The 72,089-nt window shown below is 47.3% G+C and overlaps 1 protein-coding gene across 1 annotated transcript; it reads right to left on the bottom strand.

Moving 5' to 3' along the window:
* Positions 1–31,038: 31,038 nt before the first annotated feature.
* On the bottom strand, positions 31,039–51,483 carry LOC125536964 (probable (S)-ureidoglycine aminohydrolase). The gene is made up of 12 exons (XM_048700257.1): positions 51,167–51,483; positions 47,316–47,403; positions 47,157–47,233; positions 46,684–46,723; positions 46,473–46,539; positions 45,533–45,618; positions 38,612–38,693; positions 38,239–38,295; positions 37,769–37,807; positions 37,493–37,563; positions 31,506–31,559; positions 31,039–31,423 (listed from the first exon to the last, which is right to left on the bottom strand). Exons 1-12 carry the CDS (start codon positions 51,339–51,341, stop codon positions 31,351–31,353), a joined length of 909 nt encoding a protein of 302 aa, XP_048556214.1. The 5' UTR covers positions 51,342–51,483; the 3' UTR covers positions 31,039–31,350.
* Between the last annotated feature and the right edge of the window lie 20,606 nt (positions 51,484–72,089).

The following is a 72,089-nucleotide window of genomic DNA, read 5'->3' as shown; positions in this document are numbered from 1 at the left end:
GACAGAATTGAGCATAGTTATGAGAATATCTAGGTATGATCATATATAGGCATCACGTCCAAGACAAGTAGACCGACTCGTGCCTGCATCTACTACTATTACTCCCCACATCGACCGCTATCCAGCATGCATCTAGAGTATTAAGTTCAAGAGAACAGAGTAACGCTTTAAGCAAGATGACATGATGTAGAGGGATAAACTCATGCAATATGATATAAACCCCATCTTGTTATCCTCGATGGCAACAATACAATATGTGCCTTGCGGCCCCTACTATCACTGGGAAAGGACACCGCAAGATTGAACCCAAAGCTAAGCACTTCTCCCATTGCAAGAAAGATCAATCTAGTAGGCCAAACCAAACTGATAATTCGAAGAGACTTGCAAAAATAACCAATCATACATAAAAGAATTCAGAGAAGATTCAAATATTGTTCATAGATAAACTTGATCATAAACCCACAATTCATCGATCTCAACAAACACACCGCAAAAGAAGATTACATCGAATAGATCTCCACAAGAGAGGGGGAGAACTTTGTATTGAGATCCAAAAAGAGAGAAGAAGCCATCTAGCTAATAACTATGGACCCGTAGGTCTGAAGTAAACTACTCACACTTCATCGGAGAGGCTGTGGTGTTGATGTAGAAGCCCTCCGTGATCGATACCACCACCGGCGGAGCTCCGGAAAAGGCCCCAAGATGGGATCTCATGGATACAGTAAGTTACGGCGGTGAAATTAGGGTTTTGGCTCCGTATCTGGTAGTTTTGGGGTACGTAGGTTCATATAGGAGGAAGGAGTACGTCGGTGGAGCAATGTGGGACCCACGAGGGTGGAGGGCGTGCTTGGGGGGGTAGGCGCGCCCCCTACCTCGTGCCTTCCTGGCTGATTGCTTGACGTAGGGTCCAAGTCCTCTGGATCATGTTCGTTCCAAAAATCATGTTCCCGAAGGTTTCATTCCGCTTGGACTCCGTTTGAAATTCTTTTTCTGCGAAATCCTAAAATAGGCAAAAAAACAACAATTCTAGGCTGGGCCTCCGGTTAATAGGTTAGTCTCAAAAATAATATAAAAGTGTATAATAAAGCCCAATAATGTCCAAAACAGGATATAATATAGCATGGAACAATTAATAATTATAGATACATTGGAGACGTATCAAGCATCCCCAAGCTTAATTCCTGCTCGTCCTCGAGTAGGTAAATGATAAAAATAGAATTTTTGATGTGGAATGCTACTTGGCATAATTTCAATGTAATTCTCTTAATTGTGGTATGAATATTCAGATCCGAAAGATTCAAGACAAAAGTTTAATATTGACATAGAAATAATAATACTTCAAGCATACTAACTAAGCAATTATGTCTCTTCAAAATAACTTGGCCAAATAAAGTTATCCCTACAAAATCATATAGTCTGGCTATGCTCCATCTTCACCACACAAAGTATTCAAATTATGCACAACCCAATGACAAGCCAAGCAATTGTTTCATACTTTTGGTGTTCTCAAACTTTTTCAATCTTCACGCAATACATGAGCGTGAGCCATGGACATAGCACTATAGGTGGAATAGAATGGTGGTTGTGGAGAAGACAAAAAGGGAGAAGATAGTCTCACGTCAACTAGGCGTATCAAAGGGCTATGGAGATGCCCATCAATAGATATCAATGTGAGTGAGTAGGGATTGCCATGCAACGGATGCACTAGAGCTATAAGTATATGAAAGCTCAACAAAAAGAAACTAAGTGGGTGTGCATCCAACTTGCTTGCTCACGAAGACCTAGGGCATTTGAGGAAGCCCATCATTGGAATATACAAGCCAAGTTCTATAATGAAAAAGTCTCACTAGTATATGAAAGTGATAGCATAAGAGACTCTCTATCATGAAGATCATGGTGCTATTTTGAACCACAAGTGTGGAAAAAAGGATAGTAGTATTGCCCCTTTTTATTTATTCTTTTTTTGGGCCTTCTTTTTTGGCCTTTCTCTTTTTTTATTGGGACAATACTCTATGAATGGTGATCATCACACTTCTATTTGTTTACAACTCAACGATTACATCTCCATACTAGAACAAAGTATGACTCTATATGAATGCCTCCGGCGATGTACCGGGATAGCAATAATGCATGAGTGACTTATATGAAAGAATTATGAACGGTGGCTTTACCACAACTAAAATGTCAACTACATGATCATGCGAAGCAATATGACAATGATGGAGCGTGTCATAGTAAACGGAACGATGGAAAGTTGCATGCCAATATATCTCGGAATGGCTATGGAAATGCCATGATAGGTAGGTATGGTGACTGTTTTGAGGAAGGTATATGGTGGGTGTATGATACCGGTGAAAGGTGCGCGATATTAGAGAGTCTAGCAATGGTGGAAGGGTGAGAGTGCGTATAATCCATGGACTCAACATTAGTCATAAAGAACTCACATACTTATTGCAAAAATCTATTAGTTATCGAACCAAAGTACTACGCGCATGCTCCTAGGGGGATAGATTGGTAGGAAAAGACCATCGCTCGTCCTCGACCACCACTCATAAGGAGGACAATGAATAAATACATCATGCTCCGACTTCTTAACATAACGGTTCACCATACGTGCATGCTACGGGAATCACAAACTTTAACACAAGCATTTCTAAAATTCACAACTACTCAACTAGCACGACTCTAATATCACCATCTCCATATGTAACATCCCAAATTTTCAATTTGGAATGTTATACATTAGATCATAATTGCATATCATAATTTATTTGCTTTGGTTTTGATCCTAGAAATTCTACGCAACTCAAGGACCCACGGAGAGAGTTGGGGATTTCGTTATTTTCATATTTGAGTTTTCTCAAATTTTGAGAATAGGATCATTTGATTTTAATTATTTTATCATCAATTATTCCTATTACAAAAATATGAGAGAGGGAATAAAATGACTTTCCCAAAATAAAGAAATATTGAGGATTTAATAATAAAATCAAATAAGATTTTATTTCGGAGTTTTTCGATATTTTATTTGAATTTAGGAAAAATGTGCGTTTTTCAAAATTGCATTTAGGCCCCAAATAAATGTTCACCTTGTGCGGCTTCATTTTAGAAGCCGGGGAAAATTTATTTCGGGATTTTTAGAGTCCGTTTAGTATTTCTTTTATTTGTTTTTCTGCGCGGAATTATTTAAAAAACGCGAACCGACTTCGGGCCGTACCCGAGCGGAACTCCGCACGGGGGCAGCCTTTAAATAGCGCCGCCCCAGCCCATCAGCGCTGCCGCCAACCCACCCGCGCCTGAAACCCTAACCCTAGCCGCGCGCCGCCGCCGCCCCGCGCCGCCGCCCACCGCCGCCCGCGCCGCCGCCGCCGCCGGAGCCCCGCCGCCGCCGTCGGAGCCTCGCCGGAGTTGCCGGGTAGTTTTTTTTAGACGCCGGTTTTTTCCCGAAAAACCGTTCGGTTTTTCCGACGGTTTTCTTCGTTTTTTTTTAGTTTTGGTTTTTTAATAGATCGGTTTTTCTGATTTATTTAATTAGCGAGCGTTCGTTCGTTCGTTCTAGCGAACGTTCGTCGTTTTTCTTTTTTCGGATTAAATCCGCAATTTTTCTGATCGCGATTCTTGATCCGATTTTCGTTTTAGTATAACTTTTCGCTCGTTTACCGGAATCAGGCGATTCAAGCGCCTGGAGTTTCGTCTCGAAACCCTCTATCCGTTTAACCAACTTAAACAAGTTTTTGCCACTATAAAAATTGCCCTAGATCCAGAATAGTAAACAAAGCCTGTTTCTTTTGCCGTTTGACTTTCGTTGCTTCGTTTGATTTGATTCTTTTTGCCAACCGGAGTTCTTAAGTTGAACCTTCTGGTTAGATCACTTATTTGAGTTTTACCGGTGCATTAGTTGAGTACTTATTGTATGCTTGTTTGTTTGTCTGCGGTAGAATACCCGGAGTGCGCCGCCTGTTACTTCGAATCTCTAGGTTTCGCGGATCATCAACAAGGCAAGTAACACTTTGATCATGCTTTCCTACTACCCAGTTTTAATGCATTAGATCAATCCTCAAACATTGCATGATCAGGATCTAATTAAATTGTGGGATGGGAAGTAGTTGAGGTAGTACCTATTACCTGTTGTATTATCAAACCTTTGGGAGTTACTCTACGTTTTCCTATTATGCCATGCTATGCTAGTAGACGTGGATTGGGTGAGTGATATCCATGAAAGATGTGAGTTTTTTAATTAATGGTTTATCTAAGGTGGCAACTTAAATACACATCTGGGTGGATTGAGGTACTTGGGTATTCCAAGATTGCCTGTTTTTCTTTATGGACCGCCACCCAGGCCCAAAGGGATCATGAGATTTTTCATACTAGAAACTTCCGTGTGCAGCCACAAGCTATTATGGGCTCTAGCATAGTTGATTAAGTCATGCGAACTCTTACAGGGTGGACTAGTAGATGTAGGGGAAAGTAGGTGTAACGGTCCATCCATCGTAAGGTGCTAGCGCTTCTGAAAGACTATGTCTCGGTCATCCGTTTCTCAAACACCGTGTAGTGCGAGAAACCAAACGGAGGCGATCGAGTCTTGTGGGGAAAAGTGCGCAAACCTCTACAGAGTGTATAAACTAATCATGGTTAGCCGTGTCCCCGGTTATGGACGTTTTGAGCATCTAGTACTTGGATTATCATGTGAATCTCAACATGTTACTCTAAAATTTAATTTTGATGGGTTTTGTTTAATGATGATGCTTAATTGGGATTGAGAATGCTGTCAACCATTCTCAATGTTTAACAACTACCATGATAGTTAAATAAAATTTATTCCTTTGTAGTAGGGAAAAATTGGCTTTACGCAAAACTGTAACCATAGAGCTTTCCACCAGCCATATGTGCATATAGTATAGCTATTTCATTCCATTACTCTCTATGTGTTACTTTGCCAGCATATTCCATGTGCTGACCCGTTTCGGGCTGCAACGTTAATGTTGCAGACTTTTCAGACGACGTAAGGAGTTTTAGGTCGTGGTTCTATACTCAGTGATGCCGTTGGAGTTGATGGACTCACTTATCTTCCAAGCCTTCCGCTATTATCGTTATTAGATGGCCTTAAGCCATATTTATTGTAATAAGTTCTCTATTGAGACACTTGATGTAATAAGTGTGTGATTGCTACTCTGCTATAAATCCTTCAAGTACTGTGTGGTGTCAGCATTACTGATCCAGGGATGACACCTGAGCACAGAGATCAGACTGTTTGCGGTCTGGTCGCTACACCATATCTCAAAACAATTATCAAGTTTCAAACTTCTCATAGTATTCAACACACTCATAAGAAAATTTTATTATTAATCTTGAATGTCTAACATAATTAAAGAAAATTACCATGTTGTTTTGTAGGACTCTCAAAATAATCTAAGTGAAGCATGAGAGAACAATGGTTTCTATAAAAAAAATCCACCAACGTGCTCTAAAGGATATAAGTGAAGCACTAGAGCAAAAACTATATAACTCAAAAGATATAAGTGAAGCACATAGAGTATTCTAACAATTTCCGAATCATGAGTGTCTCTCTCAAAAAGGTGTGTGCAGCAATGATGATTGTGAAAAACTAACAAATAAAGACTCAAATAATACAAGACGCTCCAAGCAAAACACATATCATGTGGTAAATAAAAATATAGCTCCAAGTAAAGTTACCGATAGAAGTAGACGAAAGAGGGGATGCCTTCCGGGGCATCCCCAAGCTTTGGCTTTTAGGTGTCCTTATATTATCTTGGGGGTGCCATGGGCATCCCCAAGCTCAGGCTCTTGCCACTCCTTGTTCCATAATCCATCAAATCTTTACCCAAAACTTGAAAACTTCACAACACAAAACTTAAAGTAGAAACTCTCGTGAGCTCTGTTAGCGAAAGAAAACAAAACACCACTTCAAGGTACTGTAATGAACTCATTCTTTATTTATATTGGTGTTAAACCTACTCTTCTCTATGGTTTATAAACTATTTTACTAGCCATAGTTCATCAAAATAAGCAAACAACACACAAAAAACAGAACCTGTCTAAAACAGAACAGTCTGTAGTAATCTATAGCTAACGCAAGATCTGGAACCCCAAAAATTCGAAAATAAATTGCTGGACGTGAGGAATTTATCTATTAACTAAATAGCACTTTCCAAATAAAAATGGCAGCAGTTCTCGTGAGGGCTAAAGTTTCTATTTTTTATAGCAAGATTAAAAAGACTTTCCCCAAGTCTTCCCAACGGTTCTACTTGGCACAAACACTAATTAAACACAAAAAACACAACCAAAATAGAGGCTAGATAAATTATTTATTACTAAAAAGGAGCAAAAAGCAAGGAATAAAAATAAAATTGGGTTGCCTACCAACAAGCGCTATCGTTTAACACCCCTAGCTAGGCATAAAAGTGAAGATAGATCTAGGTATCTTTATTTGGTAATTCTTTAATGAGACATCTATCATCTTTAGGAGTTTCTTTCCTTTTATCAATAATCAAACTTCTAGGCACAGAATCTAAAAAATCATTAGTAGCAAATGGTTCCTTAATGTTAGTAAAAATATTAGGATGAATACTTATAGATTTGAGATCCACAGTTTCTTTGCTAGAGGATTCACCCTTATTTTTAGGAACATACATAAGCTTGGCAATTTTAGTTGGAGGACTTGGGGAATTCTTTACGGACGAAAAAGCGGTTCCCAAGTTGGTAATGATTGCCTCAAGTTTATCGAGTCTAGTGGAATCATGATTTATTCTTTCATTAACTATGTGTTCCTTCTCCTTAATATTTTTCAAAGTGACTCCTACTTTAGATCCATATTGAGTAATTTGGTTGTGGATCTTTTTATCAAAATTTTCAATTAACTCTATGGTAGCAACGTTATTTTCAATAATTTCAAGTTTTTGCATTACATGCTCCAAAGTTAACATAGTTCCATTAACCAAAAGAGGGGATGAGCCAAATAAATCTATCATAGCATTATAGGAATCAAAAGTGTGGCTACCCAAGAAGTTCCCTCTGGTAATGGTATCAAGGACATATCTGTGCTAAGGAATAGCACCTACATAAAAATTGTGAAGAAGAATAGAAGTAGATTGCTTCCTGGTAGATCTATTTTGAGCATTGCAAATTCTATACCAAGTTTCTTTTAGGTTTTCTCCTTCCCTTTTCTTAAAATTAAGAACTTCATTTTTGGGAGACAACGGAGAAGATAGGGGACTAGCCATAACGACAAGCAAGGAATCTGACACACAAGCAAACAAGAAACGGGCAAAAAGAGGCGAATAGAGAAAGAGAGGGAAGATGGAGAGAGAGAGGACGAATAAAATGGCAAGGGTGAAGTGGGGGAGAGGAAAATGAGAGGCAAATGGCAAATAATGTAATGCGGGAGATAAGGGTTTGTGATGGGTACTTGCTATGTTGACTTTTGTGTAGACTCCCCGGCAACGGCGCCAGAAATCCTTCTTGCTACCTCTTGAGCATTGCGTTGGTTTTCCCTTGAAGAGGAAAGGGTGATGTAGTAGAGCAGCGTAAGTATTTCCCTCCGTTTTTGAGAACCAATGTATCAATCCAGTAGGAGGCCACGCACGAGTCCCTCGCACCTACACAAACAAATAAACTCCTCGCAACCAACGCGATAAAGGGTTTGTCAATCCCTTCACAGTCACCTACGAGAGTGAGATCTGATAGATATGATAAGATATTTTTTTGTATTTTATGATAAAGAGAAATAAATATGCAAGTAAAATAAATGGCAAAGGAAATAACTAAGTATTGGAAGATTAGTATGATGGAAAATAGACCCGGGGGCATAGGTTTCACTAGAGGCTTCTCTCGAGAGCATAAGTATTACGATGGGTGAACAAATTACTGTTGAGCAATCGACAGAATTGAGCATAGTTATGAGAATATCTAGGTATGATCATGTATATAGGCATCACATACAAGACAAGTAGACCGACTCATGCCTGCATCTACTACTATTACTCCACACATCGACCACTATCCAGCATGCATCTAGAGTATTAAGTTCAAGAGAACAGAGTAACGCTTTAAGCAAGATGACATGATGTAGATGGATAAACTCATGCAATATGATATAAACCCCATCTTATTATCCTCGATGGCAACAATACAATACGTGCCTTGCTGCCCCTACTGTCATTGGGAAAGGACACCGCAAGATTGAACCCAAAGCTAAGCACTTCTCCCATTGCAAGAAAGATCAATCTAGTAGGCCAAACCAAACTGATAATTTGAAGAGACTTGTAAAGATAACCAATCATACATAAAACAATTTAGAGAAGATTCAAATATTGTTCATAGATAAAGTTGATCACAAACCCACAATTCATCGGCCTCAACAAACACACCGCAAAAGAAGATTACATCGAATAGATCTCCACAAGAGAGGGGGAGAACTTTGTATTGAGATCCAAAAAGAGAGAAGAAGCCATCTAGCTAATAACTACGGACCCGTAGGTCTGAAGTAAACTACTCACACTTCATCGGAGAGGCTATGGTGTTGATGTAGAAGCCCTCTGTGATCGATACCCCCTCCGGCGGAGCTCCAGAAAAGTCCCCAAGATGGGATCTCGTGGATACAGAAAGTTACGGCGGTGGAATGAGGGTTTTGGCTCCGTATCTGGTAGTTTGGGGGTATGTAGGTATATATAGGAGGAAGGAGTACGTCGGTGGAGCAACATGGGCCCCACGAGGGTGGAGGGCGTGCTTGGGGGGGTAGGCGCGTCCCCTACCTCGTGCCTTCCTGGTTGATTGCTTGACGTAGGGTCCATGTCCTCTGGATCATGTTCGTTCCAAAAATCACGTTCCCGAAGGTTTCATTCCGTTTGGACTCCGTTTGATATTCTTTTTCTGCGAAACCCAAAAATAGGCAAAAAAATAGCAATTTAGGGTTGAGCCTCCGGTTAATAGGTTAGTCCCAAAAATAATATAAAAGTGTATAATAAAGCCCAATAATGTCCAAAACAGGATATAATATAGCATGGAACAATCAAAAATTATAGATACGTTGGAGACGTATCATAGACACGGAGATTTTTGGCGTGGTTCCGATAGGTGGTGCTATCGTACATCCATGTTGATGGAGACTTCAACCCATGAAGTTTAACGGTTGCGCGAGTCCACGGAGGGCTCCACCCACGAAGGGTCCACGAAGAAGCAACCTTGTCTATCCCACCATGCTCATCGCCCATGAAGGACTTGTCTCACTTGGGTAGATATTCACGAAGTAGGCGATCTCCTTGCCCTTACAAACTCCTTGGTTCAACTCCACAATCTAGTCGGAGGCTCCCAAGTAACACCTAACTAATCTAGGAGACACAACTCTCCAAAAGGTAATAGATGGTGTGTTGATGATGAAATCCTTGATCTTGTGCTTCAAATGATAGTCTCCCCAACACTCAACTCTCCCTCTCACAGATTTGGATTTGGTGGAAAGATGATTTGAGTGGAAAGCAACTTGGGGAAGGCTAGAGATCAGGATTCTTATGATTGGAATGGAATATCTTGGTCTCAACACATGAGTAGGTGGTTCTCTCTCAGAAAATGTATGCTGGAAGTGTAGGCACGTTCTGATGGCACTCCCCAAAAATGAAGAGTGGGTGGAGGGGTATTTATAGCCTCCAGACAAAATCTAACTGTTACACACAATTTACCAAACTCGGTGAGACCGAATCATGAAACTTGGTCGGACCGATTTAGTTCAAAATGTGAATGTTAGGATTTTCGGTGGGACCGACATGTCAACATGGTGGAATCGATTTCATTAGGGTTAGGGCATAACGTAATCTCAGTGAGGCCGATAACATAAACTTGGTAGGACCAATTTTTGTAATAGGAAAATAGAGAGCTGGTCAGGCAAACTCGGTGGTACCAAATCGCTTGTTTCGGTGAGGTCGAAACGTTACGAATGGGAAATAGAGAGTTTGCATTGCAAACTCGGTGGGACTTATCGCTAATTTCGGTGACACCGAAATGCTGAGAAAGGGAAACAGAGAGTTTGCAATCCCATCTCGGTGAGACTAAGATCCCTATCGGTGAGACCGATCTGATTAGGGTTTCTAGCAGTGGCTATGTCAAATGAACTCGGTGGCGTTGGATAGATCAAATCGGTGGGGCTGAGTTTGACTTTTGGTTTGGGACATATGTGGAAATTAGAAAGTGGTTGAGGGCTTTTGGAGCATATCACTAAGCATTTTGAGCAAGCAAGCCATTAAGCAACACCTCATCCCCTTTTAATAGTATTGCCTTTTCCTATGGACTCAATGTGATCTTGGATCACTAAAATGAAAAAGGTAGTGTCACAGCCCTAGAATTCGCTTGCCATTAGTTGCCTTAAAGCATCCATGCATCATGTTTATTTTTCAATTAAAGTTGAAATGGGGATTGTTGAAACCCTAGCATCAAAAGAATTCAACTAGGTTCAATAAAAAAAATTCAATGAACCCAAATGCCCTGCAGAAAAGTTGGTGTATTAGGACCTGGAACGGCGGCTATCGATGCCCATTTTGCAACCACAAGCTTCATGACACGTATCTAAGTGTTCTGGCGCATGCAAGAGGACGGGCCATTGGCTCCTTCAAGCAGAAGTATTCTCGCAGGGTGGCACACGGCGCGTATGCCGAGTACCTGGAGAAGATTCAGAATCGTGCCGGCATGTGAGATGAGATGTGGGATGGATCGAACTATGTACGCTTGAGTATGCTTAATGACAGTTGAACTATGCTTATTTACGTGTACGCTTATTATCTATGTCTGAGTATGTTTAATATATGTTTAGTTATGTCTAAACGTGGGATATGGATGCAACCAGTTCGGTTGATGGAATCTACCTCCGTCTTGGTTTATTGGTCCCCTTTGTAATTTGTGTTAAATTTTGACCAAAGGTTTAACTGACAAAATATTAGTGCAGGTCGGCAAAAATTATATCGTTGGATGGGTATTTGAGCATAGTGTTCAATGATATAATTTTTGGTGACATGCATAAACATTTCTTAGTTAAATATTTGGTCAAAATTTGGTAAAAATTACAAAGGTGGACCAATAAACCAGGACGGAGGTAGTACGTCAATCACACACGGTTCCCAAAATTGGAACCGTGTGCAATGACTTTCATTTTGCCTGTTGTGTCAATCATACACGGTTCGCTCTAGCAAACCATCGCCTCCAAAATTCTTTGTGGGACAAAAAACCCTCACCACCCAATTCAAAAAAACCCTCACCATCCCCACGTCACTAAAACCCTCACCCTGCCCGCCACCCCCTCCCCCCCCCATTCACACCTGCACAAGCTCCTCTGCGTCTATGCAATGGCACCGCCTATCGCGGCGGTAAACACTTAGCTCGACGCCTGCCACCGCCGCCAGGCTGCCGGCAAAGCCCACCGCATTTCTCCACTTCCGCTTGCTGCTGCCTATCGCCGTCGACTTTCTCGACGCTGCTCGCGGTCGACCCAGCTCCGCTCGGTTGGGGAATCTACCGTACTAAGGGTTCTTTCTCATGGATGACAAGGTAACTAATTTAATGAGATATTATCTCATCTCTTATCCCAGTTCATCTCCTTCCTTTAATCACCCGGCAGAAATCGCCGTGAATTCATTTTTATTCGAGTTGTTTTGAGGGTTTTCTTTCATTCATAGAATGTACAGTGCGCTGACACATCAGGACTTTGCGACCTCCGCCAGAGATTCCATCTCACCGTACCAGATAACTTGAGGACACGTGCAGTATGTTCAATCTCACCCTAAATTGGTTGGCATGGCCTACTTTCCTGAACATATTATAAATATTGCTTTGGATAAAAGGTGCCACATGTACCATATACGTCAAAGGGGATTTTCCCCAGTTCTTTCTATATTGGGCAAATTAATGATGTATTGTTCTTTCGATTACTCTCATATTTCCATGACATCATGTTTAGCCTATCTGTTTAATTATAGATTTTTGTCCTTCGATTTCAACTAATGTACAGTTCTTTCAATTTGTGCCCATATTTGCATGTTACCATATTTTCTTTAACAATCCTACCATTTTCTGCAGCGCATCCCTTGCTATGCAACAGATTATGTAGTGCACAATCTTTCCCTTTACATAGATCAAGACTGCACAGATGTCATACTGCACACAAACCATGGATTTACAATCGTTGCTACTGTAAGACTTGATGAACGTGGTGACTCCTATTTTGGCACTAGCTTTTGGAAAGAAATTTCTAAGTTTTATGTATTGAAAGCTGGCACTAAAACTGCACTGCACATAAAAGGGCCTGGTCATGAGATATATGCTAACTTCCCCGACAAAATCATCCGTCCAGACTTTGTTCGAAGTAAGTTTTCTTTTCAACTATCTGCAAGTTGACTTTCCCAGCAATGTCAAATGAATTGTGTAGTATTTAAGAAACCAACTGTTATTCCCTTTTCTTACTATATTCCTACCTAATAACTTCTAGTTACCAATGCACTTTTCTATTGCCCTGTATTAACTAAATATTCCCCCTACTCCCATTTCTATCAGAAAGTGCCACTGACAATGAGACTCCGGAGGTGGAGAACGGGGCTGCCAACAAGCGGAGGCGGGGCGAGCTAGAACCGCAAGCGACTCCAGCAGGCCTAGACTTCATCAGCAGCCTCCCTGATGATATGTTGACAGTCAACATCTCCCTCCTCCCAATCAAATATGGGGCACTGACCGTCCTTTCCCGGCGGTGGCGCCCCCTATGGAAGTCTAGCCCTCTCGACCTCATCGACACCCACGAGCTCTGCCATGGCTATCGCAAAAGCTTGGATGCATTCTCCAAGATCCTCGGCAGTCACCTTGGCCAAACCAGAGGCCTTAGAATGGGCAAGTTCCATTCCAACAGCAAGGACTGAGCCAAGCTTGACAACTAGTTCTAATCCCCCGCCCTAGATCAGCTCGAGGGGCTCACTTTTGATGATGGGCATATGCGGTCGCTGCCAATGTCCGCACTCTGCCTCGCGCCCACGCTGTGTGTTGCCAAGTTCAGAAACTGCCATCCCCCCTTAATGACCCTCCCGCTCTTATTCTACCACGATTGAAGCACCTCGAGCTCGACACCGTCTGCCTCTCAAACGGTGACATGGAGCGCCTGCTCCAAGGCTATACTACACTCGAGTACCTTCGTCTTCAAGCGATCAATGGGTTGAGTACCTTCCACATCACCTCCATGACTCTCCGGACTATTTATGTGTGTTGCTGGTGCGGCGGGAAGACATCACAAGATGTGTACCACGGTATGGTCATTGAGGACACACCTGCACTTGAGAGATTACTTGTAGTTGATCAAGAAGGACCAACAAGAATCAATGTCATTTCTGCGCCGAAATTGACAGTGGTGGGCTACTCGTCTGACAAATACTCCGAACTTGTTGTTGGCTCCACACCCGTTCAGGTACAATAGCCGCCTTCTACCTCTCCTTCTACAAATTAACATTATTTCTAATTTTGAAGATGTTTGTTTTTCTGTCATTCAGAAAATGATTCCGACAAGCTTGACTCCAAAACTGCGCACAGTGAAGGTCTTGGCACTAGAAACTATCAGCCCCAACTTGGAGCAAGTTGTCAGTTCCTGAGATGCTTTCCATGCCTGTAGAAGCTATATATCGAGGTGATGTTCCTTTCCTACTAAATGTTAACCATAAGGGAGTTCAATTTGTGACACCTTTTTCCAAGTTAACAATGACAATGTACTATGATTTCTAAAGGATTCTTTTGGAGGATTTCAGTACATACACCCCCCCATATGGTTACAATCAATAAGCATTTCTCCGTTGGATTCATCTGTAGTAGTTTTCTTAGGGAAATTTTCATCCACTCCAACCTCTTGTGAAGAAGGCTACATTTTTCTAGAATATAATCAAATGCCCATGTTAATCATGTCAGATCAAAGATGGCATGTTAGTGCATTTTACAAATCCTGCAAACCAAATAGGCATGTAGTAATGTTCAAAACTGCATGTAGGCACTAACACATTTTCTTCTTTTGCAGATAAGATTAGGCCCAGTGGTGGATAATGTGATACAGTATAACAATCACATCGAATGCCTAGATCTGCATCTCTCAGAAATTACTTTGAACTCCTACCGAGGGACCTTACCGGAGATTATATTCGCCAGGTTCTTTGTTCTGAGAGCAAGGGTGTTGAAGGAAATGAGGTTTGCCCTACATTTATTTTGCAAAAATGAATGGTTTATTGATCAGTGTCGGCGCCTGCGACAGAATGGAATAGGCTCCAAAAATGTTGAATTTCATTTTAGAACTTTAGATGACAGAGTAATCAGAAGTCATCGTGTCAACCCCATACATGACTTCTCAGTGGCTGACCCCTTTGCAAAAATTGTGAGGTTTCGAAATCAGACTTAGAAGTGGTAATATTAGTTTGAACCTCTCTGATATCCATGTTCAGCGGATCAGCGCGAGCATTTGTAGCTGATGAGCTGAATTTCATTTCTAATATCAGTTTGAACCTTGTAATCTTCGAATTTGAGCCATATAACTCTGGAATGTGAACCTTGTAATATTTTGAGCTTTTGTGGTACAATCGTTGAAATGGCATCGTATGAGACTCATATATTAGTAGCACTATTTTGACCTTAATATGCAATGGTCTTAGATTTTATTAACCATTCTTGAATTTGTTTACCTTGTCGATCTCACAACACACGATATGTATAGCTAACTGGACTGCGATCTTCAACATTATTGCACATAGTTGGTTTCTTCCACCGTGTGCCCTGTAGAGTGCAGAATTAATTATCGCACTCAAGTGTCCATCATCACCCTTTTGTGTTACTTTGACCTTATCACCCACATGTAAACTTATGACCGAAGTCATTCCACACACTTCGTTTTTACAAAGCATTTTGCCAATAAACGCCCACGATTTGTCCCTCTTCTAGCCGTCGCATGGCCAAACTAGCCGGGCGGGAACCTTGCACAGTAAACTACACAGTAGCACGGGAACAGGCTCATCGACGATACATTTGGCGCCTCTTCGAGCCAACGCGTGCGGTGCGGTGTTGTCAAGCGTGCACTGGAATCCTCCGCTATGAACGCCATGACAAGACGTGACGATTACAGGCTGGTCGGCCCCCATTTATTACAGCGGCCAACCTTTCGATCGCGCCCCACCATTGCAAGAAGCACACCTACCACAAGAAATTCTTAGAAGGTATCATGTGCGGCTCCAATGGTGCTCCCAGCGACTGCCGACGACGAGCAGCAGTTCACCATGCGTGCATGGACAACCACAGAAGGTTCATGGACCTCTCGGTGGTGTACACCAATGACCGGTCTGGGTGGAGCACTCCATCCACATCATGGAGCTGTTGCTTTCCGAGGAGAAGTACAAGGTGGCCGGGTTCGACCTCGAGTACACCCGCGCTCGTGTCGGGTCTTGAACCAAGGTCGCCGTCACCCAGATGTGCGTGCGCCACCACGTCCTCGTCTACCACTATTGCCTGGCCACAAGGCCTTGCGAGGCGTTTCGCTAGGTTTGTCAACGGCCCTCACTACATGTTCTCTACGGTGGACATCACCAACGATGTAAAGGCGCTCGAGAATTTGGCCATCTCTAGCCAGAATCTTGTCGACATCCAGGGCCAATACAAGATCTGGGCAGCAAGGAGCATGAGAAGGACTCACTGGTTCACCTCGTCGAGCCCATCATCGACCCCTACTACAGAGACATGAAGGATTCGTGCAACAAGGACAAGCGTGCCTGGCACTCGGCCTGGATGGAGAAACTCGACAAAGCTCATGTCATGTACGCGGCCAAGGATGCGTACACGAGCTAGGACATGTACAGGCGGATCATTGACATGAGGAAGTGCCTCCTTCCCCAAAACGGCCAGGGATCCAGCCGGAAGCAGAGCAATGGCAAGCGTCGTCGCAACAATAAGTAGATGATTAGATCCTCGTTTCTCCTACTTTAGTATGCATGTAATTGCTTACTTTGGTGTGTGAAAATGTTATGTGTGTAGTCACTTGTGTAATTGTATGCTTAATTTGGTTATGCAATGTTGTCTTTTTAAGTATATATGTTGATGCTCTGTAGACAGAGCGTAGGTGTTGTGCGGACAAAAAAATCACATCGCACACGGACTAAACAATGGAATCCATCGGTGATGTTTTCATCAATCACTCACAAATATATACCAGCAATCGTTTGCTCACAACACACACGGCTTATTAGCAGTAATCGTCTGTTTTTTATCTGTCTTCGCGCACATTTTTGATTACAGACCTGTTTGCCGCGTATCACACACATCTTGTTAAGTTGAACCGTTTCTGTTCTCATGTCTCAACGCAAACAGTTCATCCGAGTGAACCGCATGCCGTATATCGCACACACCTTTGACATGGCTGACCGTTTCTTTTGTGTTGCCTAATCACAAACAGTTCATCCGAGTGAACCCTATGCTGTATATCGCACACACCTTCATCTGGCTGCCTGTCGTGGATTTGTCACGGCAGATGTCCTTGTGAAAGGACTTACTCATGGAGCCATCGCAACGGGTTAGCTTAAAGGGGTTAAACTTGACAAGGGGACACGGGGAGTTTATACTAGTTTGGCCCCTTCGATGAAGGTAAAAGCCTACGTCTAGTTGTGATTGGTATTGCTAGGGTTTCGATGACCAGGGAACGAATCCGCTTTGACTGGCCCTCGAGTTGTTGTTTTTTCCTCCTCAAACCGTGGTCGGGTCATCCCTTTATATACACAGGTTGACGCCCGCCGGTTTACAGAGTCCCGAGGCCGGATCATAGAGGTGTCCGGCTTGGTCTCTATTCCTCTAACTTACAATACAAGTTTACATGATAAAGTCGGTTCACATCTACAGGCTTTAATCCGTCTTTGGGCCTTGGGCCTTCTTAAAGCGCCAGGATCTTCTCATCTTCATGGGCTTCAATCTTCATGGAGCTAATCAGGCCATGCCAAGCCGGTTTACCTCCAGTAACTATATCCCCAACATTAGGCCCCAGATTGATTTGAACCTGTTCATGTCAATCTCCAATACTTAGACAAATTCTTGCTCTGGCACCTTTGTATAAATCTGGTAAATCGCTGTAACGTCATCCTTTAAATCCACAGCCAATCGTTATGATGTCATCTACCCGTTGAAGCCGAAGATGCTCTTCATTAATGAATGTTTCAACCCTCGAGGCGTCATCCTTATTAACTATCCATTTCCAGCTCCTCGATTTACGCACATGTCACTTATCGGCTCACCTTATAAATAAGACCACGGGCCCTTCTCTTTATCCCCTTCGTCTCCGCTTCCCTCTTCTTCCTCCTTGCGACCTCTCTGTCCCTGAGCGCCGCCGCCGCTACCGAGCTTCGCCACCGTTCCTCCGCCGGCCGCTGCATCAACCTGGTTGTACCAGAAGACTGCGGTGCTCCTTTGTTGCTTCATCCTCTGTGAGTCTTTCCCTTTCCCCCTTTGTAGATCTGTTGAAGGCTCATTCGTTCTTCGCAGTTTATCAAAGTTCATCGGGGCTCCAGTATGGCTCTGTTCCTCCTCATCTATGGATTTAAAAACTTCACGCTTGATATATTACGCGTAAATAGCTTACTTTCTGCTACCAGAACAAACCTTTTGTACGCAAAAACCGATCTCAATCATTACAAACTGCTATGGGTCCAACCCTTGTTAGGTCAAAATATTTTTTCTTTCCTGTCTTCAGTAGATCCAAAATTTCCATGCCCTCTTGCGGAATCTGTTTCTCCTTACTTAGTCATTTTACCTTGGGTCTGTATCCTCTTTACCATGTAGGCGGTTTACCCTTGTAAAAACAATCTATCTCATACCATTAGTCCCCTGGTAAACCGGCAAACCCCCTTTACATTCATTGTAACAGTCCGGTTTAACAACGCATGTATACCCATGATATGACCTTGTCATTCATTATTGTATCAGTCTCCGGTTTACGCAACTTCACATATCTGTATATCTTTATTCCATTGCATCTTGCGTACCACCATGAATGATTTGTAAACCGGCATTTCTTTTTCAACTTTTCGTTTCACAATGGCCAAACAGTTTTACGCTTGCAACTGGGCTCCTTCCCGGGTCATCGAAGAACAGTTGAACGGAATGGTCAAAATCGGCACCTTGCCCAAGAAAACTGAAATTCGATGGCGAGTTCCAGGAACAGAGAATCCTCCTACCCCAGGGCTGGGTGAGGTAGTGGTCTTTGTCGACCACATAGGCTGTGGTTTCAAACCGCCCAGGTCGAAGTTTTTTCGAGATGTGCTTGCCAGTTTCCAACTCCATCCTCAAGATATCGGACCCAACTCAGTGTCCAATCTATGCAACTTCCAAGTCTTCTGTGAAGTGTACTTACAAGAAGAACCAACTGCTGAGCTGTTCCGGGACTTTTTTCATCTGAAGCGGCGTATAGAATTTGTAAACGGTCCCAACACTGAACTTGGTGGTGTCTCTGTTCAAAAGCGGAAAGAAGTTGAATTCCCTCATGCCAAACTGCACAGTCACCCTAAGGAATGGAACCAGACTTGGTTCTACTGCATAGATACCTCTCCTGAAGATGAGAACCCTCTTCCAGGCTATCGTGATCACCGGCTTTCCAACACTCATCCATTGCCGCAACGTTTAAGTTCTGCGGAATGGGCCAAATATGCCCCTCAACTCGCCAAGCTCCGGGCCTTTACGGCCAACGGTTTATCAGACGTTGATTTTGTGCGTTGCTAGATATCTTGGAGCATCTTGCCACTAAGCTGTCGCCCCGGTTTAATGTGTGAGTACACCGGTGAATTAGAAGACCCCCAACGCCACATCAACATTCAGTTAACCGATGAACAGGTCACTGAAGGTGTTAAGAAAATTTTGAATGAATCAGAATCAGTCTGTCGCCAAACCGGCTTGAACCCCTTCTACACTCAAAATAAACCGCCTGCTGTAAGCACTATGCTTCCTTTTTATCTTTGATATCTTTAAATTGTTCAACTTGTAAACTTTCTTCTGTTTGTGTATAAACAGGGTGATGATCCCTTCTGGAAGCGGAAATCCGCAGATAAAGCAGCAAAGCCATCCCGTCCCAAAACCAAAGCCGTCAAGCGAACCTCAAAGCGGAAAATAGCCGAACGTATCAACATGGAACTTGATGAAGATGCAGAGGAACCGGAAGTTGAGGTAGAACTTGACTCCCTTGGCTCCCTTTTCATGCATCTCATTAACAATGATCTTTATCAGGAGGACGTAGAAGGCAGCCAGGTTGATGATGTAGAGGTAATTACCCTTTCCTCCGGTTCAGACTCTATGCCAACACAAAAAACCCGTCAAGCGGTCCAGAAAGTAAGCTTTTCTCATCCTCTTGCTTACTTGGATCCAACATTTATTTTGAAGACGCAGCAGCATGAAGCTCGCCGGACAACCCGGCACAGCGGCCAACAGGTCACTTCGGCCGGTTTACCTGATACCCCGGTTCAGAAGCGCTGATCTGAGGTCTCCCCCACTTCTGACAATTCTTATCCCAAGGAAGGTTATTTCAGACAACCTCTTAACTCGTTCGATTCAAATTATCAGGTGACACGTCCCTCATCCTCTGGCGAGTCAACAGCAACCCAACTCCCTCCTCTCAAAACTGTAGCTGGGTAAGTACTCAAACCCTTTCTTCGAATGTTTTACATATTCTGAGTAATATGCTAAATTTTCACCTCTTTTATTTTTGTTTGCAGAGCCAAAGCCAGACCTAGCAAAAAAGCTCGGGTGAACAATCCGTCTGAAAACCAGGTGGTTCTTGAACAGGAGCAAACAGATGAACCGGACCAAACTCGTGAACCAGAGGATCCCCATCCTGACGCTACCTTTGATGAGCCACCCCCTCAAGACCGGAATATCAATGAACAAACTGAAGCTGATACTGCTATTCCTGATACTGAACCGGCAGCTCCAATCCAGGCTAGTCCGATGAGAGTTACTAGCACTCCACCATCACCCACAAAACTACTGGAGGCCCAGGAGATGACGTTATCATTACTGGCATGGGCCACAACTCTCCTGGCCATCCTGTAATCTTGGCCAAACATAGCGCCAAAGAAGAGCGTGCTGCCATGGAGAAGGGTAAATGGAGCACTGATTTGTCAAGTTATGCTCATCTCAGCGCTGAAGATCTCCATTCCGGTTTTTTAAACCGTCTGCACTCAAACCGAGATTATGAGGCCGGTTTGGTGAACTTGATTAAGGAACGCTATGAGGTATTTTCATCTCCCTTTATTTCTTGATTCCAAAGTTGAAACACTAGCCCAAGTAGCCCCCAAGGGCCGGTTTAGCTTTGCGAGGTAATCCGGGACTTTGTAATACTTTAATCATCTCCTGCTGACCCTCAATATGTCAGGTCCTTAGTGAAAACAAAACCGATGCTTTACCAATGTAGTTATGTAGCTTTCATCAGTGTAGCCCCCAAAGGCTAGTTTAGCTTTGTGAGGTAATCCGGGTCTTGAATCCATGCTTCAGTTTTGAACAGATGTACATTAGCCCCCAAGTGTCAAGGATAATGCTTGCATTGTTCTTGAGACTTAGAAAAGATGTATTGATAATAGAGCAAATAGGCATTAGCCCCCAAGTACGAAGTGCATAACTTGTTATACGCTTAGTACTTAGAAAATACATATCCTGTTGTTGACATATCTTCGATGTTACAGGCCGAGCTAAACAATAGAGATGCCCGAACTGCTGACTTGCAAGAGAACGTGAAGTCCCAACAAGCAGAGGCTGTGAAAGACAAGGAGGAGCTGACCAATGCCCTGACAACTATGGAAAAGCTAAAGGAGACTTTTAACAAGGAGTGTGCTGACTGGGAAACCGAAAAGACCGGTTTAACCAAAAGAGCTGAGGATGTCGAAGCAGCCCTGAAGCCAGTTGTAGATGAACTAACTGGTTTGAAGCGGCAAATCAACGCCATGACGTCCGCTGTATTTGGTAAGTATCTCCTTATGCTGTTTGTCCAATTCATGAGATCTTATTGTTTACCAGTTTAGCTAATATTAAACCATGACAGGCACTCGCATTACTCATCTGGCACTGATATGCGGATGAAGCTTAAAGCGGCTTACACCTTAATAGAACAGCTTTACTCTGGATCCTAGCGTGCTATATGCACTGCAGCCTACAGTAAACCGGCACCAACACTGATAAAAGAAACCCTTGAGAAGCTGGCCATGCTACCAGCCCAGATTATTGAACTGAAGAAGGCAGCCGCAAGAGCAGGAGCGCTGACCGCACTAATCCGGGCCAAAGCATGGATTCCGGATCTTGAAGCGGATGACATCATTAAAGGATATCCAGGTGTGAAGGAGGACGGTTCAAGCTTCAACAATGATGATCTCCGAAGGCTGACAAAGGAGATGCGGCCAATAGCCAGCAAACTGGCAGAAGACACAGACTTATCTCATTTCCAGCCAGCTAACGACACTGAAGGGAAAAGACAGCCTGCCGAAATCCATGAAGTCGAAGAACTTGTGCCTCCAATCCGTAAGCATACTTACGCTTCTGACATTAACCCATCCAGCCTTGTCCATGAAGAAGCCGTGTTTCAAGCTTTAACCAGAATCGATTGGTCAACGGTTGATTTCCACCGTCTGGGGAGGGATGAAGAAGAAGTGATTGCACCAAATGATCCTCAACCATCAAGCCATCCAGACGAAGCATCTTAAACCGGCAGCCGGTTTACCAGCTACTGTGTGCCACTGCTTTGAAACAATTATTCATTTGGAGCCGTTTTGAAGCTTCTTGTAATAGGATAGCAAAAACCCCATTATCTGTCATGCCTTCGAGCATGTTTATGTTGCTTTAACATGTGGAAAACTTGTTTCACTTTTTGGGATCTTTTTATGCATAGCCCAGGATGATTTGTGTTCCTGGATACAAGAACTTGAAAGTGTCCTAGTGGTTTACCACTGGACGGGTCATGATGTCCAAAAATATACAATACTTGGATGGATAATCAAAGTTTGTATTAAAAATAACATTTGCAACATACCTCGTTGGCTGACCAACTGCTTGTATGGTAAAGGTGAAAACACCAATCCGAAGCATTGATATCTCCTGGCCCTCTTACCGTTGCATGTAGAAATCATATTGGGCTAAAAAGCCATTGAGTTGTTTGTATACGAATGGTGACATCTAGTCAAAACCAGACCGGAGCAGTTTGCTAACGGTTTAGAATCTGATCATGTACTGACAACTAAGCGTTGAAAGTCAAGCCGGGTTGTAATGAACACCGGTTTGTCAGAAAAATGTTTATAAATCCCTTATCATAAAAATAGCAAAAATACAAGAAATATGCAAGGCTTTTCATGGGCTGCCAGGCCCTAAATCGAGGCTTTTCATGGGCTGCCAGGCCACTAAGTTAAACCATTTTACAAAGCCTTTTTAAGATGGACCTCAATCTTTAACCAATCACCGATTTAACTTTGACAAGTTCAGGGTCCATGGGATTGACTTGTCAAACGTTCGATGGGTCATACCAGGTTTGCCTGGACGGAGTGGCTTACTTAAAGATGCAGGATAACCCGGGGTTTTAGGTGAATACACCTGGCTTCCAAGCCTGGCTTGATAGCCTATTACAAGGGTTCAAAACTCATTGTTCTTTGAGAAGCAAAGAGCCCCCAGGTAATGTGTGAGCTGTGCTCGGTGGTTACCTATGTTTGAGTTGTGCTTAATGCAACAGACTCTCTTTGGCTCCACATAATTTCCTTTTGACTTAACGCCTATCAAGAGGTGTAGCTATGGTGTGACAACAACCAAGCCCCCTAGTGATATCCCTTTGTGGTGTTAAACCGATCAAGTGGTGTAGCTATGGTTCAGATACGACCAAGCCCCCTAGTGATTTTCTTTATATCCGTACGGCCGCAGAGGCCGGTTTAACAAAACTCCGCTTTGTCAGTAGAAACTCTTGTAGGCTCACACACGATGTAAAAAGAACAGAGACCCCGCTTTATTTGAGGTTCTGGTTTATTATATAATATATACATTGTCATAAATATGTACATAGAAAGAGCCTGTGGCTCAAGTATAGTAAGGCCGAAGAAGAGCTATATTCCACGGCCGCTTGGTCTCCTCCTCCGATTTACGTGAGTCTTTGTGCTCTCGAACATCAATGAGGTAGTATGACCCATTGTGCAGATTCTTGCTGACCACAAAAGGTCCTTCCCAAGGTGGGGATAATTTGTGCATATCAGTCTGATCCTGGATGAGGCAGAGCACCAGATCGCCCTCTTGAAAAGTTCTGGTCTTAACCCGGCGACTGTGATAACATCGGAGATCTTGTTGATAAATCGCCGAACGTGCTGCTGCGAGATCACGCTCCTCATCTAACAGGTCCAGTGAATCCTGACATGCCTTCTCATTATCAGCTTCAACATAAGCTGCCACACGGGGCGAGTCGTGACGGATGTCACTAGGAAGAACCGCCTCTGCTCCATAAACCATGAAGAAAGGTGTGTAACCCGTAGATCTGTTAGGTGTGGTGTTGATGCTCCATAACACAGAAGGTAATTCCTCCACCCAGCAACCCAGTGTCCGCTTCAAAGGAACCATAAGCCGGAGTTTAATACCTCACAAAATTTCTTGATTTGCCCTCTCCGCTTGACCATTAGATTGGGGGTGAGCCACTGATGCTATATCAAGCCGGATGTGCTCACGTTGGCAAAATTCCTCCATCTCTCCCTTTGACAGATTAGTACCATTATCAGTTATAATACTGTGTGGAAAGCCAAACCAGAATATCACCTTTTTGATGAACTGAACCTCCGTGGCCGCATCACACTTACTGACTGGCTCTGGTTCCACCCATTTGGTGAACTTGTCAACTGCCACTAAAAAGTGGGTCTTTTTGTCCTTGGATCGCTTGAAGGGTCCAACCATATCAAGCCCCCAAGTCGCAAATGGCCAAGTTATTGGAATCATCCTCAACTCCTAAGCCGGAATATGAGCACGGCGTGTGAATTTTTGACAACCGTCACATCTTTTGACTAAATCCTCCGCATCAGCGTGAGCTGTTAACCAATAAAAACCGTGGCGAAAAGCTTTAGCTACCAAAGACTTTGAACCGGCGTGGTGACCACAATCCCCTTCATGGATTTCTCGCAAAATCTCACAACCCTCTTGAGGAGAGACACAACGCTGAATTGCCCCTGAGACGCTGTAACGATGTAACTCTTCGTTGATTATGGTCATCGACTTGGAACGCCGGATTATCTGCCGGGCCGAGGTTTCATCCTCCGGTAACTCGCCCGGTTCATGTAAGCCAGATATGGGATTGTCCAATCCGGTATGACATGCAAAGCTGCCACCAATTGAGCCTTCGGGTCAGGAATAGCCAACTCCTCCTCTGTTCAAAGGTATTGATACACGCTGGCTCAAAGCCGCAATCCGACCGGCCAAACATTGAACGTCATTGATACACGCCGGTTTAGCCAAAGATGTCATTGCTGAGATTTTTTCCGGATTAGCCTCAATGCCTCTGTTTGACACCAGAAAACCCAAGAGTTTGCCTGCCGGGACACCAAAGACACACTTTTTCGGATTGAGCATCATCTTGTAAACCCAGAGGTTGTCAAAGGTTTCTCTGAAATCATCTATCAATGTTTCCTCCTTCCTGTACTTTATCACAATATCATCCACATATGCATGAACATTGCGCCCAGTCTGCTTATGAAGACAATTCTGAACACAGCGTTGATAAGTCGCCTGGGCACTCTTGAGCCCAAAGGGCATGGAGACATAGCAGAAGGCTCCAAAAGGAGTTATAAAAGCTGTCTTCTCCTGGTCCTTAACTGCCATTTTGATCTGATGATAACCAGAATAAGCGTCCAGAAAACACAAACGGTCACAACCCGCCGTAGCATCAATAATCTGATCAATACGAGGGAGGGCAAAGGGATCTGCAGGGCAAGCCTTGTTCAAGTCTGTGTAATCTACACACATATGCCAAGTGTTGTTTTTCTTAAGAACCAGCACCGGATTAGACAACCATTCCGGGTGAAAGACCTCCATGATAAACCCTGCGGCCAACAACCGAGCTACCTCTTCACCAATAGCCTTGCGCCTTTCTTCATTGAAGCGGCGGAGAAACTACCGGACCGGTTTAAACTTAGGATCAATGTTAAGTGTGTGCTCAGCGAGTTCCCTCGGTACACCTGGCATGTCAGAAGGTTTCCATGCAAAGATGTCCCGGTTCTCACGGATGAACTCAACGAGCGCGCTTTCCTATTTGGGATCCAGGTTAGCGCTAATGCTGAACTGCTTGGATGAATCACCACGAACAAAATCAACCATCTTAGTATCTGTGGCCGATTTAAATTTCATTGCCGGATCGTGTTCCGTAGGTGGCTTTTTCAAAGAAGTCATATCTGCCGGATCAACTTTGTCTTTATAAAAATTCAGCTCCTCCGTGGCACAAACCGACTCAGTATAAGCCACATCACCTTCCTCACATTCCAAAGCGATCTTCCTGCTCCCATGTACTGTGATGGTCCCCTTATGACCTGGCATTTTAAGCTGTAGATAAACATAACACGGCCTCGCCATGAACTTAGCATAAGCCGGTCGCCCAAACAAAGCGTGATACGGACTTTTGATTTTTACCACCTCAAAAGTCAATGTTTCTGATCTTGAATCATGATCATCTCCAAAAGCCACCTCTAAGGCTATCTTGCCCACTGGATATGCAGACTTACCAGGCACCACACCATGGAAAACGGTGTTTGACGGTTTAAGATTCTTATATGTCAACCCCATACAACGGAAGGTATCATAATATAGAATGTTGAAACTACTTCCCCCATCCATGAGTACCTTAGTGAACTTATATCCCCCAACTTGAGGGGCCACCACTAAGGCCAGATGACCCGGATTGTCAACCCGGGGCGGGTGATCCTCTCTACTCCATAAAATGGGTTGCTCAGACCAGCGCAAATACTGAGGCACCGCCGGTTCAACAGAGTTCACCGCCCTCTTGTGAAGCTTCTGATCACGCTTACACAAGCTAGTAGTGAAGACATGATATTGCCCACTATTTAACTGCTTAGGATTGCTCTGATAACCCGACTACTGCTGCTGGTGGTTCCCCTGATGGTTGTAACCTCCCTGGTTGCCCTGGTTCCCTTGATTGCTGTGTCCGGTTTGATTGCCCTGAAATCCTGAACCGGAGATGTCGCCTCCGTAACCCAGCCCGTGGAAACCACCTCCTAAACCGCCGGGCGGGCCATTATCGTATTGAAACATATTGGAGTTCTTGAAATCTCGCATGATATAACAATCCTTCCAAAGATGCGATGTTGGCTTCTCCTTTGATCCATGCTTTGGACAGGGTTGATTTAACAGGCGCTCCAAATTGGGGCCTGAACCTCCGCCCCTCTGGGGCTGCTTGCCCTTACGGCGCTGACCATTCTCCTGAGCATTGGTGTTAGCCACAAAATCCAAACTGTTGTCGGCCTTGCGCTTACCACTATTCCCATGGCCTGCTGGATTATGCTGCTGACCCTTGGTGTTGCCGTTCTTTTTCCCTTTCCCCGGTTTGTCCTCCTCTGAGTCAAGGTCTTTGGTATTATCTGAATCGGCATACTTAACCAAAGCGGCCATAAGCGTTGACATATCATTGCAGTGACGTTTGAGCCTTCCTAACTTCTGTTTGAGCGGCAGAAAACGGCAATTGCCCTCCAACGTTAGCACTGCGGTATCTACATTGATACAATCCGATGAATGCAAAATAGCTGAGACCCGCTTTACCCAATGGGTCGTGGACTCCCCATCCTCTTGGACACAAGCGGACAGATCCACAATTGACATGGGCTGCTTACAAGTATCTTTGAAGTTCTGGATAAATCGGTGCTTCAATTTGGCCCATGATCCGACAGAGTTAGTTGGTAAGCTCTTCAACCAAGTAAGAGGTGTTCCTTCCAACATCATGGTGAAGTATTTAGCACATACTGCTTCATCCACATCTAACATCTCCATTGCCATCCCGTAGCTTTCAACCCATGCCTCTGGTTGCAGATCGGTGGTGTAATTGGGTACCTTACGAGGTCCTTTGAAATCCTTGGACAGTCGCACATTACGCAAAGCGGGGGTGAGACACGGCACCCCTAAGGAACTGAACACCACACCTGGCTCTACTGAAGCGGTAGGGTGAACCGGAGTAGGTTGACGGGCTCCATGCAGAGCTGCTAACTCGGCCTCTCGACGTGCACGACCATGATCCACCACATCATGTGCATTAGCACCTCCCCCTGCCGGGTTGTGCCCTCGCGGCGAGTTACGGCGACGTGCACTGCTTGACACGGCCGGTTCATCCTCAACGTGCCTGCTGTAGCTCCGGCTTGGACGAGGGGGTGGAATGAATCCTCTCACGACTGTGCGAATAAGCCTGCTGGTGGTTTAGAGCTGTTTGAAGGAGATCTCTGGCCCATCGTGCCTCAATCGCAACTGGTGATTCGCCGTCGGTTGGTAGGGCTGCCAACTGTGAAGCGGCGGCCACAATGTTGTCCAACGGGTTGGAGTAATGCCCGGGGGGTGTTGGAACATACTGTGGCACAATGTTGTTCTAACGAGGCGGGTCCATCGTGCGCGGCTGAACCGGCGCTCCTGTTCCTGGCGCATCCGTTCGGTTTAATATTGGTTGGTTACTAGTTCCTGCTCCTGGCATGTTGAAGAGATTTCTTGGCTCATAACTCGGCGGGAGATGCGATCGGTATCTTCTTCTCATGACTTCCTCTGAAGCATTCTGATCCAGCCTAAGCCGGTAGGCCTGAGCTTCCAACTCGGCCCGTTCTGTAGCCATCCTAGCGTTCTCTGCCGCTAGGTCCGCTTTAGCCTGAGTTATCTGATCTTTCACCTTTGCGATCTCCGCATTGTGCTGATCTCGGGCTGCTGCATCCACCTCCGCGGCCATCAGTGTTGCCAAAGCGTCGAACAAGTCAGACAGAACTTGAGCCGGAGGTGGCGCAGAGCTCCCTACTCCCGCCAGCGTGGCTGTTGCTGAACCGGAGAGCATTGCTGCGGCGGTTGATGAGTGGGGCGCTGATTATGTACCGGCCATGAAGATAGCGGCCCGGATTGGCAGATCAGGGGAGTCCGGAATACTATTGCCCTCGGAACCTCCACTAAACCGGCCATCCTGCAACTGATAGAGCGATTCGGTTTCTCCAGAAGACTCATCGTCGGAGCAGACAACAGTTTCTCCATGGGATGCCGGTCCGTCCTCATATTCTGCTCCATGGACGACACCTATGAAAACATGCTTTGCTATGGGCCGAACCGGGGAAGGGCTTGCACGCTGAGCCGTCTTAATTGAATCGGCCTCGGGGCCCGGTTCAAGGCCCGGTTCGCCAATCTTGCCGATGAAGACGTGAATCCCACCAAAGGGGACCTGGTACCCGTATTCGATTGAATCGGCCTCGGGGCCCCATCCCGCGTTGTCGATGTAGAGTTTGCCGCGACGACTCTTCGTCATCTGGCCCACAGCGTATCCCTTGAGTCCATCAAAGCTGCCCTTCAAGAACTCGAAACCATCGTGCGATAGCCCCACGGTGGGCGCCAACTGTCATGGATTTGTCACGGCAGATGTCCTTGTGAAAGGACTTAGACATGGAGCCATCGCAACGGGTTAGCTTAAAGGGGTTAAACCGGACAAGGGGACACGGGGAGTTTATACTAGTTCGGCCCCTTCGATGAAGGTAAAAGCCTATGTCTAGTTGTGATTGGTACTGTTAGGGTTTCGATGACCAGTGAGCGAATCCGCTTTGAATGGCCCTCGAGTTGTTGTTTTTTCCTCCTCAAACCGTGGCCGGGTCGTCCCTTTATACACACAGGTTGACGCCCGCCGGTTTATAGAGTCCCGAGGCCGGATCATAGAGGTGTCCGGCTCGGTCTCTATTCCTCTAACTTACAATACAAGTTTACATGATAAAGTCGGTTCACATCTACAGGCTTTAATCCGTCTTTGGGCCTTGGGCCTTCTTAAAGCGCCAGTATCTTCTCATCTTCATGGGCTTCAATCTTCATGGAGCTAATCCGGCCATGCCTAGCCGGTTTACCTCCAGTAACTATATCCCCAACACTGCCCGTTTCTTTTGTTCCTCACAAACAGTTAATTGAGCTGAACCGTATGCCCTGCATCGCACACACAACTAAAATCTGAATTGTGTTTAATGCATCCTCCATCGCAAAAGTTTTGCACCTTTTTTCACGGTTTTTTACACCACCGTTTGCGATTATGGCATCACACACGGATTCGTTGAAGGGTCTCTGATCCTAGTCTTGCGTTAGCACCATCCTGCAATAGTGTGTAGGTGGTCCTTGAAGATGCGGAGTGTGCTGAGGAGCATGTTCTCAATTTCAAGGGATCGATCAAGGGTCATCGAGTGCTCAACCGCAACAGGGCATGCGGCCATTTGGCACTGATTACCGACTACTTTTCCCTTGATGCACTCTTCGTTGACCATTTTGGCCGGCGTTTTCGAATGCGCAAGACTGTCTTCGTTCGTTTGTACCATAGCGTCCAGTCCTATGATGACTACTTCGTCTTGAAGAAGGACGGTGTGGGAACGATTGGCTTCTCTGGTTACCAGAAGTGCACAGCCGCACTCTGGATGCTTGCATATGGCACGATCGCTGATTCGTGGGATGAGTACCTACGGATGTCTGGGAGCACATGCGGAGATGCCATGGTCAGATTTGCAACTTCCATGGTTGAGGTGTTTGGACCTCGGTACCTAAGAGAACCAACTGTGCCAGGCACCGAGAGTCTCTTGGCAATCTCAGAAGCAAGAGGGTGCCCAGGTTTGCTTGGATCTCTTGACTGCATGCATTGAAAATGAAAGAACTGCCCAAAGGCTTTACAAGGTCAATATCACGGTCGTGTTAAGAAGCCCACCATCATTCTTGAAGCAGTTGCATCACATGATCTTTGGATTTGGCATATGCCCGGGTCTCACAATGACATCAATGTGCTCCAACAATCAGCATTGTTTGCGAGGATAACTGAAGGAAAAGTTCCTCCTTGCCACTATACTATCAATGGACATGAGTACAACATGGGATACTATCTGGTTGACGATATCTATCCTCCGTGGGCTACCTTTATCAGCACCATCTCTAACACAGTTAGCTAGAAAAAGTCTCATTTTGCCCAAAGACAAGAAGCAGCTAGAAAGATGTCGAGAGACATTTGGAGTTCCGCATATCCTTTTTGCAGTTGTTCGTGGACCTGCCAAACAATGGGATCCGGAGACCTTATGGGAGGTGATGACATGTTGTGTGGTCATGCACAACAATGACCGTCGAGGATGAGGGTGAGGATGCTGCCGCAGCTCTAGAATATGAGAACATGAGTAATCCTATCAAACTTCCAGACCAGAATCCAGCCATATTTGAAGAGTTTATTCAAATGCATCAACAAATTCGGCATCGACCAACTCACAAACAGCTGAAGGAAGATCTGATTAAGCATTAATGGGCAATTAAAGGGGACAACAATGTTGAAATGTAATATTTGAACTTTTTAAAATTTGAGCTAGTGTTGCATGCAGCTATTTGAACGTTTGTACTCTATGTATGCGGCTATTTGAACGTGCGGACTTAAAAAAATGAGTGAATGCAGCTACTTGAACACTTGAATTGTATGTATGCGGCTATTTGAATGTGCAGACTTAAAAAAAATGAGTGAGGCCAGATGCATGCAGGCGGCTTGGATGGCAGCCTCCCACATCAGGCGGCTTGGATGGCAGCCTCCCACATCCGTGTCCGCGAACTAGTCCCCAAGCACCGTCCATAGACGAATGGGAGAGGAAATTTACGGGTCACCGTTGGAGATGACCTAAGTCACTTAATTTACTCGATTAAAGACATAACATGCGCAGGGGTTTGCACATCCACTATTTCATCGAGTGAATCAAGTGACACTTGTTCCTCTTCTTTACATCAATGCATGCATTTAACTTCTTTCAGCGGATTAGCAAGTCGAGATTACTGAAGTGTCACGGCTACGGCAATTTCTGTCCAGACACGAATACATGGAAGTTCCAAGGTTCAATCTCGAAAAAGGAGAAAAGTATCAGATTTCATATCATCCTCCAAGCACCAATGGGCAGCCATGAACATCACAATTTTCCAAGTACTCATTTGCTATTATTATTTTTATTACACCGATTCTCTGGAATCTGTGCAGTTCGCCAGCAAGCAGTTGGAGCAATGTCTTTTGGAGGCCATCTTCTAGAAGAACTCTTCATAGCTCTCTATGGTGAACGATTGCCATCCATCAAGAGTGAGTGCCTTTGCTCATATCAGTGGATTCCTATTGACATCTTTGTACAGCAGGTACCTAGACTTGGTTTTACCAAGGGCAGCATACCTGGAACAGCAAGGCAACAGCCATGAGCTGCCTACAAAAGCCAAGTCCATCAATGATGAACGCAAAGTTCGCACACACTAACCATTGAGGCACAAATGGCGCCATCCAAATGGTATCGCCTGCTTGCACCGGATACCTGTATCATCAATGCAAAATACTCTATAGTGGAATATGGAACATTATGGAATATATGCCAGTAGCAAACAGCAGTTGACGTTTTACTTTCAGGAAAGAACACTGTATGTTTGGCTTTGAGAACATAATGTCACAATTCTAAGTCAAAAATATGCAAACATTTGAAGGGCAATGGACGGAAAAAGAATAATAATAGATGGTAAATTATGCATATTAAAAACAATCCCGCATATTACTCCCTCTATCCCAAAATAAGTGTCTCAACCTTAGTACAACTTTATACTAAAGTTAGTACAAAGTTGAAACACTTATTTTGGGACGGAGGGAGTAGAAGTTAGTGTGTGTCAGCACACCTGACATGGCGGCCCCGCCATGCAGCGACCCCAACGGCTCGCCCACGCCACCAAGACTGCCGCGGGCTCGCAAGAGCAACCCTCGAGTGAGTGGGCCGGAGTGGGTGTAAGTGTGGCCCGGCCCAGCGGCTGCCACTACTTAACCTAGCCTCGACCTCCAAGCCAATCATCCAGTGGATCAGGCAAACGGCAACGGCGGCTACCTACTTTCCAATTCCCCATTCTTGTAATCCCTAGTTAGTTGTAATCCAATACTGCTATCCGAATTCGAGCTACTAGTGAATCCGATCAAGAGAACTTCATCCAGTCCCTCACATCTGGTATCAGAGACAACCACCACCACTTCCCTACTCCGATCTGGCTCTGTTCGTCGAAACCAGGCGTCTTCGTCAAGCCTGCGTACAGATCGAGGCCATGGATTCCACCATGAAGGAGTACATGGACAAGATCACCAAGTCCATGGACGAGTTCCGCATCGAGCTCCGAGGCAACACGGCCGCGATCCACGCGCACACGGCCAAGCTGGACGATCTGGTCGCGTGGCGGCCCGATCTGGAGCATCGTGTCGATCAGCTCACCAACGCGGTAGCGGAACTGCAACAAGGGCGACCGCCTGCGGCGGCGGCGCTCGGTGTGGCACCGCAGGGATCATCGACGACTGCTCCCACCCTCGCTGCGGTCGGCGTTCACCCTGGCGCCGAACCGACCGCGCAGGGGCGGGCACACGGGTCCGAGGACCACTGCGACGCCTTCCTCCACCAGGAGCAGGGGCTGGCCACGCCGCCAGCGCCCCTCCCGGGCACTGGTCAGTACTCCCTGCAGTCGCCTGGTCCTGTAGTTTCCCCTTTCTCTCATGCTAGTCAACTGCTCGCGGATTGGGACAAGCCCATCCTTCTGTGGTGTTTCCACAGTTCGCCGGCGAGAACCCAAAACTGTGGAAGACATTATGTGAGCAGTACTTCGGCATGTTTGGAATTCATTCCACATTTTGGGTACCCATGGCTGCACTCAATTTCTCTGGCCCTGCATCCATATGGTTGCAATCAGTTCAGAACAAATTGTCTGACTACGATTGGGAATCCTTTGCTGCTTTACTCTGTACGCGATTTGGTAGAGACAGGCATCAGCATCTGATCCGTCAGTTCTATACAATTCGACAAACCACTTCGGTTGCAGATTATATTGAGCGTTTTGAATCAATAATGAATCATTTGGTCTCATACTCTGACAACACTCACCCGTATTTTTACTTGACTCGTTTTGTCGAGGGTCTTCGGGCGGACATCCGTGCTGTGGTTCTGGTGCAGAGACCACCGGATCTGGATACGGCGTGTTCGCTCGCCTTGCTCCAGGAGGAAGTCGCGGGATGCGCCTACTCGACAGCACCACCGATGCCATCACCGCGTGCGGTGGACACGGGACCGCGACCAGGAGGAGCGCTTCCTCTACCACCTCCTCCACCGCGCCCGACGCCTGCTCCAGCAACACCCGCTGCTGTCGATCGTCGTGGACTCGACGGCGCCCGCACGGACAGCTCCAAGGTCAAGGCGCTACGTGAGTATCGACGTGCTCGAGGGCTCTGCTTCAAATGCGGTGAGCGCTGGGGCCATGATCATACATGCCCCACCACCGTACAACTCCACGTGGTCGAGGAACTTCTGGAACTCTTCGGCATCGATCCTGTTCTTGATCATGAGCAAACGCAGCCGGTGGAGACTGCTATGGCCATTTCCAAGCATGCCCTGACAGGTGACACATCGCCAAAGGCATTCCAAGTTCACGCATGGCTCCAGGGGCACGAAATACTCATGCTGGTGGACTCCGGCAGCTCCACATCATTTGTAGATGCTCAATTGGCTGCCAGATTGGAAGGAGTGGTTCCATTGGCTCGTGCAGGGCGTGTCAAAGTGGCAGGCGGAGGGGAACTTCAATGCCGAGCTTCCATTCCTCGGTGCAAGTGGTTTTCGCAAGGACATGAGTTTGTGACTGATATGAAGGTTCTGGAATTGGGTACTTATGCTGCCATCCTTGGAATGGACTGGTTGGAGCAGAACAGCCCGATGACGGTCGACTGGAAGGGCAAGCACATTGCTATTCCATCACCTGGTGGGGTAGTGCATATCCACGGCCATCCATCAACTTCTTCATGTCCGGTTATCAACAGTATGCAGCTAGGCAGCTTGTGTCGCCAAGGGGCTGTCTCACACATGGTTCAGTTGTATCAAGTCACCTTGGGGGACGGAGAAGCACAAGAGGCTACCCCCGAATGCATTCAGGCGATACTGGAGCAATACCCTGATGTTTTTCAAGAACCGGAAGGGCTTCCCCCTCGGCGTAACTGTGACCATCACATACCACTGGTGCCGGGGGCACAACCAGTGAACATTCGTCCATACCGGCACAAACCTGAGCATAAGACAGAGATTGAGGAACAAGTGGCAGAACTACTCAAACAGGGTGTCATCAGACGCAGTGCTAGCCCGTTTGCATCCCCGGTGATTTTAGTAAAAAAGAAGGACGGCACATGGCGCCTCTGCGTAGATTATCGCCATCTCAATGCTATGACCACAGTGCCCAAATTTCCAGTACCAGTAATTGAGAAGCTGCTTGACGAACTACACGGAGCAGTCTGGTTCTCCAAACTTGATCTTCGAGCAGGCTATCACCAGATCCGTATTACTGACGGTGAAGAATACAAAACAGCCTTCACAACTCATTCTGGGCACTTCGAGTTCCTGGTGCTGTCGTTTGGACTGGCAGGAGGACCGGCGACGTTTATAGGGGCTGTTACTGACACCTTGCATCCTCTCTTACGCAAGTGTGTGCTGCTGTTCTTTGACGACATATTAGTCTTCAGCCGTACTTTGAAGGATCATGCTGCCCATCTGGCGCAAGTTTTGCAGCTGTTGCGTCGCGACCAATGGAAGGTCAAGGCTTCGAAATGTTGTTTTGGCCAGCGCCAGTTATCTTACCTGGGCCACGTGATCAGTGACAAAGGTGTGGTCACCGAGCCAAGCAAAGTGCAGGCAGTAGCTCAATGGCCTACACCAGTGAATGTTAAGGAAGTCAGGCGTTTCCTAGGCCTGGCAGGATACTAGCGCCGATTCGTACGACACTTTGGCATTGTGGCGCGGCCAATGTTCAACCTCCTCAAGAAAGGAACCCCATTTGTCTGGACGCAAGCGACTGAGGAGTCATTCCAACTACTGAAACAAGGTCTTGTTACTGCTCCTGTACTTGCCCTACCGGACTTCTCAAAGCCTTTTGTCGTCGAAACAAATGCATGCGACGCTGGCGTCGGGGCAATCCTGCAGCAACAGGGGCACCCAATTGCCTATATGAGCAAAGCACTGTCACCCAAGTATAGGGGGTTGTCCACCTATGAAAAAGAATATCTGGCAGTGGTAGTGGCCGTAGGCCAATGGCGCCCATATCTCCAACACAGCGAATTCGTCATACAGACTGATCAGAAGAGCCTGGTGCATTTAGAAGAGCAAAGACTCACGACCCCTTGGCAGCAAAAAGCATTTACCAAGCTTCTCGGTCTTCGCTACACCATCAAGTACAGAAAAGGGACAGAAAATGGGGGTGCGGATGCTCTTTCCCGTGCTACCCACGCTGAGCAATTGCAAGCCATATCCTCTTGTCAACCTAGTTGGATGGAAGACATCATTGCCAGCTACAATTCAAATCCACAAGCCCAGAAACTGCTGGAACAGTTAGCCATTAGAGCAGATCCAAAAGGACGCTTCACTCTCGAGCAAGGCATCTTACGATTCAGGGGACGCATCTGGCTAGGAGGCAGCACAGCAATGCAACAGCAGATTATCAAGGCGTTTCATGATACCCCTCTTGGAGGCCACTCGGGCTTCCCAGTAACATGGCGCCGGGTACGCCGTCTCTTTGCTTGGGCCAAAATGAAAACACACATTCAACACTATGTACGTTGCTGCCCTACTTGCCAACAGGCCAAGCCAGACCGAGCCGCTTACCCTGGACTGCTCGAACCCTTGCCGGTGCCCAAGGAATCCTGGGAGATGATCACAATGGATTTCATCGACGGACTCCCAACTTCTGGAGGTGTGAACTGCATTCTGGTAATCGTCGACAAGCTGACAAAATTTGCTCACTTTCTGCCCCTAGCACACCCTTATACAGCCTCCAAAGTAGCACTGCTATACATGAACCAAGTCTACCGGCTACATGGATTTCCAGGGTCGATTGTGTCTGACCGTGATCCGGTATTTACAAGTCATTTCTGGCAAGAACTCTTCAAGTATGCAGGCACGGGTCTCAGAATGAGTTCAGCCAACCACCCGCAGACGGATGGCCAAACGGAGAGGGTTAACCAGTGCCTGGAAACCTTCCTCCACTGCTTCACGCAGGCGTGTCCCCGTCGATGGAGCTACTGGATTCCACTTGCCCAATTCTGGTACAACTCTTCCCATCATTCTGCCATTGGGATGTCACCATTTCGTGCCATGTATGGACATGAACCACGACAATAGGGGGATTACTTCAACGACCGCTTGTTCAGTTCCGGCCCTTCGTTCTTGGCTGGATGAACGCGTTGTTGTGCAAGACCTGCTCCAACAGCATCTTCACCGAGCGAGGCAGTGCATGAAGCAACAAGCTGACAAAAAACGATCATTCCGAGCCTTTGAGGTGGGCGACTCAGTTTATCTTAAGCTGCAACCTTATATCCAAACTTCAGTGGCTTCCCGCGCCTGTCACAAGCTGGCCTTCCGTTTCTTTGGGCCCTTCAAGATTATTGGGCGGGTCAACGAGGTGGCCTACAAGCTTCAGCTGCCACCCCAGGCGCAAGTGCACCCCGTCTTTCATGTATCTCAGCTCAAGCGAGCACTTGGCCCAGGTATGACAGCTTCCAGTGAGCTCCCAACTTATCCTGACATACCTTCAGTGCCAGTGGCAGTCCTTGAACGTCGCTGGCGCAAACGGCGCGGGGCTATGGTGGAACAAGTGCTGGTCCGGTGATCCAACCCAGCAGCAGTGGCTGATTCATGGGAGGACAAAGTGGCTCTGCAAGCTCGATTCCCAGCCGCTGAAGCTTGGGGACAAGCTTCTGCTCAAGAAGGGGGGATGTCAGCACACCTGACATGGCGGCCCCGCCACGCAGCGACCCCAACGGCTTGCCCACGCCACCAAGACTGCCGCGGGCTCGCAAGAGCAACCCTCGAGTGAGTGGGCCGGAGTGGGTGTAAGTGTGGCCCGGCCCAGCGGCTGCCACTACTTAACCTAGCCTCGACCTCCAAGCCAATCATCCAGTGGATCAGGCAAACGGCAACGGCGGCTACCTACTTTCCAATTCCCCATTCTTGTAATCCGTAGTTCGTTGTAATCCAATACAGCTATCCGAATTCGAGCTACTAGTGAATCCAATCGAGAGAACTCCATCCAGTCCCTCACACTGTGTGTCAATAAGGTGGAGTAATTGCCTGTTCGGCAATGACTATGGAGCGCACATCTTCTAGTGCATCAGAACCAAGATATGACCTCTTTCATGAAACAACTTCCATCTCTCGTCATAAAACAAACAAGAAAATTTATACTGCATCCTTACCAGCTATTTCCCAATCGATATATTCCTTGTCCCTCTAAAAGCAGCAGCCCATGTTGATTGTAATGAACCTCCTAGTAGAATCAAATCGAAAAAGAAGACTGAGGCTTCAGAATAGGATCGGTGTTACTGCTGTGAACGTATGCATAGAAAATAGCATCACATATCCTCTGGTGAGAAGTTTTAGATTAAAAAACAGAATATGATCACAGTTCGCCCCAAACAGGCATTATCAAAATTATTAAAAGTAACATAATATACACACAAAGATGTACATACCTTCACATTGAGATACTCGCCTGGCTGAAAGTCCATTATCTGTAAGTGAGGGAGAAGCATATCAAGAAAGTCGTTCTTCAATCAAAATTCAGAAGCAGACACTTCTAATCTGAATGAACAACTTCAGACTTTATGTTATGTTGTGGGGCCCACAACACCTAACCCGAAAATAAGCCATCAATGTAATTCTGAGTTGTACGGTATATTTTGTAAGATTCTTACTGGTCCCCTCTAATAAGAGTGGCGCAAAACCTTTTCCCACAACAAATGCTTCAACATGTAAAATATTTCTTTGTTCAGCTGAAAGTCAGTGAACAACTCCCCTTTTATTGTGATGGAAGTTGATGATTAACTCGAAGTGGACAAGAAATGATTTTAAATAAAATGCCTGGTTGGCTGGAACTCAACGTTGGGTCGAACAATTTATGACACAATAAGCAACTTAACCAGCAAAAGATAATCAAACTTACATGAATATTAAAGTCATAAGGTAGAGAAGTGGGTAGCAGCTTCCTCAGCTCAAATACCTGGTGAACAAGAGGCAAAGAATTTCAGGCCAGCACAGAAGACGGAACATTTTAACAGGAAAGAAAGCAACAATGTTTTATGGACGTTCAAAGTTGGCAAGGAGTCTATGTGGCAAAGACGATCAGAAACAAGACAAATTTGTGAGTGAAAGCAAGCCACATGTTAATATATACATCCATAAGTTTGTTGATTAGTGGTTCCTTCATCTGGAATACATGTAGTACTATATAACAAAGACTTAATAAATGGCAGGCAATCCAAGTTAATAGGATCCTAGATATTGTAGGAAAGATGATGCAAAGAAAAATGTTGTACCTCTCCTGGGGTTTCAAGGAGGGGTTGCTTATCTGTTGAACCAACAACTAGATCAGCATGGTAATCCCCAATGGCTGTGTACCTAAAGGAACATAATTGCAACAGAACTTGGTATTAATTGAGTTAGCAGAAAACAGCAAAAAAGCACTGATGAAAGACACATGTACAGTTGTACCTGAGTTAAGTGAATCGTGTTCAGAATAAAAGGGGAAAAGGGGCAATGGTTACAATAATAATTGACTAGATGTAGGCCAATATTTGTCATGGGAGGAAGGGAATGGGCTCCGCTCCGCTCCGCTCTCCCACCTAGCTCCGCTTAGCCCTCCCCCTCCACCAACCTCGCCAGCGTCCCCTGCAAGCCCCGGCGCCACCCAGCCTTCCTCCTCCACCAGCCCCACCATCGACCCCCCCCCCCAAGCCCGCGGCCATGGCGTCCTCTGGTGCTGACCCTGTCGACCGCCGAGCGACCCTCTCCGACGAGCGCGTGTCCTCCGGTGACCGCTGTCTCGACTCGGGGAGCGAGTCCTCCGCGCGCTCGTACAGCGACGTCGCCCGGACTCCGCCTCCGCCCCCTGCGCCTCCGGTGACGGCTGCCCCAAGCCACGCGGCGGAACCGAGCAGGCGGCCTGCCAAGACCCGCCTCGGCCCACGCTCGGAGGTGCACCGCGTCTCCAATGGTACCGCGATCGACGCCGACGGCTTCCAACAGCCGAGGCGACACAACCGCCGTCGCCCCCGCCCGGCTGCCACGCCCAGCCCTCCGCCACTCCGCCGCCGCAACCCCTCCCTTGAGGAGGTCGCCGGCCTCTGCTTCCGCTGCCTGGACCACCGCCATCGCGTGCGCGACTGCACCAATGAAATCCGGTGCAGACGCTGCCTCACCTCCGGCCACGACTCCCGCTCCTGCGACGGTCTGCGCCCCGGGAACAGCAGGGGCCACGCCAGCCCACCGCCTCGCCGCCGCGTCGTCTCGGCCACGCCTCCCACCCCTCCCGCAGCCCAGATGGTCCTCGCGCCCATGCCGCGCTCCCTGGAGCCCGTGAGAGTCATCATGGCGCACTCCGTCGAGATGGAGGAGGCCGAGCAGGTGCTTGCCCGCGCAATGGTGGCCTCCATCACCGGCAACAGGTCATCCGTGTCCACGACCGAGGTGTCCGACCTGCTCATCAGCGTGCTCGAGCTCTCGGAGGGTGACTTCACGGTCCACGAGCACCACCCCGAGGATTTCCTTATCCTCTGCTCCTCCCACACCACCAAGCGCCGCCTCGACGGCGACCACTTCATCAACTCTCCGTGCTTCTCCCTTTCACTCCGGCCATGGAGCAAGCTCGCCCATGCCGGCTCTGGTGTGTTCGAGTACCGCGTTGAGCTAGAACTCCGCGGCATTCCAGCCCAAGCCTGGCACCTGTCAACAGCGGAGCACATTTTGGGGGAAAGCTGTTGGATCGAGCGTCTGCATCCTCGCACGCGCTCGTGGGACGACCTGGCCACCTTCCGGCTATCTGGCCGCACGCACGACCCCGCCCACATCCGCCGCGCCGCCATCCTCGAGATCGTCGAGCAGATTCCCTCGCGCATAAGCTCCAAAGCGCCGACCATCAGGACGCTCACGTTCCCCATCTCCATTGTGATCACGCGCGCCGACATGATCCAGCCGGCCTCCACCGGGTTCCAGGCCGACACCGACCGCGACAAGAGTGGCGCCGGTAACCCACCAGGCCTAGACCAAGGACCTGGCCGCGGACGCGCCCGCCGACGCGGCCGCAAGCGACAGAGGACTGATGCGCAGCCGGGCGGGCGCGCGGATGGCATGGCCGTCGATTCGCTGGGCTGGCACGCCGGCGACCGCTCCGGCCGCATTGACGGGGTGAACACGGCCTCCTCTTGGCCCACTCCGGCCGGCGTGGTGCCGCGGCCGCCCGCGCCCACCACGAGGAACGGCATGCTGCCATGGCCAGGTCAGCAGGGGCCCACCCAATCTCGTCGCCGCTCCAGAAAATGGAAAAGCAAGAGGAGGCAAAGGCACACTTTTGGCATGGACCAGGCGCGCAAGGTTGCGACCGCCACAGGATATGCCAGGGTCGGGGCCACCACGGCTGCTGGCGAGACGTCATTGGCTGCAGGGCCATCAGAAGCCTCCACAGATTCAAACTCCGCCCCAGCCCCCGAGCCCGAGGAGGATCCCGCTGGGCCAACCGCTGGCTCACATGATCCGATGGCTTGTCGGGACCTGGCCGCCCTGAGCGAGGTGCCAGACTCGCAGCCTGAGGAGCCAGCCGAGCAGACCGGCCTGTCGGGACAAAGCGGTTCTTTGCACACGTACTCCCCGTCAGCGGGACCGGGCGCATGCGCTGACCTGTCCACGCGGCCCCACCCCCGCGACGCGCCAGATGGGGAGATGCGAGAGGCCACAACCCCTGCCTGCCCGACAGGCCCTGCTGATGAAGGACCGCCCTTGCCGCCCTCCCCACCAAGAAACCCCATCGCAGCTGATGGGCCGCCGATCCCACCCTCCCCATCAAGAGGCCCCATTACAATCTTGCAACGGGGTCAGGCCCAGCATGCGACGCCAGGAAGGCCCAACAACAACCCCACCACACCAGTTGCCCCCGTGGCCGCATGCACCACCCCTAGTCCGCGTCCAACTGTGCCTGATCGCTATGCTTCTCCGCCCATCACTCTCCGCCGCACCAGAGGCCGCGCCGCGCCGCAACGATCGTGGACGTTGGGCGAATTCCTTGCCGCCACCACTAAGCAGGTATGCGCGGCGCTACTGACACCTGGGAAACAGCCGCGTCGCCCGCTTAACTACTCCCCTCGACGCGGACGCTCGGCATCTGCCACCACCGCTGGGCCACCGCCTACCGCCGAGCGTAGGGCGCAGGTGCAACTTCTCCGCACGCTAGGGATCGTGGGCATCAACCAGAAGATAACAACGACCGAGATGAAGACTTATGAAGGAATGTTCGCGGTACCCATCCCGTTGACGGTGATCAAGGCCATCGCGACCCTGATTGATCGTGAGATCCCAGCATGCCTCGCTACGTCGCCTACAATCTCGGCGCGCGTCAATAACACAGACGCGAACTAGGCCCGGCCGGCTACCTTACCGTCGATCCCGTTCCCATGGATCACGGCCTTAAGGTCGCTGTTTGGAATGTACGCGGACTCAATGCGCGCGCCCGACGCATCGCCATTAGATCGCTACTGGACACCACTGGGGCATCGGTTGTATGCTTGCAGGAGACTAAAATGGCGTTGATTTGTTCGTCTGTTGTCCTGGATACTCTTGGACCAGAATTTGACGACTACACCTACCTCCCGGCGCTGGGCACACGCGGCGGCATCCTCCTGGCTTGGAAGAGCAGGGCCGTGACTATCACGGACCCGGTATTCACCACGAATGCGATCACAGGCAAGGTGACCACGGCCACCGGCGCGCCTTGGTGGGCTGACCGTCGTATACGGACCCTAAGAGGACGCGGATAAGAACTCATTCATGCAGGAGTTGCGTGACATCCGTGCGGATTGCATTGGACCTTGGATGCTATGTGGAGACTTTAACCTCATCTATCGCGCGGAGGACAAGAGCAGCGGCGGATTGAACCGGCGCATGATGGGCAGGTTTCGCCGCGTCATTAACGACCTCGCCCTGAAGGAGGTATACCTCAACGAACGCCGTTTCACATGGTCTAACGAGCAATCCCCCCGACCCTGGTGCACCTGGACCGGGTGCTATGCACGTCCGATTGGGAGGATGCGCACACCGATTGCCATCTGCGCTGCCTCGCATCAGTCGTATCGGACCATTGCCCCCTCCTACTGGACTGCTCGCCCACACCGACGGCCCATCGGCGCTTCCACTTCGAGGATTAGTGGCTGCGCCTGGACGGGTTCCATGACACGGTCGCTGCGGCTTGGGGCTCTGTCCACGACCCCGACCCCTTCCGGCGTCTTGTGCTGCGCCTACAGGCCACAGCCCGACGGCTCACAAGCTGGAGCGCCAAGACCACCGGCAACATCCGAGACAAGATGGCCATCTGCCGGGAACTCATCCTGCGCTTCGACAAGGCCATGGAGGACCGCGTGCTCTCACCGCCGGAAGATTGGCTGCACAAGCAGACCAAGATCGCCTACCTCGGCCTTGCCTCCATGGAGCGCACTATCGCCAGGCAACGATCACGCATCGCCAATCTCAAGGACGGAGACGCCAACACCAGCTTCTTTCACCGGCAGTGCTCCTACCGCCAGCAGAAGAACCGCATGCACTGCATCACCATCAACGGGCAAGTACTCACAGGCCACGAGCAGATGGCTCAAGCGGCCTTCACGCATTTCGACGGCTTGCTCGGCACTGCCGTCAACAGGGATCACACGCTCGACTTGTCCCAGCTCATCGAGCCATCTGACCTGGCGTGCCTCGACGCACCATTCAGCCTGGAAGAGATATGGGACATAATAAAGCGCATGTCGCCGCGTAAGGCGCCGGGGCCCGATGGATTCACAGCAGAATTTCTCCGGGCGTGCTGGAGCATCATCAAACAAGACCTGCTTGATGTCTTCCAACTGCTGTTCGAGATGCGTGGGCGCGGCTTCAGCAAACTGAACCAAGCGCTCCTGACGCTACTACCCAAGCGTGCTGATGCCCATCAACTTGGTGACTACAGGCCGATCTGCTTTATCCATCTTGTGGCCAAGATCTTCGCCAAGGCCCTATCGCTGCGTCTCGCCCCAAAGCTGGACAGCCTGGTGAGCCGCAACCAAAATGCATTCATCGCCGGCCGGAGCCTCCACGACAATTTCGTCCTCGTCAGGCAATCACTAAGGCTGCTGCACCAACTGGGAGCTCCGAGGATCATGATCAAGCTCGACCTAACGAGCGCCTTTGACTCCCTATCATGGCCCTTCCTCTTCGAGGTTTTGCGCCAGTACGGATTTGGCGACCGCTTCAGGGAGTGGATCGCAATCCTCCTGTCCACGGCCAGCACCCGCGTCATGCTCAACAGGGAACCCGGCCCGCCAATCTGGCACCGTTGCGGACTGCGCCAAGGAGACCCAGTATCACCCCAGCTCTTTGTGCTTGCCGTCGACACCCTCGGTCGCCTCATGCGGCACGCCTTCCAGGAAGGTATTCTGCAACAGCTACATCCTTGACGCGACATCCCGGCTATCTCACTCTACGCCGACGACGTGATGCTATTCTGCAACGCCAAACCCGGGGATGTCGACGCAGTCAAAGGGATTCTTCACATGTTCGGCACGGCCTCTGGCCTACAGGTGAACTATGCCAAAAGCTCAGCTATGATCCTTCATGGCACCGATGAGACTGCAGCATTGATAGAGCAGCTGGGATGCCCGGTTGCAGACCTGCCTATCAAATACCTCGGCATCCCGCTGACGACGCGACGCCCCTCTGTTGCCATGTTGCAACCCCTTGTCGACTCAGTGACTGGGCAACTTCCAGCGTGGAAGGCGTGGCTGATGAATAGAGCAGGGCGGCTGGCCATGGTGAGATCAGTGCTAAGTGCCATACCCGTCCATCAAATGCTGGCACTAGCGCCCCCAAAGAAAACCCTGCGACAAATCGAAAGGATCCAGCGAGGGTTTCTCTGGGCGGGACGCGCGGCTGCAAACGGGGGACACTGCCACGTCAACTGGCGACATGTCTGTCGCCCGATCGAATATGGCGGACTCGGAGTTCGCGACCTGGAGCGCGCCGGGCTGGCGCTGCGCTTGCGCTGGCTCTGGTTCGCCCGCACGGACAGTGAGCGCGCGTGGCAAGGCCTAGACCTGCAGTTCACCGCCGATGAGCGAGCCCTTTTCTTCGCATCCACATTCATGGTGCTTGGAGACGGCTCGACTGCCCTTTTTTGGGAAGACCGATGGCTGCACGGGCAATCCATCCGAGAGATCACGCCCCTGCTCTACGAGTGTATCCCCATGCGACGCCGCAAGTCGACAACTGTGGCTGCCGGCATCGCCGGGAACGCGTGGGCGCACGACATTCATGGCACCCTCGGGGTCCACGAGATCGGGCAATACCTGCTGCTGTGGCAGGACGTGATGCGCACGACACTCTCCAACGAGCCGGACAAGCTGCGCTGGAAATGGTCTACAAACGGGACTTACTCCACGCAATCATGCTACTTGGCCACTTTCCAGGGATCGACGGCCTGCCACTCCTGGAAGCTCATTTGGAAGAGCGGGCACCACCGCGAGTGAAATTTTTTCACTGGTTGGCTAACCAAGACCGGTGTTGGACCGCAGACAGGCTTGCTCGTCGAGGACTACAGCACCACCCCCGCTGCCTCCTTTGCGACCAAGCGCCCGAGACGATCCAACACCTGCTGCTTGCGTGCCCCTTTGCCCGTCAGACATGGCACGCAACCCTGACATGGCTACGCATCCCGGCCCCTGTCCCGGAGCACGAGGCCAACCTCATGGACTGGTGGCTGCGCGCGAAGGAGGCCACGCCAGTAGGATTGCGCAAAGCCCTGCAGTCCGTCGCCCTACTAGTGCCGTGGATGCTCTGGAAGCATAGAAATGATTGTGTCTTCGAGCAAGCGAGACCATCTCCCGAACAGATCCTGGACAAGATCAAAGCGGAGCTCAGCTCCTGGGCCTCATCAGGGGCACAAGGACTCAGGGTCGTTTTACCACAGTCATGGGACGTCCACTGATCCTAGCACCTGCTATGTAATTCCAGCCTCCTAGGAGGATTGTACTCGTACACCCCACCTTTTCAATGAAATGAAACGCAAAGGCCTTTTGCGTTTTCTCGAAAAAAATATCTGTCATGGAACTTAATTCAATCTTGGAGAATTAGAACACGCTTAACTGACAGATGACCTTCAACAAGAACAATGCAGCTAGGTCTACATGAATGGTAAATAAAAATCAAATTTGCAAAACAGTGGGCACCTCCTCTCAAAGATTACAAGAGTGCTTGGTTTATCTGATATCACAGAGTGCTTCATGTTTGCAGGAAGATAAGCATAAGAGTCTACCTGCAACCATCATCAAGTCATTTATCAAATCAAACCATCCTGGTCAAGCTTTACTTCTTAAAGGTTGTTCAAAAGAGGCAACAGTCAGGGGAAAAAATCATGATTGTGGGATGAACTACGTTGCTTCAGGAGAACTTATATGCCATTGGATAGTTCCCAAGAACCACAGTCTGTAGTTGACAACATTGCATGAGAAAAACCGTAGTGGGTTTTTGCAAAGACCATTTTGCCCCAGTGAGTATGAGGAGGGGAAAATGAAAGAGCCAAATGGACTTTTCCTATTGTTTACTGCCAAAGAATCATAACTGATAAGTGGCAGTTTCATTCATCTAGCCATGTCAAATAATGAAAACAATGTTGAATCTGAAAATTTAATAATACCATACACAGTTCCTGTTTTATAAATTTGACTGTTATTATCTGTTCACAAACTTTGATGTAATATCACTATATCAGCATCGGATTTCAACCTTTTGTAGTCTTTATTTCACATTTTTACAAGTTCAAACATGCTATGACAATATAACAACAAACCAAGACTAGATAGACCAAGATACATGATCACCACTGAGACACTGTATTACAAGATCACAATCTGCTATGATGGTATATATGATGATAAGGTCAAATATAATTCTTAGTAACAAATAGAAAGAATATCAATGAGCTGGGTATGAGTCTGCCTTGAAACTAACTGATGTGCGAAGAAATGCATAACTGAACCAAAAACAATTCCATATGAACCCCGCAGGTTATTATGGAATCAGTGATATTTAAAGTACCCCAATTCTTTGTTAAATACACAATTAATTTGATAAAAAAATCACAAAAAGCATGCATTCATGTAATCTTACCAACATGGAGTGGGTTGTTCCGCTCTCCACAGACAATGCAATGCTGCCTTGAACTACAAAGATAAGCCTGGAAATAAAATGGGAGCGCTGGAAATCTCATTAAGGAGGTGGTGATAATTCCAAGTCAGACAAGGAGAAGGATGCTGACAAATGAATTAATCCCTCCGTTAATCTATGTCTGAGTGTTTAACTAGCAAGTTAAGCATTGAACCTTTCAACATCTTTCGGTGGTAAGGCTGATTTTGATCCATCTGCATAATGCAACAAGGACCTTAATAGGCTGCTTTTGCCAACAACTTAGTTCCAGAAAAATAAATATGACATGTGATGATGTACAAGAAAAGAAAGGACTTTAAACTGAGCGCTACCGAGCTTGGCAATTTTGGCCCGAGAATGTAGTACATATCCAGATGTACAAAAGTTGCTTAAGTCATGTATGATTATATATAAAAAAGTTAGAGCTATCATTATTGTTCCCATACATGAACAAAAATACTAGATCCAGTAAATAAGCATCTTATCATCCAACTTGATGTTTAGCAACTATATTGACTAGTATTTTGTCTTATGAGTTGATATATGCAGTTACTCCCTCCGTACGACACTTATTTTGGAACCGAGGGAGTACATATGATTATAGCATTCTTTGTAACCACATGACAGTAAATGGGATAAACAACACACCTTGCATGTTTGCCAAGTACATAGTGAAGTGTGCACCAAGAGCTGGGCTAATCAAATATGCTCCTAACGTGTTGGTCCTAGAGAGAATAAACGGTTGGTGTTAATATAGCCACATAATTTGCATAGAAATTAGAGTACACGGGAAAGACAGAGCCTTACCAATCAGGCAAAGGACTGAATACATGGCTTTCTGGTGTTATTAAAGCATGATCCTTTTTGTACACACTACGTGTGAAGCCAGGTAAATCTGGAGATCCACAAAATGAACAAAATTAGCATTAACTGGACAATGTATAAGAGCATCCATCTTCAAGAAAATAAAACCATAGCTTAATAGTAAATGATGACGAAACTCTCGAGGCTCTAAGCCTATGCATACAGACAGAAGCAATAACTGGAATGAATATATAGGATTCTTAGCAAGGGTGTGACAGGACAATCTAAAATTCATAGCTGGAAGGCAATGTACTACAATTAAAGTAAACAAGATGAACTGGAGAGACTGCAGATGGTATCATTCTAGTTCTAGTCCCATAAGAGTGGAATATGAGACACAGTTTGCATGAACAATCAAGCAGTACTTAGTGCACAGCTCAATTACTCAAGGTCTCAAGTCTCATCACAGGAAAAAAAACCATTAAGAGCAGCTCCAGCAGATTACTAAAAATTTGGTGCCCTAAAAACGATTTTAGGTGAGGAGAGAGAAGATTTTAGGGCACCAGAAAAGTTTTTTCTTTTCTAGATGCCCTAAAATTTGAAAAATGAACTAAAAGCACATAAATTCATTGCTCGAACTATAATACGAAATGTTGCACATTAAACATGAAACGACAAACTTAAACACTACCACTCTCATAGATCCCTAGCAGTACATTGTGATAGACCTAACTATACGGCGTAGCGTGATGCTGGCAGTAGTCGTCGAAGTCCTTATCGGAGGAGATGTCCATCACCCCGGTGCCGGAGGGGCCGGCCTCGTATTAATTGGTCATAGACCTACCCGACGGCTTCACCTCCTCCTCCTCCTCCTTGGAGAGCTCCATCTCGAGCTGGTCGAACAACTCATCGACCTTGGCTTCGATCTTGTGATTCTCCTCCTTATGCAATTTCTTGTGCTGCGCCTCCTCCTAGGAGTATGCAATGTCTAGCGCAAGGAGCTCCAGATTGGCGTCAATGAGCTTCGCTATATAGAGTGCATCGTCGGCCTTGGCGTTGTGGCTTCTCTTCCTTATGTGGCTTCTCTTCCTTATGGGAAGGGCGATGAAATCCACATACTCGGCCTCCTCGGCGAAATTGAGCACCGCCGGTGCCGGAAGTACCGGAGCGTTCGCACGTCATACATGCTCGCCACCTGCTCCGCGGTATCAAAGGTGCCGAGCCACTTCATCTCCCCCATATCGGGGTTGCGGATCTCCACCGCGAAGTGGCACGACGGCCAGCGCCACACGCCATGGTACGGTGTGGAGCTCGCAGCTGGCAGGCGCGGAAGCAGTGGCGGCTGGGAAATCTCCCACGGTGATGGCGGAGGAGCTCGGCAGCAGGGAGGACGTACCCGGCGGCAGCGAAGACGGGGGTGGCCCGATTCGGGCGGCGACGGCGGCGGCTGTTGCGGAAGCTCGGGCTGGCTGCAACTAGATGACGGCTGGATTCGTCGGCGGGATTGGCCGGCGGGGTGGCGGCGATGGCGTAGGGCAGCTGAAATCTGGGACGGCGACAAGGTAGCTGCCGGGATTAGTTTCAGCGGGGGTGGTTGGGTTCGTGCGGCAGTATTTTCATTTTTGTGGCAGCCGCTAGAGGTATTCCAAATATGCAACACTTGTAGCAAAATTTTGGGCCTGATGTTAAAAATTTGGGGCACATATAGGTATAGGGCATCATCTGTTGGAGACGGGTTTTTTTTTGACCCAAAGTGACCCAAATGGCAGTTGTTTGGGCACGGCGGTTGTTTTACATCATATGTTGGAGATGCTCTAAGTAGAACAACGGAACAAGATATTCGAACCTGGTTTTCCTCACATATGCACCCATGACACTATTGCACCTACCATTTGATCTAGCATCATCACCTCCACAGTGCTACCAAGTCATAAAACCACCACTAAATTGCAATCCTGCATCCAGTGGAAGAGCTTGTATGATCTAAAAATGTGGAAAAGGAGTGGCCCCTACTGCACCACAGGGACAACATACAATCATTATAGTTAGGATGCATCCGTTTCCCAAGAGCTCGCTATTTGTGTGGACCATCACTATCTTTTTTTTTCGGGAATACGCATTGTTGCGTATCATTGCATTGATAGGGTAGAAGAGTGACAAGCGCGTACAACAGAGAAGGGTGGGGAGCAACTCGAGGAGTGCGAGATGAGCATGATGGAGGGTGCTCAGCCTCGACTACCACGATCGATCGGGTTACAGGGATAACAATCTGTAGACCGTTGGCGCCCTCACGGGCCCAAAGCTTCGCCTCGTCTTTGACCACCCGCAATAGCACCGTGTTAGACGGCCGCTGCCCATCAAAGACGGCGGCGTTGCGATGTTTCCAGGTTTCCCAAGCAATGAGCGCGACAAGGGAGTTGAAACCTTTCCGCAAACCGGCCGGGCAAGTGCCGACCGTGGCCTCCCACCACTGGAAGAATCGTGCGGTGTCACTGGGCAGGGAAATTGGCAGTCGACACCATGAGAGGACCTCACGCCACGTGATCCGAGAGAAAACACACCGGACAAGCAGGTGGTGAATAGTCTCGAGCTCCTGGGCGCATAGCAAGCATGCGGGGTCGTGAGGCAAGCCCTGGCGTGCTCGACGCTCGGCCGTCCAACAGCGGTCTTGGGTAGCCAACCAGAGGAAAAACTTGGCATTCGTGGGCGCCCAAGTTTTCCAGACGAGGCGCCAGAAGGGCGCAATAGTGGAGCCGGAGAAGAAGGCGTTGTAGGCCGAGGTAGCCATGTAGGATCCACTGGCCGTCCATTTCCAGGTGATCGTGTCAGGGCCCGCCGACAGCTGAACAAGCTGGATGCGCTGCCACGGGCGAAAGTAGTCTATCGTAGCCACCGGTCCGAGGAAGCCATGGATGTCGCGGATCCAGGATTGCTGATGTAGCCCGTCGCAGACCAGACGCAGGCGCCGCCTACGCCGAGGAACAAGCGCAATGATGGACGGTGCAATCTCAGCTATGGATTGGCCATCCAGCCAATGGTCGCACCAAAAGCGGCAAGTCCTACCGTCCCCAATGCGCCAGGTCATGGAGGCCCGGAAGAATTAGTTCACTTCCTCGTCGATGCGAAGGTGCAGGTGGCTCCAGGGTCGCTCTGGGTCAATCACTTGCAGCCCAAGCCAGCGCGCCCGAAGAGCGATGCTCGAACGGTGCAGGTCGCAGATGGCGAGCCCACCGAACGACAGGGGTCGACAGATGCTCTAAGAAGAACAATGGAACAAGATATTCGAACCTGGTTTTCCTCACATATGCGCCCATGACACTATTGCACCTGCCATTTGATCTAACACCATCACCTCCACAGTGCTACCAAGTCATAAAACCACCACTAAATTGCAATCCCGCATCCAGTGGAAGAGCTTGTATGATCTAAAAATGTGGAAAAGGAGTGGCCCCTACTGCACCACGGGGACAACATACAATCATTGATATGACTAATAATCAAAACATCCTTCTCATTTCCTTGGCTGTATACTTAGTAGCATGCATCCATTTTCCAAGAGCTCGCTATTTGTGTGGACCATCACTATCGCTCCATCAGTTAAATTAGGCCATAGAATGTATTCCATCCGTCCCATAATGTAAGACGTTTGGTTTTGTCATGCTATGTATGATGGTGTTGGTGCTTATTGTGACACATGACTACTTTATTGAGCGAATTGATACATGACTGCATGAGTGATCATCATATAAAAAACAACAACAACATTTTCTATGGCCACGGGCATCCTAAAATCGGAAAATCTGAGTAGGGGGCGACACAGTGCGCCCGAGTGTGGTCGTGTAGAGGTACAGTACCTTGAAAATGCACGGGTGCGAGAGTGGGACTGGTGACCTTCGAGTAGAGCGGCGGCGACTGAGAACAATCGTTTGACGGTTCCGCCGAGCAGAACCCCTTGCCGGCGCCGGCCGCCGCTGCGCCCCCGAGGGAAGCGAGCGCAAAAAGGAGGAGGTGGTGGCCTGCGGGGACCATCTCGCGCAGCGCAGGTGTGCTGCAATGAGCCCGCGAGGTTCTGGGATTGGGACAGGGGAGGAGTGGTTGGTTGGAAGACGGCGAAGGAGGAGAAGGCCGGTCGCGAGAAGAGCCGGAGCGCACAAATTTTATTTTATTTTTGAGAAATGCCGGAGCGCACAAGTGGGTGGGTGGCGGCTACTTCGTAGAGCCCACTATGATGACTCGGATTCCATGAGGCCTTTCGTCGTTCCTAGCGGCGTTTGTTCGATCTTTTTCCTTCGAGGCCCTCTGTCTTTATTACCTTGGTGTCTTTATTATCGAAAAAGGCTTTTGTCTCATTTTGTAAATAAAACAAAGCATCGGAGCTACGAATCTAACAATAGTTCACACCGCACACGCACACAGAAGGTAGCAGAAAAGACAGAACAAATAGGGTACAAGGGTTCTGTTGAGGACACGGCTCAAGAAGCCCTAAAAGAAAAAACGAAACCGCGACGGCAACAACAACAAAAGGCACAAGGCCTAATCCGGCTCTGGAGGTAGGAAGAAGCGGAGGCGCCAGTCTCATGGCCATTGAACGAAGATCTGCAATGATTATGTTGATGGCGTCCCGATCCTGAGGACGGCTAAGCGGCCGCCAAAACTGCATATATCCACAATTTTTAAACAACGTGTCAGTACCACGTTGAAGAGGAATTCATTGGATCACAAGTTTATTACTAACGGTCCAAAGTGTGCAGGAGAGCACCCCAATGCCCAACCATCTAATGTGGTGATCCCGTTGGAGGAAGCCTAGATCTCTGTAAATAGGTCAGGGAAGTTGGTGTGGCACCACTGTCCACCGACCGCTTCACGGAAGCAACTCCAAAGGAATTGAGCGGAGACGCACGTGAAGATGTGGTTAGAGTCCTCCTCCGTCCGCATAGGGGGTAGAGTCCGTCACCAGGGCCATTCCGCCTGAGCACCTCTACTCCAGAGGGGACTCGGCCCCGAATCCATTGCGAGAGGAAGATGCGAATCTTCAGAGGGAGTCTAATCACCTAAATCTGGACAAATGGCGCGGGAGCAAGAACAGACGCAATAGCCTGGTAGAGAGATTTGGTTGAGAACCGGTCGGATGTCTCCAAGCGCCAGGAGATGTGATCGAGCGATTGATCCACGTCAAGGGGATGCAGGGCGATGCACTCAAGAAGGTCCTCCCAGGAGGCAAGTTTCAGGGGTCCAAATGACCTCCGGAATGCGAGACGCCCTAAGTCAATAAGGGTCATCTCGACGAAGATTCTAGGTTCGGCCACAATGTCGAACATGGCTGGGAATCGTGCGGTGAAGGGGGTGTCCCGACCCACCTTTCCAGCCAGAACAGGGTGGAGGCCCCTAATCCCACCTCAATGGAGGTCCGAATGCGAAGGACCCTGGATGACCGATTGCTAGAATTGGAAGCCGCCAGACCGCTGATAAAAGTCTAGCGGCTGCCAACAAAGGTATTTGTTCCGGATGATGTCCAGCTAGAGGCCGCCCTCACCATTCACGATCCGCCACAACCAACGCGTTAGCAAGGCGATGTTCATGCATTTAGACGACATGATCCTGAGGTCGCTTTGGTTACGGGGCTTATAGATGTCGGGCCAGCTAACCATATGGTATTTCTGTTTGTCCCCCTCACCGGCCCAGTAGAAGTGCCCTTGATATTTTCCGATCTCTTGGTGGAGGGTCTCGTGGATACTGTAGAAGCTCATGATGAACAGGAGCAAGCTGGAGAGGGAGCAGTTAATGAGCATTGTCGGCGTTCTGGGATCGGGGGTACCCAGCCTTGCCTGCCTGCAGCCCAGGACGCGGCCCCATCGCCGGCCCGGTACAGCCCAACTACAAGACCTCCAAGACAAGACCCTCGCGAGGGCCCCCAGCCTCGCGAGGCGGATGACGCCAAGACCTCCCGAGAGGCGGCTCTCCGAGCCTGCCTCCCGAGGAGCGGAGACTTCTATCACTACTGGAATCAGAAGATTTGCCATCAGCCACTTCTTTACCATCTGCTAGCAGACGACAAAGGATGGCTTTATCGTCAACTTCCAAAAAACAGACGGCAAAGAGCTCGCTGATGGCAAATGTCATATTTGCCATCAGCCATTTCTTTGTCGTCTGCTAGCGGGCAACAAAGAGGGAGGTTGGCCCACTAACAAGCAAACCCTAACGGCCCCACTCTTTGTCGATGACAAAGGCGTGGCAGATGGCAAACACTTAATTTAACTAACGGCCGCGCCCCACCCCGTCCCCCTCTCTCTTTGTTTCTCTCCCTCTTCCTCCCTGCCCACCACCGCCGACCCCACCACCCGCCACCGCACCGTCGCCCTGCCACCCCACCGCCCGACCGGCCCACCTTCCCGGCGCCACCGCGGCCCTGCCGGCTCGGCGCCGCCGCGCCACGCCCCGCCCCCCCCCCCCCGGCCCGACCGCCCTGCCGCCCCGGCCCCGTCACCCCCATCGCCACTGCCGCCCTGCCGCTCCGAAGCCCCGCCCGACGCCCTCTCTGCTGAGCCATTTTTTTTTTCTGTTTTTTGTTATTTAATTGTTAGATTAGATATGTTAGTTGTAGGTTTAGTGCTAGATTAGATTAGATAAGGTTAGATTAGTGCTAGGTTTTAGTTAAATAGTCATAATTAAAGGAAGTAAAAAAAGATGAAAGAATAAGAAGAAAAGTAGAATAAGTAGAAGGGGGAAGAAGAAGAAGAAGAAGAAGAAGCGGAGGAGGAGGAGGAGGAGAAGGAAAGAAGAAGAAGAAGAAAATGACACCCCGACCCCGACACGGCACCCCGACACCCCCGACACCCCGACACCCTGATGAGGACATCAATACCATTGTTACACCCACAGCCCCTGCTGCTATACATACTGGACCAATTACTAGAGCTCGCACACGCCAATTGAATTATCAGGTACTTTCGTTTCTTGGTAACGATTCTAATGTTCATGAGAATATGATGCTGCCTAAATTGGATACATTTGTTTTGCTTACAAATGAAGGGCCTAGCTTGGACAAGAAAGATGAACCTTCGAGCAAGTTCAAGCATGGAGATGATGGCATGCGCAAGGGGAACAAGAGCGGAGTTACAACTGATGATTCCAGGAATTTGAAGCCACCATAATGAGTGCATGAAGCCTTGGATGAAATATACAAGATGCCACTTCATAAATTTCGTCCAGAGGCTATTCTAGGTGCTGCGTCACCTTATTTTTGGGCGAGGCCCATGTAATTTCGAAACACTTGATTATAGGCTGTTTTTAGAGTCCGTATGTGTGGGGAAACAAGAGTTAGGGTTGGTTTCGGACCCCTCCTCCAAGGGCCACGAAATTCCCCCCTCTCTCCTCCATATATACAGCCCTTAGGGCATCGTTTAGACTTTGGGGGGTTTTGTTTAGATTAAAAGTTCGCCATAGCTGCAACTTCGCATACTCCGTTTGTGTCCAACGACCAGACCAAGACGTCACAGAACCCCACCTTCATTAATAAAGCTTTCCTCTTTATTCGCAATATCCAGATTGCAATCTCAGTTTCTTACTTGTTCTTCGTTTGCTCGCAGGAAACAGACCCTCGTGGTCAGGTTGATCATGCTCCGGCGTGGTCAATAACCCTTGGAAGTTGGTTTAGCGATTGCTAAGGCGCGGCGTCTTCGCACGATCGTAGTCGGATCGTCAAAGTTGACTCCCACAGAAAACGATATCTATCTCATCGAAACATCGGGACACCTTCGCCTCTATCAAGTGGTATCAGATTTTCAGGTTGCTCGGTGAGATTTTACAGTTTTTCATAGTTTAGATCTAGTATGTTCTTCATACCTACAGTCCACGAAAAAGGCAGAAAAAAATTACGGGTAGTTCATCATATCCGAACCAATCTAAGCCTTTGCATAATCTTTTTAGGGCTTTGCATTGTTGAGTTTGCAGTTGCATCGTCGTGTCTAGTTGCTGGTCTTAGTGTCTAGTCCTTTAGAGTTTCGAGTTCTGTTCACAAGTAGTCACGCCGCCGCCGCATCATCATCATCATCATCACCGCTGCCATATACCACCATCATCGTCACCGCTGCCATATACCACCATCGTCATCACCGCTGCCATACAACACCATTGTCATCGCCGCTACCATATACCACATATCCACCGCATCACGATAATCTGAGTCCACCTCCATCACAAATACGCCACCAGTCCGTGTTCCACCGCCCTACATATATTCGCCACCAGTCCGAGTTCCACCAGATTCATCTCCGTCATCAGTCCTAGTCCGAGTCCAGTATTTGTTGCCTTTTTAATGTGAAAGCACAAACTGCTGGAAAATTCTGGCTAGGCAGTTTTTAAACCATTTGTAGACTTTTTCGGAAAAAAAATTTGCGGAGCAAAAAAAGAGGAAAAAAAGAAAAAAAATCAAAGTGTGCTCCTCCCTTGTTTTCGTGCAGCGTCGTTATTTTGTTAGTGTTCTAGGCTCGCGTTTCTAGCACGGTCTAGCCTAGGACCAGCACAGTACCGTCCTTGAGCGTTTAGTCAACTTTGCATCTCTGAATTGATTATTGCTGACCCTTTTTGCTACCATATTATAAGCCTTCCCAGCTCCACATACATCTACGTCGTGCGTTTGACTCTCCCTGGTAATTGCTCTATCCAAGCTTTGAGAGTTTTGACTATGACGGTTGCCGATCACTGCCTGCTGATGGGTAAGAACTGGTAAGAATTTGAGATTTGCTTGACGGATTTGTGACACCCACCACCACCTTTTGTTAGTAGTCTGTAGGATCATATTCTTGTGTGTTTCTATTGCTGCTAACCATGGCAGGATCACAAGCCGACGAGACTGACTGGGAGAACATGACGAATAAGGGGTTGCATGATAAATTTCATCAAATGATGAGTGGACAGGTGCTAAATAGATTTGAAGAGGCCATGGAGAAGATAGATGGCATGGAGAAGATGTTTGAAACAAAGCTCGATAACAAGTTCAATGAATTGCTCGTGCGTCTTCCACCACCACCACCGGCTACACCTAACGCACCTCTACAACAACAACGACTACCTCCACGTCGCGAAACATCCCTCCACCGGGCGAGCCGTCTCCCTCTTGCGCCTGGCCAAACTATTGGTGCAACTGTTGATACTTCTGTGGCTCCTGCTGCTGATGCGAAGGAGGATGATTTTGCGGAAGATAACGAGGATGAGGTTGATCAAAATCAGAACTAAGTGCAACCACCAGCACCACCACCACCAGGTCGTCCTCAGGTATATCATCGCAACGGTAGGGCTGCACCACCATATGAGGTACGAGATCATGACCATCTTCCTAAACTGAAATTGAATAGTCCACCATTTGAGGGTAGATATGTTCCTGATATATATCTTACTTGGGAGTTAGAAACTGAACAACATTTTACATGTTTACAATATCCTGAGGAGAGACGTGTTCCTGCTGCTGTTTGTGCTTTCACTAACTTCGCATGTGTTTGGTGGTCTGAACATTGTAGATTATATCATATTCCAACTACTTGGGCTGCTTTGAAAACTGCTATGCGTACTCGTTGGGTTCCACCATATTATCAACGTGAATTACTTCAAAAATTACAGCGTTTAAGACAAGGAAAAAATTCTGTAGAAGAATATTATCAGGAATTACAAACTGGCATGATTAGATGTGGTATTGTTGAGGAGAATGAAGCTATGCTTGCACGTTTTATGGGTGGATTAAATAGAGAGATTCAGACCATTCTAGAGTATAAGGAGTATACTAATATCACTCGTTTATTCAATCTTGCTTGTAAAGCTGAACGTGAAGTGCAGGATCGACAGGCATTGGCGCGAACTAACTTTTCTGCAGGTCGATCTTCATCATGGACACCACGTGCATCCTCTACTTCCACTACTCCAGGACCTCCATCAGGTGCCACCTTGATAACCCACAAGTATAGGGGATCACAACAGTTTTCGAGGGTAGAGTATTCAACCCAAATTTATTGATTCGACACAAGGGGAGCCAAAGAATATTCTCAAGTATTAGCAGCTGATTTGTCAATTCAACCACACCTGGAAACTTAATATCTGCAGCAAAGTATTTAGTAGCAAAGTAATATGATAGTAGTGGTAACGGTAGCAAAAGGTAACGGTAGCAAAAATAATATTTTTGGTGTTTTATAGTGATGATAATAATAGCAACAGAAAAGTAAATAAGCGAAGAACAATATATGGAAAGCTCATAGGCAATGGATTGGTGATAGAGAATTATGCCGGATGCGATCGATCATGTAACAATCATAACCTAGGGTGACACAGAACTAGCTCCAATTTGTCAATGTAATGTAGGCATGTATTCCGAATATAGTCATACATGCTTATGAAAAAGAACTTGCATGACATCTTTTGTCCTACCCTCCCGTGGCAGCGGGGTCCTAGTGGAAACTAAGGGATATTAAGGCCTCCTTTTAATAGAGTACCGGACCAAAGCATTAACACATAGTGAATACATGAACTCCTCAAACTACGGTCATCACCGGGAGTGGTCCTGATTATTGTCACTTCGGGGTTGCCGGATCATAACACATAGTAGGTGACTATAGAATTGCAAGATAGGATCAAGAACTCACATATATTCATGAAAACGTAATAGGTTCAGATATGAAATCATGGCACTCGGGCCCTAATGACAAGCATTAAGCATAACAAAGTCATAGCAGCATCAATCTCAGAACATAGTGGATACTAGGGATCAAACCCTAACAAAACTAACTCGATTACATGATAAATCTCATCCAACCCATCACCGTCCAGCAAGCCTGCGATGGAATTACTCACGCACGGCAGTGAGCATCATGAAATTGGTGATGGAGGAAGGTTGATGATGATGATGGCGATGGATTCCCCTCTCCGGAGCCCCGAACGGACTCTAGATCAGCCCTCCCGAGAGAGTTTAGGGCTTGGCGGCGGCTCCGTATCGTAAAACGCGATGAATCCTTCTCCCTCATTTTTTCTCCCTGAACACGAATATATGGAGTTGGTGTTGAGGTCGGTGGAGATCCAGGGGGCCCACGAGACAGGGGGCGTGCCCAGGGGGGCAGGCGCGCCCCCCACCCTCGTGGCTAGGGTGTGGGCCCCATGGCCTTGATTATTTGCCAGTATTTCTTTTATTATTTCCAAAAAAATCTCCGTGGAGTTTCAGGTCATTCCGAGAACTTTTGTTTCTGCACAACACCATGGCAATTTTTCTGAAAACAACGTCAGTCCGGGTTAGTTCCATTCAAATCATGCAAGTTAGAGTCCAAAACAAGGGCAAAAGTGTTTGGAAAAGTAGATACGACGGAGACATATCAACTCCCCAAGCTTAAACCTTTGCTTGTCCTCAAGCAATTCAGTTGACAAACTGAAAGTGATAAAAAAACTTTTACAAACTCTGTTTGCTCTTGTTGTTGTAAATATGTAAAGCCAGCATTCAAGTTTTCAGCAAAGATTATGAACTAACCATATTCACAATAACTCTTAGGTCTCATATTTACTCATATCAATAGCATAATCAACTAGCGAGCAATAATAATAAATCTCGGATGACAACACTTTCTCAAAACAATCATAATATGATATAACAAGATGGTATCTCGCTAGCCCTTTTTGAGACCGCAAAACATAAATGCAGAGCACCTTTAAAGATCAAGGACTGACTAGGCATTGTAATTCATGGTAAAAGAGATCTAGTCAAGTCATACTCAATGTAAACTAATAGTAATGAATGCAAATGACAGCGGTGCTCTCCAACTGGTGCTTTTTAATAAGAGGATGATGACTCAACATAAAAGTAAATAGATAGGCCCTTCGCAGAGGGAAGCAGGGATTTGTAGAGGTGCCAGAGCTCGATTTTGAAATAGAGTGGATAATATTTTAAGCGGTATACTTTCATTGTCAACATAACAACCAAGAGATGGCGATATCTTCCATGCTACACACATTATAGGCGATTCCCAAACAGAATGGTAAAGTTTATACTCCCCCTCCACCAACAAGCATCAATCCATGGCTTGCTCGAAACAACGAGTGCCTCCAACTAACAACAGTCCCGATGGAGTTTTGTTTGCAATTATTTTGATTTGAGTTGCATAAAGCATGGGACTGGGCATCCCGGCGACCAGCCATTTTCTCGTGAGTGAGGAGCGGAGTCCACTCCTCTTGAGAATAACCTGCCTAACATGGAAGATACAGACAACCCTAGTTGATACATGAGCTATTTGAGCATACAAAATAGAATGTTTATTTGAAGGTTTAGAGTTTGGCACATACAAATTTACTTGGAATGGCAGGTAGATACCGTATATAGGTAGGTATGGTGGACTCATATGGAACAATTTTGGGGTTTATGGGATTGGATGCACAGGCAGTATTCTCACTTATTACAGGTGAAGGCTAGAAAAAGACCGGGAAGCGACCAGCTAGAGAGCGACAACAGTCATGAACATGCATTAAAATTAATCAACATCGAATGCAAGCATGAGTAGGATATAATGCACCATGAACATAAATATCGTAGAGACTATGCTGATTTTGTTTCAACTACATGCGTGAACATGTGCCAAGTCAAGCCACTCGAATCGTTCAAAAGTGGATACCACCCTATCATACCACATCACAACCATTTTAATAGCATGTTGACACGCAAGGTAAACCATTATAAGCTCCTAGCTAATTAAGCATCTCATAAGCAACTATAATCTCTAATTGTCATTGCAAACACGTTTGCTCATAATAGGCTGAATCAGGAATGATGAACTAATCATATTTACAAAAACAAGAGAGGTCGAGTTCATACCAGCTTCTCCCATCTCAATCAGTCCATCATATATCGTCATAATTGCCTTTCACTTGCACGACCGAATGATGTGAATAATAATAACAGTGCACGTGCATTGGACTAAGCTGGAATCTGCAAGCATTCAATAAACAGGAGAAGACAAGGCAAAATGGACTCTTGGTTCAATCAACAATAATGCATATAAGAGCCACTTTAACAATTTAATTATGGTCTTCTCCTATCGACCCCCAAAGAAAAGAAAAGAAATAAAACTATTTACACGGGAAAGCTCCCAACAAGCAAAAGAAGAACAGGAAATCTTTTTGGGTTTTCTTTTTAAGTACTACTACAAGCATAGAAATTAAAGCTAGCTAAAAGCTACAACTAATTTTTTTGGTTTTTCTTAAGGTTTATCAAACACACAAGAAGAAAGCATAAAAAGGAAATAAACTAGTATGGATGATACAATGAAAAAGTATGAGCACCCACAACTAGCAATGAGTGTGTGAATATGAATATAATGTCGGTGGGAAATACGTACTCCCCCAAGCTTAGGCTTTTGGCCTAAGTTGGTATAATGCCACGGATGGCCTGGCGGATATCCAAAGTTGTAGTTGGGGTCGTACTGAGATGCAGCAGTCATTGCATCGTGGGCTGCAGCTTGGAGGCGAGCTATCTCAGCCCTCCTCTTATACTCTTCCGCCTCCTCTCTGGTTATAAAATGTCTCCCTTTTGCCTGAAAGTCAAAGAAAGTAGAAGCAGGGAGAGCGGCGTGATAGGTGCGTCGTCTATCAAAGATTAGTCGGTACTGGAGGAACTGATCGTTCCTCTCAACAAAATGACGACGAACCATAGCCTCATAATCCAAATAAGCAGGAGGCAACTCAATATCATCCTCATGTATGGTTATACCGAGAAAATTAGCTATACGGGTTGCATAAATTCCACCAAAGAAATCTCCATTAAATCTATTATGATGCAACCTACGTGCAACAATGGCTCCCAAATTATAAGATTTATCTCCTAACACATCACTCCTAAGAATACTGAGGTCAGGGACACACATGTGATGCACCTACCCATGAAGAGAGCAAAATAATGTATAACAGGAAAATGAAGGCTCCCTATGGTAGCTTGTGCTATATCTCTAGATTCCCCCACAGTTATATTAGCAAGAAAATCTCTAAATTCAGATTTGCGAGGTTCACTAGCACTACCCCATTGTGGAAGTTTGCAAGCAGTGGTAAAAACCTCTAAGTCCATAGTATAAGAATTTTCATAAAGATCAAACAGGACAGTTTGAGAATTGCGTGAAGATGAAAATTCAAACCTCCTCACAAAGGAACTAGTGAGATAGTGGTACTGGCGGCACTTTTCTGCCTCGAAGCTCACAAGATCAGCGTTACACAAGTATGCGTTAAATTCTTCCTTAATTCCAGCTTGATCGATGAAGTCCTCTGAAGGCCATTCACAAGGCCGCACTAGAGCGTCCCTTGGTGGCTCATCATCAGCATCACGCATTGCAAGCCTGGGTCCTTGTTTCCTTGAAGAACCACCTTGGTACATTTTCCTAAACATATTTCTTCTTCTGAAAAATTTCTGAAATTTTTAGTAACTTTTAATAAAAGTGAACCAAGCTCAACAAAATTGATAGCAACTACTCCTACAAGTGCCTAGGACCTATATCATGCATTAGAACTACTTGGAACCATATAAATTTGACATGCAAGCTCAAGAACATGGTCACCTTGGCAGCACAAATTTGCAATGAATAAAGTACTAGAACAAAAACTAATTGGACCAATGGAGGAGTCACATACCAAGGAACAATCCCCCAAAGCAGTTTTGTGAGAGGTGCTTTGAGCAAGGAGATTGAAAATTGCAGCAAAATGAGCTAGAACTCGTGCTTGAGCTGGATGGTGATTTTTTTGGGAGGAAGAAGAAGTGTGTGGGTGTAGGAATAAGTGGAGGGGAGCCACCATGGGCCCACGAGGCAAGGGGGCGCGCCCAGGGGGGTGGGCGCGCCGTGGACCCTCGTGGCCAGGTGCTTGCTCCCCCTGCTGTGTTCTCAGTGCCAGATATTCTCAAATATTCCAGAAAAAATCATATTTAAATTTCAGGGCATTTGTAGAACTTTTATTTTCAGGGTATTTTTATATTGCACAGATAATCAGAAAACAGACAGAAATTACTATTTTTTTTCTTTATTTAATATAAATAACAGAAAGTAAAAAGAGGGTACAGAGAGTTGTGTTTTCTACATTCATCCATCTCATGCTCATCAGAAGGAATCCACTAACAAGGTTGATCAAGTCTTGTTAACAAACTCATTCCGAGTAACATGGAACCGGAGAATTTTCGAATAACACTAGGTTACCTCAACGGGGATATGCACATCCCCAACAACAAGAATATCATATTTCTTCTTGACAGTAGGAAGAGGAAATTCAAAACCTCCAAAAATAATCGATGGAATTTTTCCAATAGAGTTTATACTATGAACTTGAGGTCGTTTCCTCGGAAAGTGTACCGTATGCTCATTGCCATTAACATGAAAAGTGACATTGCCCTTGTTGCAATCAATAACATCCCCTGCAGTATTCAAAAAGGGTCTTCCAAGAATAATAGACATACTATCGTCCTCGGGAATATCAAGAATAACAAAGTCCGTTAAAATAGTAACGTTTGCAACTACAACAGGCACATCCTCACAAATACCGACAGGTATAGTAGTTGATTTATCAGCCATTTGCAAAGATATTTCTGTAGGTGTCAACTTATTCAAATCAAGTCTACGATATAAAGAGAGAGGCATAACACTAACACCGGCTCCAAGACACATAAAGCAGTTCTAACATAGTTTCTTTTAATGGAGCATGGTATAGTTGGTACTCCTGGATCTCCTAGATTCTTAGGTATTCCATCCTTAAAAGTATAATTAGCAAGCATGGTGGAAATTTCAGCTTCCGGTATCTTTCTTTTATTAGTAACAATATCTTTCATGTACTTAGCATAAGGATTTATTTTAAGCATATCAGTCAAACGCATACGCAAAAAGATATGTCTAATCATTTCAGCAAAGTGCTCAAAATCCTCATCATCCTTTTTCTTGGATGGCCTAGGAGGAAAATATAACACCCACGATGCGGCTATATCTCCCACGCGTCGGAGCACGACTTAGAGGCATAACCGCATTGTAGGCATGTCGCAAGAGGGGTAATCTTTACACATCCCATGTACTGAATAAGAAAGAGGTACAGAGTTGGCTTACAATCGCCACTTCACACAATACATAAATATAGCATTACATCATCCAGATACAATCAAGGTCCAACTATGGAACCAAAATAAAGACAACCCCAAATGCATAAGATCCCCGATCACCCCAACTGGGCTCCACTACTGATCGTCTGGAAAGGAAACATAGTAACGTCCTGAGTCTTCATCGAACTCCCACTTGAGTTCAGTCGCATCTCCTGGAATGGTATCATCGACACCTGCATCTGGTTTTGGAAGTAATCTGTGAGTCACGGGGACTCAGCAATCTCGCACCCTCGTGATCAAGACTAATTAAGCTTATGGGTAGGGAAAAGGTATGAGGTGGAGCTGCAGCAAGCACTAGCATATATGGTGGCTAACTTACGCAAATGAGAGCGAGAAGAGAAGGCCAAAGCACGGTCGAGAATCTATGATCAAGAAGTGATCCTAGAACTACTTATGTTCAAGCATAACACGAGACCGTGTTCTCTTCCCGGACTCCGCCGAAAAGAGACCATCACGGCTACACACGTTGTTGATCCATTTTAATTAAGTTAAGTTTCAGGTTCTCTACAACCGGACATTAACAAATTCCCATCTGCCCATAACTGCGGGCATGGCTTTCGAAAGTTCAAAACCCTGCAGGGGTGTCCCAACTTAGCCCATCACAAGCTCTCACGGTCAATGAAGGATATTCCTTCTCCCAGGACGGCCTGATCAGACTCGGAATCCCGGTTATAATACATCTCGACAATGGTAAAACAAGACCAGCAAAGCTGCCTGAATGTGTCAACAAATACCGATAGGAGCTGCACAGATCTCGTTCTCAGGGCACACCAGATTGTCCAAGATTCCGGTAGGCCAACCCAGAGTTGCCCCTAGTGGCCACCGGCTGCTGACAGGTTGGACCAACACTTAGAGGAGCACTGGCCCGGGGTTTTAAAATAAAGATGACCCTTGAGTCCGCGGAACCCAAGGGAAATAGACTAGATGGCAAATGGTAAAACCAAGGTTGGGCCTTGCTGGAGGAGTTTTATTCAAGGCGAACTGTCAAGGGTTCCCATTATAACCCAACCGCGTAAGGAACGCAAAATCAAGGAACATAAGACCGGTATGACGGAAACTAGGGCGGCAAGAGTGGAACAAAACACCAGGCATAAGGCCGAGCCTTCCACCCTTTACCAAGTATATAGGTGCATTAAAGTAAACAAGATATAATAATGATATCCCAACAATAAACAAGTTCCAACAAGGAACAAACTCCAATCTTCACGTGCAACTAGCAATACTATAAGAGGGGCTGAGCAAAGCGGTAACATAGCCAAACAATGGTTTGCTAGGACAAGGTGGGTTAGAGGTTTGACATGGTAGTATGGGAGGCATGATAAATAATGTGGTAGGTATCGTGGCATAGGCATAGCAATAGAGCGAGCAACTAGCAAGCAAAGATAGAAGTGATTTCGAGGGTATGGTCATCTTGCCTGCAAAGTTCTCCGAGTTGACGTAAGCTTGATCCTCGTAAGCGTACTCAACGGGTTCCTCGATCACGTACTCGTCTCCCGGCTCTACCCAAAGCAAGAACACAAGCAAAGGGAACCACGATCAACCACGGTGCAATGCGCAAGCAACATGATGCAAAACATGGCATGATATGCGGGATGTCATATGCAATGCATATGCGTGCTTCGGAAGGGAAAGATTGAACCGGACCTCAACTTGGAAAACCAAGAGTGCCTCTGGAAAGATCAGTTGATTTCGGTCGAAATCGATATAAAGATCACCGGAATCGGATGCACGGTTTGCAAATGGCAAGAAAAACAATAATGGCACGATTGTGCGATTAACAGTACGATGCCATCTAGAATGCAACAAGAAACTAAGCTACTGCACTCCAACATAGCAACAAAGCACATGGCAGTGATCCACTCAAGAATCCTGACAAAAGATGAATACTGAGCTACGGCTAAATCACACAATAGCAGGCTCAAACAAGCATGGTAAAAGTACAAAAGATATCAGCATCTCAGACTTAGTGAAAATACTACATGCCAGGAATTAACATCAGGAAGCAATGTTTAGAGCCAGTAAACAACATGCTACAAGAACAGAACATACCAACAAAGGCATTGCATGAATCTACTCAAAGCATATAACAAAAGTCCCTTACTGACCATAAGCCAAAAAGGATCAGAAGATATGATGGCACCCATGTAAACATAGCAAGTTTCGTTAACAGATTCAGACTTAGCAGAAAACTGAGCATGGCATAAACAGAATTATAAAGGCACGTCTGCGAGCTCGATGCACTCAACATAAGGTATTTCATGACAAACTAAGCATACACCCAGCAAGAAGACATGTTCAAGTAGCTAACCATGGCAATAACCAACTCATAGCATGCATGGATCAACTACAACAACCTTGGCAAAATTGGATAACATGTAAACAATCTGCCAGGAACATTTTATAGCAAAAGTAGAGCAAGACTGAGTCATGCTAGGGTACTCCACAATTGCAAACAAAGACATGGATGGATAGAACATAACAATATCTCAAAATCATCCTTACTAAACATGCTCAAAAGAGGCATGGATCACTTTGTAGCAACATGAATACATGGCATAAAAATAACATCAGGGAAATGACTTAGAAGAATTCGAAGTCCCAGAAAGCAGCAACATCACGAGAGCTACTTGGCATGCTTGTGCTAGTCACCACATTGATCACAAAAATACATGGCATACACCCGTGTAAAGATGGCATGGCATAGCCCAAAACACATGTAGGGCTCAAGTTCATAGGAGGCACACAACAATCATGGCAAAAATGACAAATGTCCATAATCTGTTAAGAAACAGAAACTAACATTTTATAGCACTCTTGCAACAACATTTAGGGCATCAAGATGAACTCAAACAAGCATGGTGCAATGGAACAAAATGAAGAGCACATCCAGACGAACAATTTGATATATCACATGCGCAAAACGGAGCTACGGATGATGAGATATGATGCCATGAACATGTCTAGAAAATATTAGAAACTGGGGACTTAGTGGAAATTCAACCTCGAGGTAAAAGTCAACGGGGCACGGGAACCAAGGCTCACTGGCGCGGGACTCGCCGGAGATGGCGGGGAAGGAGGCGAGGCTCGCCGAAGATGCCGGATCTGGCCCGGATCTCGCCGGATTCGGCCGGATCCCGGCGCGGGGAGGCGGAGGAGGTCGCCTGCGGGCGCGGGGCGAGGCTGGGGACGACGTGGCGGCGGTCAGCGAGCTTGGCGGTGGAGGTCCGGCCGAGGCGTGCGGCGGCGCAGGCGGGCGCGGGCGGCAGCCTAGCGCGAAGAGACGTGGGCCGGGGAGCGCCCCGCCTGGGCCTAGTAGGCCGGCGAAGTGGGCGCTGGCTGCGGGCGACTCACGAGGCGACACGTGGTGGCGGTGCGGCAGAGTTGGACATGACCGGCTGTCTCGGACGTGTCCGGCGGCGGCGGGGAAGAATTCTAGGGTTTGGACTGCGGGAATTTCGGAGGGGAGCACCTATTGATAGATTCTGGGAGTTAGGATAGGAGAGTCAAATGAGGTGCGGTTTTCGGCCACGCGATCGTGATCGAACGACCGAGAGGATGGAGGGGGTTATGATGGGTTTTGGGCCACTTTGGAGGGGTGTTGGGCTGCAACACACACGAGGCCTTTACGGTTCCTCGGTTAACCGTTGGAGTATCAAACGAAGTCCAAATGGCACGAAACTTGACAGGCGGTCTACCGGTAGTGTACCAAGGCCGCTTGGCAAGTCTCGGTCCAATCCGAGAACGTTTAACACCGCACACGAAAAGAGGCAAAAGGGGACGCCGGAGGACATAGGAGTGCCGGAATGCAAAACGGACAACGGGGAAAATGCTCGGATGCATGAGACGAACACGTATGCAAATGCGATGCACATGATGACATGATATGAGATGCATGACATGGACAAAATGCAAAACGAAGACAAAACCACACGAGGGAATATCATAACTTAGAGCCGAAAATGGCAAGAGTTGGAATACAAATATGGCAAGTTACATACGGGGCGTTACAACACTCCACCACTACGAAAGGATCTCGTCCCGAGATCTAGGACTGGAAAAACTCGGATATTCGGAACGGAGGTGGTCCTCGCGTTCCCAGGTGGCTTCACGGTCGGAATGATGTGACCACTTCACTTTCAGGAATTTGATAGACTTGTTGCGAGTCTTGCGCTCAGTTTCTTCAAGAATAGCAACGGGATGCTCATGATAAGACATGTCTTCTTGGAGATCAATCTCTTCAAAGTTGATGGTGCGGTCAGGAGTCTTGAAACACTTGCGAAGCTGAGACACGACACGTGAAACACGTCGTGCACATTTGCAAATTTGGATGGAAGCTCAAGTTGATAGGCAAGATCGCCTCTTTTGCCAATGATCTTGAAAGGACCCACGTATCTAGGGGCAAGCTTCCCTTTGATACCGAAGCGACGAGCACCTTTCATTGGAGAGACGCGGAGGTAGATGTAACACCCTCGATGCGACTATAGCTCCCACGTGTCGAGGCACGACTTAGAGACATAATCGCATTGAAGGCATATGTCGCAAGTTAGGCAATCTTCACAACATCCCATGTAATATAGATAATAAAAGGGGAGATAACATAGTTGGCTTACACTCGCCACGTCAATCAAGTACATAAATAACATTACATCATCCAAACACTCATGGCCCGACTACGGCGCCAAAATAAAAGATAACCCAACATGCGACACGGTCCCGATCACCCCCAACTGGGCACCACTACTGATCATCAGGAAAAGAAACATAGTATCGTTGAGAGTCCTCGTCGAACTCCCACTTGAGCTCAAGCGCGTCTCCTGGAGTGGAATCATCAGGCCCTGCATCTAGTGTAATAGTAATCTGTGAGCCACAGGGACTCAGCAATCTCGCACCCTCGCGATCAAGACTATTTAAGCTTATAGGTAAGGCAAGGTAAAAGTATATGTGGAGCTGCAGCAAGCGACTAGCAAATATGGTGGCTAACTTATTCGCAAAAGAGAGCGAGAAGAGGAGGCAAAGCGCGAGCAAGAAACTAGAGAACAACCTACGCAAACATTACTCCAACACCGTGTCCACTTCCCGGACTCTGCCGAGAAGAGGCCATCACGGTAACACACTCAGTTGATTCATTTTAATTAAGTTAAGGTTCAAGTTATCTACAACCGGACATTAACAAATTCCCATCTGCCCATAACCACGGGCACGGCTTTCGAAAGTTCAAATCCCTGCAGGGGAGTCCCAACTTAGCCCATGACAAGCTCTCACGGTCAACGAAGGAATAGACCTCCTCCCAAGACGTTCCGATCAGACTCGGTATCTCGGTTCTTCAAGACACTTCGACAGGTTAAAACAAGACCAGCAACACCGCCCGAATGTGCCGACAAATCCCGATAGGAGCTGCACATATCTCTTTCTCAGGGCACACTCAGATGAACACTACGTACAACTATAACCAACCCTCGAGTTGCCCCGAGGTGGCGCTGCAAGTGGCTCTATTTGGACCAACACTCAGAGGAGCACTGGCCCGGGGGGGGGGGGTTTAAAATAAGATGACCCTCGGGCTCCGGAAACCCAAGGGAAAAAAGAGAGGCTAGGTGGAAAATGGTAAAACCAAGGTTGGGCATTGCTAGAAAAGCTTTAATCAAGGCGAACTATCAAGGGGTTCCCATTATAACCCAACCGCGTAAGGAACGCAAAATCCGGGAACATAACACCGATATGACGGAAACTAGGACGGCAAGAGTGGAACAAAACACTAGGCGAGAAGCCGAGCCTTCCACCCTTTACCAAGTATATAGATGAATTAAGATAACAAGATAATATAATGATATCCCAACAAGTAAATAAAAGATCCAACAAGGAACGGGCTCCAATCTTCACCTGCAACTAGCAACGCTATAAGAGGGGCTGAGCAAAGCGGTAACATAGCCAATCAACGGTTTGCTAGGACAAGGTGGGTTAGAGGTTTGACATGGAAATTTGGGAGGCTTGAAATCAAGTGGTAGGCATCATAGCATTGGCATAGCAAAAGAGCGAGCAATCTAGCATAGCAAAGATAGTAGTGATTTCGAGGGTATGATCATCTTGCCTGCACAGTTATCAGAGTTGACTGGATCCTTGAAAGCAAACTCAATGGGCTCCTCGTTAGCGAACTCGTCTCCCGGCTCTATCCAAACAAGACAAACAAGCAACAAGGACACAATCAACCACGTGCAAAGATCAAACAATATGATGCAAAGATGATATGCTATGCGAGATGCGATGCGGGATGCATATGCAAGATGTGACAAGGAATGCATGAACCTGGCATCAAATTGGAAATCCAAGTGTGCCACTGGAAAGATGAGATGAAATCTCTTGAAAACGATATAAAGAACGTCGCAATCGGAGTTACGGTTTGGAAATGGCAAGCAAATCAAATATGACACCGGTCTGCGGTTTACAACAAGTAGCCATCTAAATGCAATGAGATGAACATGCTACAGCACCCAAACATAACAACAAAATACATGGCCGGGATGCATTCAAGATGCTTAACAAAAGTCTAGCACTGAGCTACGGCCAATTCATCCATTAACAGGTTCAAACAAGCATGGCAAAAATGCATATGGCAAACAGATCTCAGACTTAGTGAAATTAACACTTGTCTGGAATTTCAGATCAGGTAGCCCTCTTCGGAGCAACCAAACTATATGCTACAGGACCTGAACATGGCAAAGTAAAGCATGGCATGGAGCTACTCAAAGAGCTTAACAAAAGTCCCTTAGTGACCTTGAGCCAAAAGGGATCAGAAAATACAATTGCAAGCATGTGAACATAGCAAAAACATAACCAGATCACAGACTTAGTGAAAACTGGAGCATGCTAAAACATAACTCAAGTAGGTGTGTTTACGAGCTCGATGCACTCACTACGGTGCAAGTCATGACCAACTAAGCATACATCTATCAAGAACACACAAAATGCAAGCTATACATGGCAAGAACAATAGCATAGCATGCACGGATCAACTACAACATCATCGGCAAAATTGCAAACAAGTTGACAATCTGCCTAGATTCACAAAGTAGCAAAAGTAGAGCTTGATTGGCTCAAGCTAGGGTGCTCCATAATTGCAAACAAAGACATGTATGGATAGAGCACTACAAGATTAACAAAACATCCTTACTGATCATCCTCAAAAGAGGCACGGATCACTAGGAAACAACATGAACATATGGCCATGTGAGATAAACAGCTCAAGGACTTGGTAGAATTGCTAAGACCCTGAAAACAGAATTACCAAGTGCACCACTTTGCAAGCTTGTGCTAGACACCACACACATCACAAAAATACATGGGTTGCACCTCTGGAAAGATGACAAAACCCTTAACAAAACATATGTAGAACATCAGGGTATATCATGCACACATTAATCATGGCAAAAATGAAAAAAACCTAAATGGAGTAGCAGATCTGACAATTATCTCAAGTAGCCCTCTTCTAACAACATTTCGGGTAACAAGATGAACTCAAATGAAAATGATGCAATGGAATGAAATGATGTACTCTCTGAGATGAACATTTTGATATGCTATATGCCAAAAACGGAGTTACGGATGCGGAGATACAAGGCTATGAACAGGAGCACTTGGGCTAGGAAAAACCGGGGACTTAGTGAAAAAAAACAACCTCTCTCAGATCTAGGGTTTTCACGGAATCCGAGGCGCGGTCGGGGCACTGTTCACCGGCGGGGAGGGAGCTCGCCGGAGTCGGCGTGACGGCGGGGAGGCGGCGGGGCGAGGCCGGTGGCCGGAGCCGGCGTTGACGGCGGGGAGGCGGCGGGGTCGCCGGGCGCCGAGCTCGCCGGCGCGGCGAAGCTAGGTGGCGGACGGAGTGGGCGAAGGTGGCCGGCGCGCGGTGGAGGCGGCGGCGTCGCGGGCGCGGTCGGGCGGCGCGGAGGGAGGATGGCGGCGGCCGAGGCTTCGGGCCGCGGGGGCCGGCGTTGGGCCGCGCGAGCCTCGGCGGCGGTGGGTTTGGCGGCGGTGACGTGGCAGGCAGCGAGTGGCTGGCGGCGGTGTGTCCGGCGCGGTGCGGACAATGTCCGGCCGCGCGGAGACGATTTTTAGGGTTTTCGGGGGGGAAGGAGAAGGAGATTTTCGGGGGATCTTTATATAGGCATAGGAGGAGCTAGGAGAGTCCAAATGAGGTGCGGTTTTCGGCCACGCGATCGTGATCGAACGATCTAGATGATGGAGAAGGCTTAGGTTGGTTTTGGGCCAAATTGGAGGGGTGTTGGGCTGCAACACACACGAGGCCTTCTCGGTCCCTCGGTTAACCGTTGGAGTATCAAAGGAAGTCCAAATTATATGAAACTTGACAGGCGGTCTACCGGTAGTAAACCAAGGCCGCTTGGCAAGTCTCAGTCCAATCCGGAAATGCTTAATCCCCACACACGAAAGAAAGCTAGAAATGACCACCGGAGGAGAACGAAGCGCCGGAATGCAAAACGGACAACGGGGAAAATGCTCGAATGCATGAGATGAACACATATGCAAATGCAATACACATGATGACATGATATGAGATTCATGACAACGATAACAACACACGGAGACAAAAACCCGAACCCGAGAAAATAAATTAAATTAATGCCGGA

Source organism: Triticum urartu, chromosome 2 (genome assembly GCF_003073215.2).
Source record: "Triticum urartu cultivar G1812 chromosome 2, Tu2.1, whole genome shotgun sequence".
In the NCBI taxonomy this organism is placed as follows: Eukaryota; Viridiplantae; Streptophyta; class Magnoliopsida; order Poales; family Poaceae; genus Triticum; species Triticum urartu.
This window is presented reverse-complemented; position numbering and strand designations above follow the sequence as displayed.

Excerpts from the sequence above, each read along its gene's own strand:
- LOC125536964 (XM_048700257.1), bottom strand. The coding sequence starts at position 51,341 with ATGGTCCCCGCAGGCCACCACCTCCTCCTTTTTGCGCTCGCTTCCCTC. Across the intron at positions 47,404-51,166 it reads CGCACCCGTGCATTTTCAAG|ATTTACCTGGCTTCACACGT; the intron begins GTACTGTACCTC and ends GTGGATCTCCAG. Across the intron at positions 31,560-37,492 it reads TATCGATTGGGAAATAGCTG|GTATCCGGTGCAAGCAGGCG; the intron begins GTAAGGATGCAG and ends TTGATGATACAG.